At 40.2% G+C, this 72,089-nt stretch overlaps 2 protein-coding genes across 3 annotated transcripts; both read left to right on the top strand.

The window, feature by feature from the left end:
- Positions 1-13,367: 13,367 nt before the first annotated feature.
- On the top strand, positions 13,368-34,183 carry MTFMT (mitochondrial methionyl-tRNA formyltransferase). Of its 2 annotated transcripts, XM_043470786.1 has the most exons (9): positions 13,370-13,626; positions 15,579-15,788; positions 17,838-17,960; positions 19,603-19,705; positions 20,790-20,865; positions 25,250-25,341; positions 31,889-31,967; positions 32,842-32,924; positions 33,464-34,183. In XM_043470786.1, the coding sequence occupies exons 1-9, from the start codon at positions 13,406-13,408 to the stop codon at positions 33,650-33,652; spliced, it is 1,176 nt and encodes a 391-aa protein (XP_043326721.1). In that variant the 5' UTR covers positions 13,370-13,405; the 3' UTR covers positions 33,653-34,183. The 2 variants fall into 2 exon arrangements, with proteins under 2 accessions (XP_043326722.1, XP_043326721.1); XM_043470787.1 differs by lacking the exons at positions 31,889-31,967; positions 32,842-32,924 and having other exon boundaries at positions 13,368-13,626.
- Positions 34,184-44,035: 9,852 nt separating this feature from the next.
- Positions 44,036-67,568, top strand: SPG21 (SPG21 abhydrolase domain containing, maspardin). Its single transcript, XM_043470785.1, has 9 exons — positions 44,036-44,173; positions 47,947-48,033; positions 50,728-50,889; positions 59,513-59,593; positions 60,489-60,634; positions 62,479-62,587; positions 63,271-63,378; positions 65,426-65,566; positions 66,893-67,568. The coding sequence occupies exons 2-9, from the start codon at positions 47,971-47,973 to the stop codon at positions 67,007-67,009; spliced, it is 927 nt and encodes a 308-aa protein (XP_043326720.1). The 5' UTR covers positions 44,036-44,173; positions 47,947-47,970; the 3' UTR covers positions 67,010-67,568.
- The last annotated feature ends 4,521 nt before the right edge of the window (positions 67,569-72,089 follow it).

The raw sequence follows: 72,089 nt of genomic DNA, 5'->3' as shown, positions 1-72,089 counted from the left end.
TTATTAATTACTTTAATATGTCTAAGCTCTTAAAGTTAACTAGTGATCTGGGAATTACTATTTAAACTGACATTAACTAATGAATTAATCACTGTTGATATTAAATACACACTCTTTTATTGAGGTATTGCAAGCAGAGCAATTCTGTGGTTCCACATGGTTTGCAGTGTTGCCTCATTTTTACATATCACACTAGTCATTATAATTGCATTTAGTTGAGATGCCATGCTTATGTCTACATAGTTTTATGTTTTTGGTGTAAAGAATAGTTATGTAATCTATAAGATAAGCATGAGGAACTTAGAAAATTCCAATTAATTAGGCTTATCAGAATATAAATCCAAGCCTCCCATGAATTAAAATGTTATAGTGGCATTTTACCCACATTGTGATCAAATCTGAGTCTTTAAAAAAGTTGAATCATACCACACACAGAGCCCAAAAATCATAAAACTAGAACTTGATGAATTTTCACAAAACAATCACACCTGTGTCCTCAGTCCCCAAATAAAGAAATAGAGCCTGACCAAACACCTGGAAGCCGCTCTGTGCTCCTTCCCCAGTCACCACCACCAAACCCCCTCCAAGGGTAACAAGGATCTTGAGTCTTTTTATTTTAATGAGCATGCACTTGGCCAGCTTTAGTCTCCAAGCTTAGTCTTTAAGGCTGCACTGGGTCTTCTTTGATGCTTGTGGGCTTTCTCTCACTGGGGTGAGCAGGGGCTACTCGTCGCGGTGGTTTCTCTTATTGCTCTAGGCACAAGGGTGCAGTTGCCACTTGGCATGTGGGAATCTTACTTCCTGGACCAGGGATTGAACCGGTGTCCCCTGCACTGGCACGGTGTCAGTCACCGCCTGAGAAGTTCACAACTATCTTGATTCTAACACCCTGGGGTCGCAAAGAGCTGGACACGACTGAGCAACTGAACTGAACTGAAATGGCTTTACTATCTGGTCAGTTTCCTTGTGGCTCGGCAAGGGTAGTTTATGAAAAGACATTATAGTCTCCCTTTGTTAATACTACACAGTTGTTTTGCTTGGGGGAAGGGACTGAGAAACAAACCAAAGATTTTATGATTTGATCTCTTTAAGCCTGTTTCAGTATTTCTCTTGGTCTCCTCGGTTGACTGTGGGCAGCACAGAGAAACTTTCCTAGCCCTCTCTCTTATCCCTAAGCTGCGGCTCATTCCTGCAGTACCTCACCTGGCTTCCCTCCCTGGAACTGCGGCATTCTTCAGCTGTCATGGGACCTCTCCAGTCTCTCTCCTCCAGGGCACTCAGTCCTGTGGGCCCACGATGCTTCTTAAGCTCTCTCCAAAGGTGGAAAGGCACACAGATGTTGCATAGAATAGCCTCCTCAATATCTGTGCATTATCTGTAAGAGCTGAGGGCTCTTACCACCTGGTGGCTCAGATGGTAAAGAATTTGGCTGTAATGCGGGGGACCTGTGTTCGACCCCTGGCTCAGGAAAATACCCTGGAGAAGGGCGTGGCAGCCCACTCCAGTATTCTTGCCTGGAGAATTCCATGGACAGAGGAGCCTGGCGGGTTACAGTCCATGGCGTCGCACAGAGTGGGACGCAGCTGAGCGACTAACACTTGTAAGAGCTGCGGCGGGTGCAGGGATGTGGGGTGGTCAGCAGGTCTCGGTGCTTCCCCAGCGGGTGGCCTGGCAGACCCTACCCGGCTTTACAGAGCGGCTAGACAGATTGGGAAGTGACATCTGAGAGCACGGATGGCAGGAAGAACAAAGCCGAAAGGGAGTCCGAAGCACGTTCGGGGACGGGAAATTAGTGCGCAGCGCCCCCTCGCGGACTTCCGAGGCAACCACAGGCAGTAGATGGTAGGATACGAATCTTCGCTCTAAGGGGCTGCATCCCATAAGGTACCACTGGGCTGCGTCCCTCGGTTCAGTTCCCGCCGCTGACAGTGGCGCGATGCTTATATGTGGCAAACCTCCCCCTGGTTACATGTGGCACGGCCTCCCGGGCCACAGATTCTCGTGAACTAAAGCATTGGCCACCTTACTAACCAGAGCTCTGACTATTTTCCTCTTGTGCCTCAGCTCCATCTATCCCAGGGGTCTGACTGCTCCTCATTAAACTCTCAATGCCAACGGGCTACTTTTACACACACACACACATACACACACACACAGAGTCTGTGGCAGGTCTCCTGACTCCTCAAAAATCACGTACACATAGGTTTAGGTGGGATGATGGGGAATGAGGGACATTTCCTTAAACTCCTGGATCACCTCTCTCACCAGCCATAGTCATGCAAGCCAGCTCACATTCTAGATTTCTACCAAACATCTCTGCTTGCTTGTCTCATCACTTCAGTTTCAAAGCATTCAAAGCTGAAATGTTGTCATGGTTACCACCAGGCAGTTCTTCCTCTGTCAACCACACTACTCTTGTCTTGTCATCCAGACTCAGAACTTGGAGTAATTTCATTGATTCAAATGCACACATAGAGGAGCCAAGATGGCGGAGGAGTAGGACGGGGAGACCACTTTCTCTCCTACAAATTCATGGAAAGAATAACTGAACGCAGAGCAAACTTCACAGAACAACTTCTGATCACTAGCTGAGGTCATCAGGCGCCCAGAAAAGCAGCCCATTGTCTTCGAAAGGAGGTAGGACAAAATATAAAAGATAAAAAGTGAGACAAAAGAGCTGAGGACGGAGACTCGTCCCGGGAAAGGAGTCTTGGGCGGCATTGCTTGGGGTAGGGTCCGGGCCTGAGTGCCCTGAGGACAATCGGAGGGAGCGTCTGTGAGGTGCCAACTTGAACTGTGGGAGACCAAAAGAGAGAGAGTACATTAACCTGCCCGAACACACTGCCGGCCGTTCGCAGAACAAAGAGACCGAGAAAGTCCAGAGAAGAGCTCGCAGGCTGCGGACCGGCCCAGCCCCGCCGGAGGCAGGAGGCAGGGGGGAGGGGAAGGTCGCGGCGAGACACAGGGCGCAGGCACCCGACCGGCGCGGGCGGGGACTGGGGCTGGGGACGCAGAGGGCGGAAGGCGCGCGCACCCGACTGGCGCCAGCAGAAACTGAGACTGGGTCCGCGGAAGGGAGTGAGTGCGCCACACCTGGGGAGAGTGCGCCCACCAAGCCCCTGGCTGCCTGGACCGCTCTGACGGGGAAGGCACAGAGAGCAGGCGCAGCTTTTCCTTCCGCGCTTTTGTGGAACACCCGAGGGCTGGAACCTCGCGCAGCGCGGGGCGCGCTCCATATAGAACAGCCGGGAGCCTGAGCAGCGCAGACGGAGAAAGCGGCGTCAGCCCCTCCCGGCAGCGCCAGCCCATCCCCGCGGCGCAAGCCCGTCCCCATAGCGCCAGCCACTCCCCGCAGCGCCACCCCATCCCCGCAGCGTCAGCCCCTCCCCGCAGAGCGACGGAACTAGCTACCTGAATAAGAGTCCACCTCCGCCCGCCTGTGTCAGGGCGGAAATGAGGCCCTGAAGAGACCGGCAAACAGAAGTCAAATAAACAAAGGGAACCGCTTCAGAAGGGACTGGTGCAACAGATTAAAATCCCTCTAGAAAACACCGACTACACCGTAAGGGGCCTGTAGATACCGAGAAGTGTAAGCTGGAACGAGGAGCTATCTGAAACTGAGCCGAACCCACACTGACCGCAACAGCTCTACGGAAACTCCTAGATATAATTTTACTTTTTTCTCTTTTTTTTTCTTTTTTTTATTTTTTATTTTTTCTCTTTTATTTTCCTTTAAAATCCCCTATTACTCCCCCATTACTCCTTAACTTTCATTTTCATAGATTTTTACGATTTTTTTAATTAGGGAAAAAAAAAAAATTTTTTCTTTCTTTTTCCTCTTCTTTTTTTTTCTTTCCTTTTTCTCTTCTATTTTCTATTTTTCTTTTCCTCTTATTTCTTTTAAAGTCCTCTAGTACTCCTCTACTACTCCTTAATTTTCATTTTCAACACACTATAACCTTACAAAAAAAAAGAAGAGAAGCCCTATTTTTAAACCAAAGATTATTCTCTCCCAATCTTGACTCTCTGTTTTCTACCTCAGAACACATCTATTGCCTCCTTTCCCCTTCTCTTCCCAATCCAATTCTGTGAATCTTTGTAGGTGACTGGGCTACGGAGAACACTCTGGGAACAGACAGCTGCGTAGATCTGTCTCTCTTCTCTTGAGTCCCCCTTTTTCTCCTCCTGCTCATCTCTATCTCCCTCCTCCCTCTCCTCTTCTTCATGTAACTCTGTGAACCTCTCTGGGTATGCCTAACAGGGGAGAATCTTTTCGCCATTAACCTAGAAGTTTCTTATCAGTGCTGTATAGCTGGAGAAGTCCTGAGACTACAGGAAGAATAAAACTGAAATCCAGAGGCAGGAGACTTAAGCCCAAAACCTGAGAACACCAGAAAACTCCTGACTACATGGAACTTTAAGTAATAAGTGACCGTCCAAAAGCCTCCATACCTACACTGAAATCAACCACCACCCAAGAGCCAATAAGTTATAGAGCAAGACATACCATGCAAATTCTCCAGCAACGCAGGAACATAGCCCTGAACGTCAACATACAGGCTGTCCAAGGTCACACCTAACACATAGACCCATCTCAAAACTCATTACTGGGCACTCCATTGCTCTCCAAAGAGAAGAAATCAAGTTCCACGCACCAGAACACTGACGCAAGCTTCCCTAACCAGGAAACCTTGACAAGCCAATCGTCTAACCCCACCCACTGGGTAAATCTTCCACAATAAAAAGGAACCACAGACCTCCAGAATACAGAAAGCCCACTCCAGACACAGCAATCTAAACAAGATGAAAAGGCAGAGAAATACCCAACAGGTAAAGGAACATGAAAAATGCCCACCAAGTCAAACAAAAGAGGAGGAGATAGGGAATCTACCTGAAAAAGAATTTAGAATAATGATAATAAAAATGATCCAAAATCTTGAAAACAAAATGGAGTTACAGATAAATAGCCTGGAAACAAAAATTGAAAAGATACAAGAAATGTTTAATAAAGACCTAGAAGAAATAAAAAAGACTCAATTAAAAATGAGTAATGCAATGAATGAGATCAAAAACACTTTGGAGGGAACCAAGAGTAGGATAACGGAGGCAGAAGATAGGATAAGTGAGGTAGAAGATAAAATGGTGGAAATAAATGAAGCAGAGAGGAAAAAAGAAAAAAGGATCAAAAGAAATGAGGACAACCTCAGGGACCTCTGGGACAATGTGAAACGCCCCAACATTCGAATCATAGGAGTCCCAGAAGAAGAAGACAAAAAGAAAGGCCATGAGAAAATACTCGAGGAGATAATAGCTGAAAACTTCCCTAAAATGGGGAAGGAAATAGCCACCCAAGTCCAAGAAACCCAGAGAGTCCCAAACAGGATAAACCCAAGGCGAAACACCCCAAGACACATATTAATCAAATTAACAAAGATCAAACACAAAGAACAAATATTAAAAGCAGCAAGGGAGAAACAACAAATAACACACAAAGGGATTCCCATAAGGATACAGCTGATCTATCAATAGAAACCCTCCAGGCCACAAAGGGAATGGCAGGACGTACTGAAAGTAATGAAAGAGAATAACCTACAACCTAGATTACTGTATCCAGCAAGGATCTCATTCAGATATGAAGGAGAATTTAAAAGCTTTACAGATAAGCAAAAGCTGAGAGAATTCAGCACCACCAAACCAGCTCTTCAACAAATGCTAAAGGATCTTCTCTAGACAGGAAATGCAGAAAGGTTGTATAAACGTGAACCCAAAACAACAAAGTAAATGGCAACGGGACCACACCTATCAATAATTACCTTAAATGTAAATGGGTTGAATGCCCCAACCAAAAGACAAAGATTGGCTGAATGGATACAAAAACAAGACCCCCATATATGCTGTCTACAAGAGACCCACCTCAAAACAAGAGACACATACAGACTAAAGTGAAGGGCTGGAAAAAAATATTTCATGCAAACGGAGACCAAAAGAAAGCAGGAGTCGCAATACTCATATCAGATAAAATAGACTTTCAAATAAAAGCTGTGAAAAGAGACAAAGAAGGACACTACATAATGATCAAAGGATCAATCCAAGAAGAAGATATAACAATTATAAATATATATGCACCCAACATAGGAGCACCGCAATATGTACGGCAAACACTAACGAGTATGAAAGAGGAAATTAATAGTAACACAATAATAGTGGGAGACTTTAATACCCCACTCACAACTATGGATAGATCAACTAAACAGAAAATTAACAAGGAAACACAAACCTTAAATGACACAATGGACCAGCTAGACCTAATTGATATCTATAGGACATTTCACCCCAAAACAATCAACTTCACCTTTTTCTCAAGTGCACACGGAACCTTCTCACAGATAGATCACATCCTGGGCATAAATCTGGTTACTTGAAAAATTCAAAATATTGAATATTCCAGTTCATCTTTTCTGACCACAGTGCAGTAAGATTAGATTCTCAATTACAGAAAAAAAATTGTTAAAAAAAGTCAAACACATGGAGGCTAAATAACACGCTTCTGAATAACCAACAAATCATAGAAGAAATCAAAAAAGAAATCAAAATATGTATAGAAATGAATGAAAATGAAAACACAACAACCCAAAACCTATGGGACACTGTAAAAGCAGTGCTTAGGGGAAGGTTCATAGCATTACAGGCTTACATCAAGAAACAAGAAAAAAACCAAATAAATAACCTAACTCTACACCTAAAGCAATTAGAGAAGGAAGAAATGAAGAACCCCAGGGTTAGCAGAAGGAAAAAAATCTTAAAAATCAGGGCAGAAATAAATGCAAAAGAAACTAAAGAGACCATAGCAAAAATCAACAAAGCTAAAAGCTGGTTTTTTGAAAAAATAAACAAAATTGACAAACCATTAGCAAGACTCATTAAGAAACAAAGAGAGAAGAACCAAATTAACAAAATTAGAAATGAAAATGGAGAGATCACAACAGACAACACTGAAATACAAAGGATCATAAGAGACTACTACCAGCAGCTCTATGCCAATAAAATGGACAACTTGGGTGAAATGGACAAATTCTTAGAAAAGTATAACTTTCCAAAACTGAACCAGGAAGAAATAGAAGATCTTAACAGACCCATCACAAGCAAGGAAATCGAAACTGTCATCAAAAATCTGCCAGCAAACAAATGCCCGGGACCAGATGGCTTCACAGCTGAATTCTACAGAAAATGTAGAGAGAGCTAACACCTATCTTACCAAACTCTTCCAGAAAATTGCAGATGAGGTAAAGCTCCAAACTCATTCTAATGGAGGCCACCATCACACCTTATTCCAAAACCGACAAAAAGAATGCCACAAAAAGAAAACTACAAGCCAATATCACTGATGAACATAGATGCAAAAATCCTTAACAAAATTCTAGCAAACAGAATCCAACAACATATTAAAAAATCATACACCATGACCAAGTGGGCTTTATCCCAGGAATGCAAGGATTCTTTAATATCCGCAAATCAATCAATGTAATACACCACATTAACAAATTGAAAGATAAAAACCATATGATTATCTCAATAGATGCAGAGAAAGCCTTTGACAAAATTCAACACTCATTTATGATTAAAACTCTCCAAAAGCAGGAATAGAAGGAACATACCTCAACATAATAAAAGCTATATATGACAAACCCCCACAGCAAGCATCACCCTCAATGGTGAAAAATTGAAAGCATTTCCCCTGAATCAGGAACAAGACAAAGGGTGCCCACTCTCACCACTACTATCCAACATGGTTTTGGAAGTTTTGGCCACAGCAATCAGAGCAGAAAAAGAAATAAAAGGAATCCAGATAGGAAAAGAAGTGAAACTCTCACTGTTTGCAGATGACATGATCCTCTACATAGAAAACCCTAAAGACTCTACCAGAAAATTACTAGAGCTAATCAATGAATATAGTAAAGTTGCAGGATATAAAATTAACACACAGAAATCCCTTGCATTCCTATATACTAACAATGAAAAAACAGAAAGAGAAATTAAGGAAACAATACCATTCACCATTGCAACAAAAAGAATAAAATACTTAGGAGTATATCTACCTAAAGAAACAAAAGACCTATACATAGAAAACTATAAAACACTGATGAAAGAAATCAAAGAGGACACAAACAGATGGAGAAACATACCGTGTTAATGGATTGGAAGAATCAATATTGTCAAAATGGCTATTCTACCCAAAGCAATCTATAGATTCAATGCAATCCCTATCAAGCTACCAACGGTATTTTTCACAGAACTAGAACAAATAATTTCACAATTTGTATGGAAATACAAAAAACCTCGAATAGCCAAAGTAATCTTGAGAAAGAAGAATGGAACTGGAGGAATCAACCTGCCTGACTTCAGACTCTACTACAAAGCCACAGTCATCAAGACAGTATGGTACTGGCACAAAGACAGAAATATAGATCAATGGAACAGAATAGAAAGCCCAGAGATAAATCCACGAACCTATGGACACCTTATCTTAGACAAAGGAGGCAAGGATATACAATGGAAAAAGACAACCTCTTTAAACAAGTGGTGCTGGGAAAACTGGTCAACCACTTGTAAAAAATGAAACTAGAACACTTTTCTAACACCATACACAAAAATAAACTCAAAATGGATTAAAGATCTAAATGTAAGACCAGAAACTATAAACTCCTAGAGGAGAACATAGGCAAAACACTCTCCGACATAAACCACAGCAAGATCCTCTATGACCCACCTCCCAGAATATTGGAAATAAAAGCAAAACTAAACAAATGGGACCCAATGAAACTTAAAAGCTTTTGCACTACAAAGGAAACTATAAGTAAGGTGAAAGACAGCCCTCAGATTGGGAGAAAATAATAGCAAATGAAGAAACGGACAAAGGATTAATCTCAAAATTATACAAGCAACTCCTGCAGCTCAATTCCAGAAAAATAAATGACCCAATCAAAAAATGGGCCAAAGAACTAAACAGACATTTCTCCAAAGAAGACATACAGATGGCTAACAACACATGAAAAGATGCTCAACATCACTCATTATCAGAGAAATGCAAATCAAAACCACAATGAGGTGCCATTACATGCCAGTCAGGATGGCTGCTATCCAAAAGTCTACAAGCAATAAATGCTGGAGAGGGTGTGGAGAAAAGGGAACCCTCTTACACTGTTGGTGGGAATGCAAACTAGTACAGCCACTATGGAAAACAGTGTGGAGATTCCTTAAAAAACTGGAAATAGAACTGCCATATGACCCAGCAATACCACTTCTGGGCATACACACTGAGGAAACCAGATCTGAAAGAGACACGTGCACCCCAATGTTCATCGCAGCACTGTTTATAATAGCCAGGACATGGAAGCAACCTAGATGCCCATCAGCAGATGAATGGATAAGGAAGCTGTGGTACATATACACCATGGAATATTACTCAGCCGTTAAAAAGAATTCATTTGAACCAGTCCTAATGAGATGGATGAAACTGGAGCCCCTATACAGAGTGAAGTAAGCCAGAAAGATAAAGAACATTACAGCATACTAACGCATATATATGGAATTTAGAAAGATGGTAACGATAACCCTATATGCAAAACAGAAAAAGAGACACAGAAATACAGAACAGACTATTGAACTATGTGGGAGAATGTGAGGGTGGGATATTTCAAAAGAACAACATGTATACTATCTATGGTGAAACAGATCACCAGCCCAGGTGGGATGCATGAGACAAGTGCTCGGGCCTGGTGCACTGGGAAAACCCAGAGGAATCGGGTGGAGAGGGAGGTGGGAGGGGGAATCGGGATGGGGAATACGTGTAAATCTATGGCTGATTCATATCAATGTATGACAAAACCCACTGAAATGTTGTGAAGTAATTAGCCTCCAACTAATAAAAAATTTAAAAAAAAAAACAAACAACAAATGCACACATACTCCATTCATCAGGGGAGAGAAATTTCTGGAAACTGAAGCACCAGCCAAATTAGCACTATCTGGGTTCTATTATAGCCCAGTCCTCTTGGATGTGCTTTCTGGACGTCTTAATTTATTACCTAAAACTCCTTGCCATTAGGGGCTGATGTCCTTATCTTTGTGTGCTCCAGCCATGGATTTGTCAGGGGTTGGAAATGGATTTCACCCCACTCCTGCCCCCATACATCTCCAGTTTACCATCAAGAGTTTCAGAAAGATTTCCATGTTAGCATCCTGGGAAAATGTCAGTTGTTACAATAACATCATGTTCAGGTGTTTTTTTTTTTTTTTTATTAAGATATTTGCTAAAAATGAAAAGAACGCCTGCTAGAAACTTAGATGTCAGTGGTTTAGTTCAGTTCAGTTCAGTTCAGTTGCTCAGCTGTTTTCAACTCTTTGTGATCCCATGGACTGTAGCACGCTAAGCTTCCCTCTCCATCACCAACTCCCGAGGCTTGCTGAAATTCATGTCCATTGAGTTGGTGATGCCATTCAACCATCTCATCCTCTGTTGTCCCCTTCTCCTCCTGCCTTCAATCTTTCCATCAGTCAATCTTTCAATCTTTCCAATGAGTCAGTTCTTTGCATCAGGTGGCCAAAGCATTGGAATTTCAGCTTCAGCATCAGTCCTTCCAATTCAGGACTGACTTCCTCTAGGATTGACTGGTTGGATCTCCTTGCAGTCCAAGGGACTCTCAAGAGTCTTCTCCAACACCACAGTTCAAAAACATCAATTCTTCAGTGCTCAGTTTTCTTTATAGTCCAACTCTCACATCCATACATGACTACTGGAAAAACCATAGCCTTGACTAGACGGACCTTTGTTGGCAAAGTAACGTCTCTGCTTTTTAATATGCTGTCTAGGTTGGTCATAACTTCTCTTCCGAGAAGCAAGCGTCTTTTTATTTCATGGCCGCAGTCACCATTTGCAGTGATTTTGGAGGCTCCCCCCCCCCAAATAAAGTCTGCCACTGTTTCCACTGTTTCTCCATCTATTTGCCATGAAGTGGCGGGACTGGATGCCATGATCTTAATTTTTTGAATGTTGAGTTTTAAGCCAGCTTTTTCACTCTCCTCTTTCACTTTCATCAAGAGGCCCTTCAGTTCTTCTTCACTTTCTGCCATAAGGGTGGTGTCATCTGAATATCTGAGGTTATTGATATTTCTCCCAGCAATCTTGATTTCAGCTTGTGCTTCATCCAGCCCAGCGTTTCTCGTGATGTACTCTGCATATAAGTTAAATAAGCAGGGTGACAATATACAGCCTTGATGTGCTCCTTTTCCTATTTGGAACCAGTCTGTTGTTCCACTCCCAGTTCTAACTGTTGCTTCCTGACCTGCATACAGATTTCTCAAGAGGTAAGTCAAGAGGCGGTAGTTTTTCCTACTTTCTTCAGTTTAACTCTGCGGAGGAAAGCCAAGGGATTGGAAACGACTCTTCAGACTGAGCAGTCGCTATGTGATCAGCAGAGGGCGCTGTGAGCGACTCAAGGCAGCTCTGTGGGGCGGGGCTATCAGAGGTGAATTTGGGTTGCTGAAAATTAATTGGATCATAATGAAGTCTCTCTGATTCAAGGAGAAAAATTACATAAACACAAATATGAAGAGTCACACTTTAGACAGCAGCCAGATTCTAAGGTGAAAACCCAAACGACTATTTGACTTGTATTTATAAGTCATGTTGTGTGGGAAAAGATCATTAAATAATACCAGAGGAAATTCCCCGGGGGTCCAGTGGCTAAGACTCTGTGGTTTCACTGCCCGGGATGCAGATTCAATTCCTGGTTGGAGAACTTAAGATCCTGCAAGCCCTGCAGTGTGGCAAAAAGAAAAAAAAAATCATATTCCACTTTCCATGAGAGGATATTAGAAGATAACTTGATCGAAAGAATAGAAGGTTGAGATCCTATCTCCATCCCCTTCTCTTATACAATCAGATGAGCAGAATCACTGGAAATACAGTCCCTCCCTTCCTCTTTGCCTATCTCTTTTGTATTCAACACACAGGTGAATTTGACAATGTCTATGCATACATCGGAGAAGGAAATGGCAACCCACTCCAGTGTTCTTGCCTGGAGAATCCCAGGGACGGGGGAGCCTGGTGGGCTGCCGTCTATAGGGTCGCACAGAGTCGGACACGACTGAAGCGTCTTAGCAGCAGCAGCAGCATGCATACATCAGACAACTTTCCTCAGTAATTCCAAACTGTAAGAAGCAGAGGTCCCCACAGAGCATTCAAAGGATACAGAGAGGTACTTCCCTGGTGGTCCAGTAGTTAAGATTCCACCCTTCTGCTCCAGGGGACACCAGTTCAATCCTTAGTTGGGGAAATAAAATGCCACACGACCAAAAAGTAAAAAAAATAAACAAATTAGGTCAAGATATTTTTTTTAAAAATACTATGAAAAAGGGTACATAGAGAAAAACACTAAATCCATTCAGGCAGGAGCTCAAGGCTTCAGGGAGGATGTCTGACCTTGACATTGAAGAATGGATAGCATCAGTGGATAGAGAGGAAGTGGGGGGGGGGAGGGGAGCATAAGCTAAGGCACTGAAGCAGGGATGTGCTGAGCTCATAATTTAAGAAAAAGGACTGGCCTAGGGTCATTGAGCCAGAGGTTATGTGATGGGGAAAGGCGGTGACAGTAAGTCTAGGAAGGAATCTGGTCTCCACTCTACGGTCAGGTTGCATAGGCCACTCAAGGACCTCAGAAATACAGAATCTAAGCACTAAAAGCTTTTAGATTCTTCTGAGGACAGCTTCCCCTGCCCATAGTCCCTGAGAATCTCTTTTGTGTTATCCCTCGGGGTGGAAAGGTACCCACAAGGTATGGGGAAAAGTGGGCCTTTGAGTCACTGGGGTGATTACAAGCAAGAATTGGGGACACTGCCTTCCCTGGTACTTGGGGTTGCTGTGGAAGTTAGGATAACGGACTTTGGAGCCACGTGGGGCTAGCTGTGAGGACCTTACATAGGTAACTACCCTAACTTCGCGGAGTCTCAGATCCTCTTCAGTAAAATGGCTGTAATAATATCTACTTGGTGTGGGTGATATGCAGATTAACTAAACAAAGGGGATCTAGTAAATATTAACTATAACGGCTGAGAAAATGGTACAGAAATAGAGATTTCGTCATCTGAAAACATATATGATTTGTTTCTAAAAAGAGTCGTTTAGGGAGATTGGCTAAATCGTGCAAACAAATGCAACAAAAGTCACGCGCACTTTTGAACCCGCAAATTCCCTTTCCAGCTCCAACACAGATGGGCCACGCCTCCAATCAGGCAAGCCACGCCCCAGTCGCGGAAAGGCCTCGCCGGACGAGCTTCCTCCCCGGCCCCGCCCCTCCGGCCTGCGCGCCCCTACGCGCCTGCGCCGGGTAGGCCGCCGGCGGAAGCGATGAGGGTGCTGGTGCGGTGCTGCTGCGGACCCCTGCCAGTCGGGGGCGGCGCGGGCCGGAGGCCGAACTCACGCTGGCGAGCGCTGGCCAGGCTGAGCGCGGCCCCTGGCTGGGAGGACGGCCAGGGCGCTCGCGTCCGCGAGAAGGCGCCTTGGAGGGTGCTCTTTTTCGGCACTGATCACTTCGCCCGCGAAACGCTGCGGGCGCTGCACGCCGCCAGGTACCGGGCCCGGGGATTGGGAGGCCCGGGTGTTGAGGGCGCGGTTCTGGAAACTCTGCGGCCGGCCTCGAGGATTTGGGCTTCTCGTCGGGAAAAGCAGTGAGCGGGAGGAGCGTGGGCCCAGATCTCGGCGCCTCGGGCGCCCGGAAGGTGCGCCGCCCCCTCGGTCAGTCCTTGGGTGCCCGGCTGGTCCCGCCCGGCCTGTCTACACTCCCCCGACTCTTAACGCGCTCTGAGCTCTACAGGGCACCCCATGGTGTTGAGACCTTGCTGCCTGCTTTACCTGCATCACCTCTGTCTTGTCCCACCACCTCCCTGCCCGCTTTGCATGGAAACCGTGACCCAGAGAGGTTAAGAGATTGCCCAAGGTCATCAGCTGAGCAGGTTGGGACTAAGATGGGGTCTGACTTCAAAGACCGCCCCCTTCCACTCGCTCCTACTGCCTCCTACTCAGAATGTTTTGTACCCTCTAATCCTCTGGGCTTCTTACTAGACACAGGCATCTCTCTGCACACGCTTGCCTTACATTTTCACTACCTATCTCCTCCCTGTATACAACCGGATCCAGTTTTCTGGGACTGAAATGAAGACACAGCCCAAAAGCGAACTGCTTTTCCAATGAATAAATTTATAAATCAGAACTCTTAGGTATACCTTTAATATTTATTCCGCAGGGAGATCTTAGTTCCCTGGCCAGGAATCAAGCCCGAGCTTCCATAAGTGGAAGCATGGAGTCCCAACCACTGGACCACCAGGAAATTTCCCTTCATTTAGTATTTCTAAAATTCAACAAATTGTGATTCCTAGTGGGGAGAATTATTTGAGATCTAGCCTGTCCGGAAAGTCCATGGTATGGTGGCTATCCCCATATACACTGCTCTGCCTCCTTTTCCCTAGTCTGCATTTTTTGTTTCCCCATTCCTTGTTTTCCCGATGCACCCGACTCAGTTCTGTCATCTCCCTCCATCACGTGTTCCCTGCAAGTACTTCCCAGCAGACCCTCATGTTGACTCCTTCACGAATCCCCTTGTATTCCCCGGCTCACCCACTGCGCGCTGTAACACACCCTGAAACGCTCCCTTCACACGTGTTCCCTTTGTACACTGTTTGTAATGCACTCTCTGCATGCTGCTTTCCCTCTGTCTCTCTCTGCATGTATCCTGGTGCTTCTGCTGGTGCTTCGCTTGGCAGCTCCAGTACTCCTGCACTTTCTGTTTTGGGCCCTCCTGTCTCCTTTTCTCATAACTCCTTAACATTTGATGCAGTACCTGCTAAGTAAATGAACAGCCCCTGGTGCTGGAATACTATGCAGCAGGTAAAAAATTGAGATAGTGCTACATAAGGTGTCATGGAATGATGCCCATGGGGGGGGGGTGTGTGTGTGTGTGTGTGTACATAGAAATATATATACATACATGTATATTTTAAAAATATCTAGTTTGAATAACATGTGGTTATAGTAAAAAAAGAAAATTCAAAAAATTTAGAAGACATACAATGAAAAGTCAGTTCCTTCCTTCTCGTTCTCCCAGTTCCCAATTCTTCTCTTCAATTTCTTATTCTAGAAATGTTTGATGCATATATAAGCAAATGTATGTTTAACCTTTTTTTTTTTTAAAGACTCACATATCATACAGTGTTAAAAAAACAAAATGCAGGAAGGTATATGTAATCCAGTTGTGTGAAATGTCTACTGTATATATTTCAGCGTGCACAGGAAATTTCTAGAACTGTAACAGTTCGAAGAGTAGCCATTTGTGGCTCTTTGAATTTAAACAATTAAAATTAAATAAATAAATCTAACTTTAGTCTCTCAGTTGCACTAGTTTTAACATTTACCCTTAAATACTTTGCGAATTAATCAGAAAAATGCCTTAGAAATGTATTAAGTAGTTTAACATTCCGTCATTATCTTAACCCTGTCATATTTTCTTCTAATCTTTCCACCTTAGGGAAAACAAAGAGGAAGAGTTAATTGAGAAGTTGGAGGTGGTCACAGTGCCCTCCCCATCACCGAAAGGACTGCCCGTGAAGCAATATGCTGTCCAGTCTCAGCTTCCAGTGTATGAGTGGCCAGATGTGGGATCTGGAGAATATGATGTTGGCGTGGTAGCATCATTTGGCCGACTTTTGAGTGAGGCTCTTATTCTTAAATTTCCCTAGTAAGTTTTATTTGCAAGGAAATACAGCGCACAGACCTTGGTCTTTATATATTGGACCTGGTATCTAAAGCGCAGTACCGTGTGACTTGAACTCTAATTCGTCTTGCTTCAGTATTTTCTGATAAAGTAAAAGATTTCATTAGTGGCCTGAATTGTTCTGTTTTGTGGCTCAGAACGACACAAGTTTATTGCCGTATCGTTCTGTAGGTTGGGAGTCTACCTATGGCTCATGAGGTTAAAATCAGAGTGTTAGCAGGGCTTCATTCTTTTCTGGAATCTCTAGGGGAGAATCCACTTCTTTGCCCTTTCCAGCTTCTAGAGGCCACCAACTTTCTTTGGCCCGTGGTGCCCTTCCTTTATCTTCAAAGCCAGCGATGGAGGATCAAGGCTTTTTCATTTCACATCTCTCCGTTCCATTATCACTTTCTGACCTTCAGCTAGGGAAGGTTCCCTGCTTTTAAGAATTCATGTGATTAGATTGGACCCACTGGATAATCCAGGATAATCTATTTCAGGGTCTTTTACCTTAACTGTATATACAAAATGTGTAAGATAACAAATTCACAGGTTCTGGGGATTAGAACATAAACATCCTTGGAGATCCGTTATTCAGCCAACACTGGAGGAGATGCTATGATTGGTTTCATGAATCAGTAAGCACTGGCTCCAAACACCACTGAAATCCTCTCTGTTCCCATATTTTTAAGATACATTGCACAGTAATTTGATCAGTTCAGTCGCTCAGTCATGTCCAACTCTTTGCGACCCCATGGACTACAGCACACCAGGCTTCCCTGTCCATCACCAACTCCCAGAGTTTGCTCAGACTCATGTCCATTGAGTTGGTGATGCCATCCAACCATCTCATCCTCTGTCGTCCCCTTCTCCTCTCCCCTTCAATCCTTTGATTCACTGTTGCTTATACCCCCAGCACTTAGTGCCAGGACATGAATTATACTTGGTAAATATTTGTTGGATGAATGAGACTGGGCTGAACAGTGGAGTTTAGAATATAGGAGTCTTGTATATATAGGGGCTTCCCTGGTGGCTCAGTTGGTCAAGAGTCTGCCTGCAATGCAGGAGACCTGGGTTCGATCCCTGGGTTGGGAAGATCCCCTGGAGAACGGAATGGCTATCCACTCTAGTGTTCTGACTTGGAGAATTCCATGGACTATTCCATGTGGCCACAAAGAGGCTGACACAACTGAGTGACGTTCACTTTCACTTTATGTGTATACACATACACACGTACTCTCAAGTGCATACTCATGCTGATGGAAACATCATTAAACTAATGGCAGATTAGTAAATTATTAAAATTGCTTATTTATGGGTGAAAAGCATATTGGGAGACACACCAATGGTGAATAAATCATTCAATGGGGATCTAAGAAGCTTGTTTTAGGAACTCTAAATGCAAATTTAGTAGAGTGAGGGCAATTATGTAATTTGACTAAAAAGTATAATTTTACATTGTCCATGAGATGCACGACTGGGTTTGAGTGGTTCTTCTCATATAGTAAAAAAACACATTTTGTGTTTTTATTTAAAAACTCCCAGATATCACAAGCTGTTGTGGAACATCTTTGGAACAATGAATAGTTGTTCTTGCTCTGTTATTGAGTTTCATGGGTCTCTTATGGCAAGAGAGTGTACTTAGCCTCTGACTCCTGCTTTAGTTGGTTTGAGACTAGATTTAACTGTTTTTCAAAGTTTCTGGCAAAGTTTCATGATGAAAAATAGCATATTAGTTTAGGTAGCAGTAAACTAAGGGGCTTCCCCGGTGGCCCAGCGGTAAAGAATTCGCCAGCAACGCAGGAGCCGCAGGTTTGATCCCTGGGTTGGGAAGATTCCCTGGAGGAGGGCATGGCAACCCACTCCAGTATTCTTACGAGGAGAATCCCATGGACAGAGGAACCTGGTGGGCTGCAGTCCATGGGGTCTCATGGAGTCGGACACACTGAAGCGATTTAGCTCACATATATGCAGCAGGAAACTAAATGGTGGAAAAGCCCACTTTCATACTAATTTCTGTCTTTTCTAATTCAGCGGCATCTTGAATGTCCATCCCAGTTGCCTTCCGAGGTGGCGTGGTCCAGCCCCTATAATCCACACCATCCTCCAGGGAGACACAGTTGCTGGAGTGACGATTATGCAGATTAAACCTAAAAGGTAGAGCGTATTTTCCTGTCTAGAGACTTTTGTGATTTTTGACTGTTGATGTCAGTCTGCCTGAGGGAAAGGGGAGGTGGATAAGTGGGTGCTAATCACTCATTTCTTAACTCCAGGGTGCTTTTTTCTTCTATTTCTTCCTGGTTTCTAACGTAAAACATGTGTTTTAGAATTTACACAGTGTCTCTTTATACTTGTTAATGAAATAATGTTATTAACAGCTGGATTTCTGTAAATGACATTTATAAGTGAGAGATGGATTTTTGCATATTAGTTGTCATCTTGGTTTTCTGCTGGCCTTGGTTTCTAGGGTCAAAATTTTTTTTGAACCTGAAGTAATACATTGTATACCAATGTGTTATATAATTGTCTTTAATATTTAATTTCTTAAATCATACCTACAATCTAAAAGACAGTTATTTTAAATTGTATCAGGAGAGTATCTTAATACTCTGCGTGTTATCACCTAATGTCTCCAGAGAAAAGAAAAATAACAAGTTCACAAGAATAACTCAATATCTGGGATTTGCTTTAACTTCAAAAAATAAAAAAAGAGGGGAGGGTCAGATGAAACAAGATTGGTGAAACTTTGGTAGTTCTCAAATTTGAATGGTGTGTGTATGGGGATTCCTTAGACTGTTCACTCTGTTTTTGGAATGTTTGTAGCTTTTCATAGTAAGCATTTTACTAAAGCTTGTAGGTAAAAAATAGAGTTAACAGATCACAAAATTACATATTTAAAACAAAATATATTTCTAATAGAAGTTGATAGCCAATATTTGCAGAGCTTGATATAACATTCAAGACTTGTGGCAATGCAAATACACTTGAACCTACTTGTAATCGCTATTGATTATAATTCAGGCAAAACTCTTGTCCTTTGAGAAAGGAAATATTGAATGATTATAAATTCCTTAATTGTACTTCCTTGGAAAATAAATTCTTTGCTTTGTGTTTTCATTATATAAATAGAGACTTTCTCATACTATTTATTACTAATGGTAGAATTATTTGTGGTTGCAATTAAATCCCTGATGTTCAATTTTATACTTTTTTCCTTTGGGAAAAAAATAAACTTAAAATCTAAATATAGGCCAGATTTGCTCTCCCTTCTTTCTTTATTTTTTTAATTTTACGGTTTTTAATAGCTTAGTAAAATGACTATGTTAGAGTTTAATTTTGTTAAGCTCAAATACTGACTCCATATATGCCCTATATGACCAGAAAATGGTAGTTAAGAGTAAACCAGGTGAGAACGCAGAAAATGGTGGAAAGTTAATGGGCTTAAATTCTCTAGTTAATAAACGCAAGTGATATTAGTAACATGCTAATGTTGCTCACCTTTCTTTCAGACTGACATTTCTCCCTTGCCGATGGCTGCCAGTCACATTCATGGCCATGGTTGAACTACCCTTGTTGGGGACGTCCCTGGCAGTCCAGTGGTTAGGGTTCCACGCTTCCACCACAGGGGGCCCAGGTTCAGTCCCTGATCAGGGCAGTAAGATCCCACAAGTCATACATGTGGCCTAAAAAACAAACAAAAACCATCCTTGTGGTATGTAAACATCCGTGTAGACAAACATATGGATCTTAAGAAATAGTCAGTGATCATGTTACTATTTGCTTTTGATTTTCTTGGTAGGTTTGATGTAGGCCCAATCCTCAAACAGGAAACGGTTCCTGTGCCACCCAAGAGCACCTCAAAGGAATTGGAAGCCGTGCTGTCAAGACTGGGTGCCAACATGGTACACTTTTCCAGTATCCCCCTGCTTGTTTCCTAAGTGGTTATGATGAAAAGAACACGTTTATGATATATAATTTTAAACTTATTTTTGAAAAATGATTTCTATCCCTGGCTTCCTAAAAATCAGCTTGGAAGCCTTTGAGAATTTACACAGAGGAGGTACTTATTCAAGGCTTTTGAATGAAATACGTGATTTTATATGATCTACCGCATTCCATGGAGAGGCTTTTAGACGATTCTTCCCAGTTTCACTCTTCTTAGTCTCAGGGACGTACCATTCATCCCTGTCAAACCGGACCAGGAGCATTTCCTAAGTCAGTCACAGTTTTCCTCCCACTTTTGTCCCTGTGTTCCAGTAGTCTGCATCTATGTACTTTGGAATTCCGCTGACCCCTTGCTGTAAATGAACTCCGTGGCTTTTTCATTCAATCTGAGTAAATGCTTAAAGACCCGATTAGTGGTTTTCATCTGAACTAAACTTTCTGTGGAGGAAAACGTTCTCCCCAGGTTTAGAGATGGTGCTTTCCATTCTAGGCACTCACCTCGGAAATGCTGTTAAAATAGTGTCTGTCATTTATGAGCACTGGCTTGTGTGCCAAGGACTGTATGAGATACTATTGTAGATGCTCTTATATCCTTTGTTTTTTTTTAACCTTTCCAACAGACCTTTTTAAACTGTTTTACAGATGATGACCTTGAAGGTCACAGACAAGTAAAATAACTTTTCCACAGAGACATAGCTAGTAGGCAGTGGAACTGGAATTTGAATCCAGAACTATGTGACTCCAGAGTACACTCTCTTTAGGTCTCCACAGCTTTCCTTCATGCAGAGTGAGAGTGTGGTTAGCTGAGCTCAGGCTGTTCTAACGGCCAGTCAGGGCTCAGCATTCTCAGAAAGGATCAGTGACCTGTAGTCTGCAGAGAAGCAACAGCTCCACTGAAACTCCACCCAGTAGATGGCTCTTCACAGCTTAAGCCAATTTGTTGCCTGACCCCAATTTCATGGTACTGAGTTGTAATGTATTTCTGTTTTTGTTCTTTTCATCTAGAATATATTTCTCTCCTCCTTTTTTTTTTTTTTAAAGCTTATTTCAGTTTTGAAAAATTTGCCTGAAAGTTTGAACAACGGAAGACAGCAGCCAGCCGAGGGGGTGACACATGGTAAGAGCAGACGGCCCAGACTCTCATAGCTTTCCTGAGGTTTTGTTTGTCGTGATTGGCATCTGAATCCTCTGACTTCCTCACTTGTACATTTCCCTTAATTTGGCTAAAGGTCGAGTGTCCACTTGCAGGCCTGTTTCCAGAGAATGATCGGTAAGGGATCTTTCTCCCTCTGCACGTGTAGCCCTATGAAAGATTAAAACAATTTTTTCTGTTCTTCTTATTGAAAAGTACCAAACACAAAGGTAAATTGAAAGACAGTGAATACCTGTTTACCCAGAATCAACAATTACTAACGTTTGTTCACTTTGTAAAGTCTCTGTCCCTCGTCATATTTTCTTTATATATATGTGTGTTTATGTAGTATATATATTTTAGTTTCTGCTGTACCACTTGGGGTCTTCCCAGGTGGCAATGGTGGTAAAGAAGCTGCCTGCCAAAGTAGGAGAAGTAAAGAAACGCGGGTTCGATCCCTGGGCTGGGAAGATCCCCTGGAGGAGGGCGTGGCAACCTACTCCAGTATTCTTGCCTGAAGAGCCCCATGGACAGAGGAGGCTGGTGGGCCATGGTCCATAGGGTCACAAAGAGTTGGACACGACTGAAGCAACTTAGCAGATATCATTTGGAAGTATGCATTATAACTTTCCATCCCTCAATATTTTAACATGCATCTCCTAGGAAAAGTGAACATAGCCAGTCCATATTTAAATTTTCCCGTCTAAAAACATATTTTATAGCTGTATATTTTTTCAGACTAGGATCCAGTTACGGTGAGTTACGGTGAGTTGTATGTCTCTTTAGTTTCATTAGAGTAATTCCTCCACTGCTTTTTTCGTTAACTTTTTAACGACAATTGTTAAAAAATGTCCTGAGACCAGGCCAATTGTCTGTTTCCTTTCAATGTTTAGTTCAGTGTTTAGTTTTTCTAGCCCTTAAAGTTCCTGTAAATCAGAAGTTCTCAAGACTTGATTAGATTCAGGCTTAAAGTTGTGGAAAGAGAATTTCATAGATGATAACTGTGTTCCAATGATCCTTGTTTCACGTTGTTTTTAACCTTGTGTTGCTTTTTAACTTAGATTTAATTTTATTTCTTGAATATGTGAGACATTTTCATGACTCAAAATTTAAAACTGTTTGAAGGATATACTTGGGGAAGTCTCTGGAATTGAGCATGACTGAGCACATACATGCACGTGGGGAAGTCTCTACCTCTGTTGCTGCAGTTTTAGCGTGTCACATGAGTAAGCCATAATACTAGGTTGCATCAAAGCTAGTGAGGCTAAGTTTGATCACTTGGTTGAGGTGGTGACCACCAGGTCTTTCTACTGTAAAGCCATGTTTCTTCCTTTGCAAATGACAGTTAATCTGTGGGGTAATACTTTGATAACTGTGCAGATAGCTGATTTCCTAGAGGCTGAGCAGTAAAGAATCTGCCTACAATGCAGGAGACGCAGAGACACGGGTTTGATCCCTGGGTCAGGAAGATCCCCTGGAAGAGAAAATGGTAAACCACTCCTGTATTCTTGCCTGGAAAATTCCATGGGCAGAAGAGCCTGGCAGGCTACAGTACATGTGGTTGCAACAAGTTGAATGTGAATGAGCAACTAAACAGCAACAACCTTTCACAATTTTAGCAGGGATTGATGCTCCTTCCTTCGATGAATTATTTAAATGAAAATCAAAATTGTTATTTTCCAATTCCTTTTATATTTAATGGTTGGCATTGTTCTGTAAAGAAGAGCTTTTCCTCATTAATTGGGGGTGAATTTTAATTCATCCCAAAAGGGCAGGATAATTTCTTAATTCTTTCTGTAATTATCAATTTTTAAAATAGGGAGTTGGCATCATAATCACTTTCAGTTATGATGGCAAGTGAATTTTTGTATCATTTGACTTGTGGGTTTTTATTTATTGTGTTTTTTTTTTTAAATTTATTTTAGTTGGAGGCTAATTACATTATTGTAGTGGTTTTGCCATATACTGACATGAATCAGCCATGGGTGCACGTGTGTCCCCCATCCTGAACCTCCCTCCCCATCCCATCCCTCAGGGTCATCCCAGTGCACCAGCCCTGAGCGCCCTGTCTCATGCATCGAACCTGGACTGGCGATCTGTTTCATATATGATAATATACATGTTTCAGTGCTATTCTCTCAGATCTTCCCACCCTCGCCTTCTCCCACAGAGTCCAAAAGACTGTTCTATACATCTGTGTCTCTTCTGCTGTCTCGCATATAGGGTCATCGTCACCATCTTTCTAAATTCCATATGTATGTGTTAGTATACTGTATTGGTGTTTTTCTTTCTGGCTTACTTCACTCTGTATTTATAGTTAATCACATTCCTAATGCTTTGTGCTGCTCAAGCTGTCCCAAATTTGGCCAGTGGTGGCTTCTTAAAGTTGGCGCCTGCATCCTTTTGCTACCCTCCACCTCCAAAATAGTTTTTGAGTGCTTCCTTGTTTTTTCACAAGATGTCCCAGGCTCACCTTATCAATTCTGTGCCCCATGTTGGAATCAGCCATCTCTCCCTTGTTCATTTTAGCTGGGGAGTAGTAGTTAGAAACCATCTGATACCATGATGTGTTCCAAAATGAGGTGTCAGAAAAGGCTAGGTGTTATATATTATTTTAAATATTTGAGTTGATACTGTTTCTAATTCAAATTTTAAAGTACAGGATTTTTCTTGTATTTTCTCTTACACAAAAAACCTTTTAAAAATCAATTCTGTACCATTTTTTATTTGCTGTGCATAAAATAATTTCAAAATTGCAACACCAATATTACTGTGAAAAATTTAAGTACTAAGTAAGAGTTAAGATCTACTGTTTTTTTTTTTTTTTTTTGGGTCCTTAAAATATATCATTCTGAAGTATATGGTCAGAGTACTATGTTCAAAATTTACCGGAGATAATTATTTTTTCCATGTGGCTTTGTTATCTAGTTTGATATTAGATTATATAGTTGTTTCTTTGTTTCAGTTTGGTTTTAATTTTCAGGATTGCCTTTTTCCTCTTTACAACTAAATCTTAGTTTTGAATATTTGAAACATTTACATGATTCAGAGTTAAAAGCATTTGGAAAGGTTACACAGAGAAGTCTCACTTCCATCCCACTCCTATCTCCTTGGATCCTGTTTCTCTCCCTCTAGAACTATTAGTTTCTGATTTAGCCTTTTAGTTGTTTCCTTTATAAAAATAGCAAAAACACATACTTTAAAACTGATTTTTTTCTTTTTTATTCCACAAAGGGTGGCTTAAAATATACACTCTTCCGCATCCTTTTTTTTTTTTTCACTTTACAGTGTATGCTGGTGATCATCTATCAATAAGAAGAAATTTTCATGTTCTTTTTTATGGTAGTATAGTTCTCATTTGTATGGAAAAATCATAGTTTAATCAATAGACCCCCTTATTGGTGACATTTGGGTTATTTCTAATCTTTTGCTATTTCCAATAGTGCTACTATGAATATCTTTATGCATATATTACCTCCTAATCTAAGAGATAAGAAATTGTGTCTTGGAGTAGTTTTAATTCACATTACTCCTTGAGTAAGATTGTAGAACTTTTCATGTTTAAGGACTATTTGCATTTTTTTTTTCTGAGAAGAGTCTATTATATCTTTTGCCCATTTTTCTACTCAGTTTTTGGTTTCTTTTGTTTCAGTTTTTAGGAGTACTTTGTGTAATAGTTATAAATAAATCTATATAATAGATACAAATTGCTCCTAAATATAAATATAAATAACACACACACATACATAATACTTATATGTAAATACTTATATTTATTATATAGATATATCTCTCATGCAATATATATAAGTAGATATAAAATACTGTGGTATAAATTGCAAATACCTTGTTTGTCATTTGTCTCCTGGCTTTATTTGTGGCATTTCTTTTTGTCTTACAAAAGTTTTTTATGTAGTCACATTTATCATTCTTTATTTGCTTCTGGACTTTGAATCATAAAAGAACTTTTTCTCTTCCTAGGTTATAAAGAAATTTACCCACGCTTTCTTCTGTGCTTAGTCACTCAGTTGTGTCTGACTCTTTGCGACCCCATGGACTGTAGCCCCCTAAGTTCATCTGTCCATGGGGATTCTCCAGATAAGAATACTGGAGTGGGTTGCCTTGCCTTCCTCCAGGGAATCTTCCCAACCCAGGGAATGTTTTCTTCTAGTACTTTTATTTATTATGTATGTGTAAATATATATATTTTATTTTACATTGTGGAAAATTTAAAACATACAGAAGTTGAGAAAATAATATGATGAATTTTCTATCATTCAGATCATTCTCTCTGTCATTCTGTATCAGTAATTACCAATTTATGGTCATTGACCTGATATTGATTCTTGCCATTGGCTTTCTCTTACAGCCCCTAAGATTTCTGCTGCTACCAGCTGTATAAAATGGGAGGAACAAACTTCAGAGCAGATATTCAGACTTTATCGTGCCGTTGGAAATATAGTAAGTTGGAAGTCAAATTGCAGTTTTACCTAACTGTGTGTGTATGAGTGTGTGTGTGTTATTTACTTTTGAAGTATTTAGGAATAAATCTCATAAACAAAACCTAAGGGTCCTGAAATTCATTTTTCATTTAATTAATTATTTTATTTTTGACTGCGTGGGCTTCTCATTGCAGTGGCTTCTCTTGTTGTAGAGCATGGGCTCTAGATGCACGGGCCTCAGTAGTTGAAGCATGTGAGCTTGGTAATTGCGGCTTGCAGGCTCAGCTGCTCCTCAGCATGTGGGATCTTCCTGGACCGGGGATTGAACCTGTGTCCCCTGCATTGGCAGGCAGATTCTTAATCACTGGACTACCAGGTCCCCGAAATTAATTTCTAAATGAACTTTTTCTTAATCTCAAACTGAAACTGTATAACCATTAAGTAACAACTCCCCATTTCACCCACCCCAACATCCCTGGTAATCACTATTCTACTTTCTGTTTGTGATTATGCCTATCATAGGCACCTCATATAAATGGAATCATACAATATTTGTCGTTTTGTGCCTGGCTTATCTTATTTAGCATAATGTTTTCAAGTTTCATTCATGTTGTACCATGTATCAAAATGTCATTCTTTTTTAGGGCTGAATAACATTGCATTGTATATATATGTAGCACAGTTTGTTTATCCATTCGTCTCTTGATAGCCATTTGAGTTGTTTCCACCTCTTAGCTAATGTGAATAATGCAGGTATGAATGTGGATGTACAAATATCTGTTTGAGTCCCTATTTTAATTCTTTTGTACATCCGACATTCATTTTTTAAATATTTGTTATATAGAATCTTTTTAAACTTTTTTATTTTTTAGTTTATTTTCTGGCTTCACTGAGTCTCTGTTGCTGTGCGTGGGCTTTCTCTACTTGAGGCGAACAAGGTCTCCTCTCTAGTTGAGGCTTCTCACTGTGGTGGCTTCTCTTGTTCATAGCTCAGGCTCTAGGGCACGTGGGCTTCAGGAGTTGCTACACTCAGGCTCAGTAGTTCCAGGTCCTAGGCTCTGGAGAGTGGGCTCAATAGTTATGGTGCATGGGCCTAGTTGCCCTGCAGCACGTGGAATCTTCCTGGACCAGGGATTGAACCTGTGTCCCCTGCATTGACAAGCAGATTCTCAATCACTGGACCACCAGGGAAGTCCCAAGTTTGGGGGTTTCTAATGGAGTACCTTTGTTGGTTAAAATGGAGAACTGCCTTTGAATATCTGTAACATGCCCAGTTCTTCAGTGAGGATTACAACCTTATGTTATGGGTATTATCCCATTTTAAGTTGACAAATTGAGGCTTAAAGTAGATGCTCAGTGAGTGGCTATTGAATGTTCCTGATGGTCACATCATTAGTGAGAGTCAGGTTTTGAACCAGATCTGTCTGACTTCAAATCCTGTACTTTTCCCGCTGTAACGGAATGGCATATGGAAAGGAACATTGACTTTAGAACCAGACAGAGCTGGATTCCAGCTTCTCTCTGCTACTTCCTAGCTTTGTAGACTTGAGAAAGTTGTTTTACTTCTGAGCTTTAGTTAGTTCATTTGAAAATTAGGATGACATGTTGTATATAAAGCATCTAGTACAGTATCTGATACCAACTATTATTCATTAAAAAAAATAATTTATTGAAATCCTATTATGTGCCAGGCATTGTTCTAGGTGTTGGAGGTGATGTGGGAAAGCAAAAACAAATAAGCAAATAATAAGGAAAATATCAGATAGTGTCATAAGCTCGTCAGTAAAAATTAAAGGAAGATAATGTGATAGATTCACTGGTGGCTCGGGCCTGGTGTACTGGGAAGACCCAGAGGAATCGGGTGGAGAGGGAGGTGGGAGGGGGGATCGGGATGGGGAATGCGTGTAACTCTATGGCTGATTCATATCAATGTATGACAAAACCCACTGAAATGTTGTGAAGTAATTCGCCTCCAACTAATTAAAAAAAAAAAAAAAAAAGATTCACTGGTGGCTATTTCAGATTGGATATCTGTTTGGGGAAGGCCACTCTGAACTGACATTTAAGCTGAGGTCTGAAAGACAATAAGGAGAAAGTCATGCCCAGATCAGGAAAAGAGCATTCCAGGCAGAGGGAGCAGCTAATAGAAAACTCAAGTAAGCTAAATCAGATAAAAATTCACAAAAAAGAAAACTACAGATCAATAGCCCTTATTAACATAGAGGCAAAAATCCTTAATAGAATTAACAAACTGAGTCAAACAACATGTAGAAAAGGATTATACACCATGGTCACATGTGATGTAGCCCAGGAATACAAGGTTGGTTCAGCATAGAAAAATCAACGTAATACACCATATTAATAGAATAAAGGACAAAAACCACGTAACTGTCTGAGTAGATATAAAAAAGGCATTTGAAAACTCCAATATCTTTTCATGATAAAAATATTCAACAGGCTAAGAATAGACAGGAACTTCCTCAAACTGGTAAAGAATATCTACCAAAAAAATAAATAAAAAAATCCAAAGCTAACATATTTAATGGCAGAAGATTGAAAGTGTTCCCTCTAAGATCAGGAACAAGACAAAGATCTCCACTCTCACTGCTTCTTTTTGTTTTAATTTTTATTTTTAATTGGAGGATAATCGCTTTGCAGTGTTGTGTTGGTTTCTGCCTTACAACAACTCACCACTTGTATTCAATATTGTACTGGAGGTTATAGCCAGAGTAATTAGACAAGAAAAAAAAACGAACAATGTAAAACTATGTCTATCATATTATATATAGAAAATTATAGACTCCCCCCTCCAAAACAAATAGAGCTAATAAACAGCAAAGAATTCCTAAGTAAATGGAAAGACCTTTGTGTTTCTGAATAAGAAGATTTAATATTGTTAAGATGGCACTATTGCCCAAATTGATCTACAAACTCAACACATTTCCTATAAAAATCCTTCTTGACTTCTTTGCAAAAATGGACAAGTTTATCCTAAAATTCATATGGACTCCCAAGAGGTCCAGAATAGACAGAAAATCTTGAAAAAGAACAAAATTGGAGGACTAATAGTTCCTGATTTTACAACTTACTTCAAAGCTACAGAAATTAAGACAGTGTGTGATACTGAGAAATATAGACATGAAGCTCAATGGGATAGAATTGAGAGTCCAGAAATAAACCCATACATTTATGGTCACTTGATTTGTGATAAGGATTCCAAGACAATTTGATGGGAAAAGAATAGTCTTTTTACCACTTGGTGCTTGGATAACTGGATATTCACAATAAAAAGGAAATGTATTTGGATCCCTACCTCACACCACATATAAAAATGAACTCAGTATGGATCAGAAACCTAAATGTAAGAGCTAAAACTATGAAAACTCTTGGAAGAAGATATATGAGTATAATTTCATGACCTTGAAGTACACAATGGTTCTTAGATATAATGCCTGAATAGTAAGTAACAAACTAAAAACAGAGAAATTGGATTTCAAAATTTAAAACTGTTGGGTTTCAAAGAACACTAAGAAGAAAATGAAAAGACAACCTATATAATAAAAGAAAATATATGCAAATCATATATCTGATGAGAGTCTAGTAACCAGTATATATAAAGAACAAAGAACTCTTATAGCAAAAAGGTTAAGATTATTAGAAAAGATCTAATAACATGATTAGAAAATCAGCAAAGGATCTACATAGACATTTATCCTAAGAAAATATATAATTGGCCACTAAGCATATGAAGAGGTAATCAATTTCATTAGTCATTAGGGAAATGCAAATCAAAACTATACTGAGATACTGCTTCACACTTAATAGAATTGCTGTAAATTTAAAAAAAAATCAGGGTTGATGAGGATGTGGAGAAATTTGGAACCCTTATTCATTGTTGGTGGAAATGTAAAATGGGGCAGCTGCTATAGAGAACAGTTTGACAGGTCCCCCAAAAGTTGAAACAGTTAAATACTACATAATAATCCCTATCTTCTGCAATTCACCTTTCCTCTCCACTGAGAAGTGCTTGTGCTATGACAGAAGGAACGCTTATCTTGCAACCAGAAAGTGAAATTTGATTCCTAGAGCTGCTGTGTATTAACCAAGAGCAAGATTCTTAACTTCTCTGAGCTTCTGCATTTTACCTGTAAAATGGGGTTAATGACCACGTCCACAATTGTCAAGATCAAAGGAGATAAACTGTGGATTTAAATCCATGCCAACATATGATTTTGACAGTGATGATGGTGAACACAGAAATGGCTGTATTCTTACTATCCCTTTCCTTTCTGCAGTGCTCTGATGATAAGGTGAAGATGAGCCTTACCTCCCCAAGAACAATTACTGGGTATTCTAATTCTGTACCTATATCTTATTTGTAGCCCTCTGTAAATATAAATGATTTTCAGTCGGTAAACGTGCTTCAGAAGTCTTTAGAGTTCTTTGAAAGAGAAAAGGTCACGCACATGAAAGTCATTTCATGACTTATGGAAGCTGGTGAAAGAAGAATCAGTCAGCAAATTATAGAAGAGGATATTATACCAAAATATGACATAGATAAAGTTGTGAGTACTTTTCTTCAAGTGTGTTTAATTCTCTGATTTAACCATTCACATCTTTGAAACAGCCTGTCTTATTCTGGAAGTTAAATGTCCTGTTGAGGTGGCCATGAAAAGCCCTGAGCTGAGAAGGGGAAAACGTGGATTGTGGTCCTTGGCTCTGCCATTAACCAGCTGTGTCTAAACGTGGGGAAACGGGTGCATTTCTCTGGGCCTCACTTTCCTCATCTGTGCAATAGAGGACTGAACTGCAGTCTGAAAATTAGTTTATTTACTTCAGAAATTCAAAAGAACTTATTTTTCTCACCATGGGGAAAGGCGAAGAGGATTATCCAATATATAGTGTTGGGATGGCTGGTTAGCCAAAAGAAAGGGAGCCTTCAAGTCTCATCTTTTAAAATCAGAATAAAATCTAAATGGAACAAAATGAAACCACAAAGAACTGGGAAAAAGCGTAGTTGAATAATTTTGTAATATTTGATAAATGTAGATAGGCCTTTTAAAGCATGATACGTACCAATGAAGTCATGAGAGAAAAGGCTAATAAATACTACTTAATAAAATAAACTTATGCATGGAAAAATTACCCGGTATTAAAAGCCAACAAACTAGAAAAATATTCATAATACATCTGAGAACTAAAGAGCTAATTTCCTAAAAATATAAAAGCCTTTCATGAATTAATGAGATGAACAACTCAGTTTTTTTTTTTTTTAATGAGCAAAGGGCATAAACAGGCCTAAGAAATAAAATGTGCAAGTGCAAGTAGATATGCACTGCTCCTTAGCCTCATTAATAATAAACAGTAATAGACTGTCACTTTTTTCTCTTTTCAAGACTGTTTAACAATAAAATGTTGATGCTCTTTAACCCAAGTGGTCCACTTAATAAAACAGCTGTTGGGACTTCGCTGATGGTTCAGTGGCTAAGACTCCGTGCTCCCAATGCAGGAGCCCTGGGCTCAAACCGTGGTCAGGGAACTAGCTCCCACATGCCGCAACTAAGAGTTCATATGCTACAACTAAAGACCCAGTGCAGCCAAATGAGTAAATAAATATATTAAACAACAACAGACTATTCTCCAGAAACATAAAAGTCCTCAAAGATATATATGCCAGGCTATTATCACATTTAAAGGTTTTTTTGTAATTTTGTAATATGTTATGAACTGTCTGTCATAAAGGCATTGGTTTCATAAATGATGGTACATTTTATAAAATGGAATATTGTCCAACAGATAAAAGAGTGAAATAGATAAGTGTGTACTGATGAAAATTTGTCCACAGTTTATGCTTAAGTTAAAAAAAATTCCTTGTCAAACACTATGTTTTAGATTTTTGTGATAATTATATTTGTAGAAAAAATACAAGGACATACACATCAGGCTACTAATGGTGGTTACCTCTGGGGATGGGAGGTAACCTCTGGGCCTCACTTTCCTCATCTGTGAACTAGAGGACTGAACTGCAGTCAGTCCTTGAAAAAAATGATGAGACTGAACTGCTCATCATTTATGTTACTTAGTGCCATTTGCAGCCTGGATTTTAGTGAAGATTTGTTGTTGTTGTTGTTTTTCCATGATAAAAGTTTTGTAAGCAAAAATTTACCACCAGTTTTGCCAGCACTGCATTTTCACTGTCTTTTGCCCTGTAGGATGATGACTGGATTGGTGTTCGATCAGTGATGCTTAAGAAAATTATTCATTTTCTAATTTTTTAACATAATTGTTGTAATGCTTGCATTTTTATAATGAGCATGATTTTTAACTAGAAGTATTAATAAAGATATACATTGATTAAAAATAGTGTTTAATTTTAAGATCTTATAAATCCCTAGGGCTGATGCAGAGGGTCATGTTATGTTGTGTTCCCTAAGATTTAGAGACTGAGTTCCCAGTTCCACTGTAATTGGGAGAGAAGTCAGGCCAGATTAACACAAAATAATAATTGAAAAGTGTTGGGGATTGAGTGTATTTTTTTTATTATCCTTCTTTCATTTTATTTGCAGATTCCGTTGCAGACACTCTGGATGGATAATACCATTAAACTTCTGGATTTGGTAGAAGTTGATAGTTCAATCCTCAGTGGTACTTACTTTTGAATAGCTGTCATGGAAAATGTTTTCAGTATAGTCCGTTTGAAAATGTGTCTGTTTTACCATGAGTCATATTTACTAAAAATAAGGATTCTTTTAGTTTCAGCTCAGTAATTGTAATACTGTACATTCATTTATAATGTTGTTCTTTGCAGTGTCCATTCACATGTATTTCCTCTTTTAACCACTGTAAGAAACTGAGAAGTAGATACCAGTGTTACTATCACGTATTAAGCTCTGTGATTTCCTCTCTTAAGGTGTTCAGTGAATGCAGAATGATTAGGTTAATTTCACCCTGGTGAATATCATAATGAAAATCTCTGGGCAGTTCAGTGAGAATCTTGGGCAAGGGTGGAGCGTTTCATGATCTGGTCCATTCAGAGGCTCGTTGGTGTCCTACCATCCTGGTAGGCTGAAGGAGTGGGAGCCACAGAGGGAGCTGGTGTAGTGCAGAGGGGCTCAGAGTTACCCAGGGATCTAGGAACTGGGATTTGTTTGGTCATGGATAGAGGGCCCAGCTGAGATCCTAAGTTTCCTTGTATGTCTCTCCACTGCAAGCTAGTTATTTCACCCAAATGGTCAAAACTTCTAGGTTCAACATTTTAGGCTGGTCTCTGGGACACTGAGTAAAGGACTAGTAGCTGCTTATGTGTTTGGAAAGGTTCCCGTTGGGTTCAAGATACACACAGCACCATGACTGTCCTGTAAGTTTTAGATTACAAAGTCAGGGCATCAGCAGATGTGTGCTCTCCAGTATTAGTGCTGTCTTGCAGAATGTTTCCTTTGATTTTTAAGAAGCACTATGAAGTTGCGTAATTATTCATTCTGTCTCTCATATCCCTCTTTTTCTCCTCCCCTTTCTTTAGATTCAAAATTAACAGGACAAGCTGTTATTCCAGGATTAGTAATATACCACAAACAGTCACAAACACTGCTGGTTTGTTGCAAGGTACACTTTCCTTTAGTTTCACATTATTACACTTCTTTTGCTGAGTTTATAGTTTGTGTTATTTGTCATTTTTAGTTGGGTCATCTCTCAACTAACTGCCTGTCCATCAGGTTGTGATGAAGTTTTACCAAGGTGTTACTGTTGCTCAGACAATGAAAAATGATTGAGTAACTTTGTTGTTGTTGTTTAGTTGCTAAGTCGTGTCCAACTGTTTTGCAACCCCATGGACTAAAGCCTGCCAGGCTCCTCTGTCCATGGGATTTCCCAGGCAAGAATACTGGAATGGGTTGCCGTTTCCTTCTCCAGGGGATCTTCCCAACCCAAGGCTTGAACAGCATCTCCTGCATTGGCAGGTGGATTCTTTACCACTGAGCCACCAGGAAAGCTCATCATTTATGTTACTTAGTGCCATTTGCAGCCTGGATGTAGTAAAGATTTGTTGGGTTTTTTTTTTTTCCCATGAGAAAAGTTTTATAAGTAAAAATTTACGACCAGTTTTGCCAGCACTGTATTTTTCCTGTTTGTCTTTTGTCCTTTAGGATGACTGGATTGGTGTTCGATCAGTGATGCTCAAGAAAACACTAACAGCTACTGATTTCTACAATGGATATTTGCACCCCTGGTACCAGAAAAATTCCCACGCTCAACCAAGCCAATGCAGATTTCAGACTCTCAGACTTCCACCAAAGAAGAAGAAGCAGAAAAAAAAAATTGTTGCTATGCAATAGTGCACCAAGTACTTAGGAAGAAGATGAACAAGAACCTACTATATACTTGTGATTTGTTAAAAGCCTTATTTACAAGGAATTACCCTGACTTTCAAAGAATTTGACACTGTTGAAAGGGAAGATGATTGTCAAAAAGATGAGTTACCCCACTTTGTGTTTTCCATCTAACAGAGTTAAAAACAACTTTTTCCATTTGAATATAAAGAGAAGTTTTAAATTAAATTTTTATTAATTATATCAGACTCATCAGACTGTATCTTTCCCTGACAGCGAGTATGACTGACTGGTATATATATATACTGAAGAGAGTTTCTTTTAAAAAAGTGCATCTATGAAATTTTTAAAACCATATGTCCCCTTTGACTTTGTTGGCATTTCAGCAGTATTCAATCTGATACGGATTTTTAACAGGGAGTAAAGTCAGATCTTTACATTTATCTACCATCTAGTTCCTACCAAGTCATAAACATTCATAATATGTTATAATCTCTGTAACATTGATCTATATAATAAATTCACATTTCACACCTAGATTTCCTTAAAGTAGGAATGTAGTAACATTCTTCAACATGTTTGTGCAGTAAAGGTTATTGATCCGCTGGCCTGTACAGACTCATCTCTGTGTCCAAGAGAGTCAGGCACTTCTCTGGAGGAAGGGAGGTGTGGTGGCCAGCTGTTGAATTTTTTTTAAGCCTTTATATTATCAGCTTTTCCTGCCTAGATTCTATCAGTTGAAGTTTTTCTGCAATCATTAATTCATCCATTCAGCAACCCTTATTAATAGCATGATCTGATAATTGGTCATCTAAATTAGGACATGTTTATAACTAAAAGGAAGCACTTAGTTACCCCTGGATGACAGACATCAATAGGACTCTCCAAGGCAAACCAGGTTGTGTAAACATCGTATGTTTTAAAGAATTTTTAAAAAATGTGAACCATTTTTTAAAGTCTTTATTGAATTTGTTACAGTATTGCTTCTGTCTTATGTTTTGGATTTTTTGACCACAAGGCAAGTGGGATCTTAACTGTCCAATCAGGGATTGAACCCACACTCCCTGCATTGGAAGGTAAAGTCTTAACGATTAGACTGCCAGAGAAGTCCTTAAACATCCTCTTTGTTGAACACTTGCAGTGTAAGCTAGATTTTATGCTGATTACTGGAGACGTAGAGATTAAATATGTGTTTAATCTATTGGGGACACAAGCATAAGCAAATAGAAGACTGTTTAAATGCCATAATGGAGGTATTGTAGAAGCACTAAGTCTCCCTCAAGGGAGTCAGTGGAGGCAAAGCTGAATCTAAGGTTCCAAATGATAAGTTCATTATGCAGACCAAGGCCTGGAAGAATAGTCTAGTATGTGCAGAGGAACAGAGGCATAAAAAGAACACTATCTTGCAGGGGGGTTTGGTAAGGTTCTTAAGCTGAGTGATGGGAACACGATTGCCTTTTCTTATCATTCTTTATAAATTTGCTATGCACACTCTTCAGTGTATGAGCTAGTTATATGCTTACATATGTGTGTATATAGCTGGCTGGGAGAAAGCTAATGGTGGATCATGGAAGAGAAACAAGTGGCATGTTAAACAAATGGCAGGAAGAAAGTGTTTTAAAGGAACTGGAAGAATTGATACAAGTGGAGTAGAATGATGGAGATGAGACTGGAAGACCAGATCATGGAGGACTTAAAGACCATGAGAATCTGGACCTTTGTCTTGCATGCAGTAGACAGTCAAGAAAGTGACACAGCTATAGGTTTGCATTTTGGTAAGTTCACTGGTGCTGGGGTGGAAGGTAGATTGGAGGTAAAACCTGGGGCAGGAAGATGTGTTGGGAGGTTACAAACATCATCTAAACTATGGCAGCAGTTAATGGGCGTGGGGGAAATGGTTTAAAAGACTTTTACTGTAGAAGTAAGAACTTGGGTTATCAGTTGGATGTTTTATGGAGAGTTTTGGCTTCACTCTTGGGCTTCCCTTGTGGCTCAGCTGGTAAAGAATCCGCCTGCAATGCAGGAGACCTGGGTTTGATCCCTGGGTTGGGAAGATCCTCTGGAGAAGGGAAAGGCTACCCACTCCAATATTCTGGCCTGGAGAATTCCATGGACTATATAGTCCATGGGGTCGCAAAGAGTCAGACATGACTAAACAACTTTCACTTAGTATCTGTTAATCCCATACTCTCAAAATAGTTTGAGAATCAATGACTGTGAGAGAGCCTTTTTGTTGTTTTCAGTTAACATGTATTGAGAACTTACTCCCCACTCCGCTAAGTTCATGTTATGAAATTCAGTGAGAAGGAGAATCACTGTCCTTTGGGGGCTTATGGGCAACATTAATGGTGGTTTTTGCAGCAGATCTCAAGAGGTACCCACTCAGACACTGCCATGGGGAGTGGGGAGCCTTACTGAGGGCACAGATTTCTTCTTCTAAGTTCTAATCTCTTACTACATGGTGGTAGGTGGTCTCAGGTCTGCTCTGCATTCTGGGTGAAGCCTGTCTGCTTGTTTTGCCCATTACCATTGCCCTTGTGGATATCTTTTGTGCCAGACCATCTCTAGCCCGTGAGGCAAGGCACACCCCAGTCCGGTGAGTTCACTGGCATAAGCAATACAGCCTAACGCCAAGTAGGGGGCTGTGGGTGAGGCCACGTGAGGTGGACAGGGAAACTGGTCATTGTGATTGACAGGGTTGCCATACTTAGGACAATTTTGTTGTTCAGCCGACTCTTTGCAACTCCGTAGACTGCAGCATGCCAGGCTCCCCTGTCCTTCACTATCTCCCAGAGACTCAGGACAATATAGAATACCTTTTTCACATGAAATCTTGAGGCATGAGTCCAGGGCCCATCTCGCTGAGGGCAGTTTCCCATCCAGGGAGCCTCAAGCCCATCCTGGGACTGGAGGACAAACCCCAGGTTTAGAATGCCAGCTCTATGCTGAGAGCCAATTTGAAAAATTAAACGGTGCACATCCCAGATAGCCTTCAGGAAAGGAGGTCACCCACTCTTTCAGCCTCCGATGGAGACTGCAGCCCAGCATGATCAAGCCGTTTCTCATCTGAACCAGAATCACTTGGAGTACTTGTTTAAAATGGAGATCCCTGGGCCTTACTCCAGAGCTTGAACCAGAATCTCTGGATATGGGACTCTGCATTTTATCACAACTTGACAAATAATTTGTATGCTAGAGCAGTCGCAGCTGTAACTAGCTTAAGAGGGACACGTGGAGCCACATGCAGGGACTTGGGTCTGGGGTCCTCCCAGAAGGGGTGGAACACAGCCTATTCTTCATTCTGGTTGAAAGGATGAATTTGCAAACACATTGCCTCCTTGTGCAAGATGCTTCTTTGATTCTTGTCGTTGCTGAAAACACATCAGACTCAACAGAATTCAGTTACTTGTTGGTAGTTGGGTGGCCCAGGACAAATGTTGAAAAGTTTAAATTCTGGGAATGTCCTGGCGGTCCAGTGGTTAGGACTCCATGCTTCCATTGCAGGGGGCATGGGTTCAATCCCTGGTTGGACCACATACTTCTCAGTGGTCCACAAAACGAAAACAAATTTAATTCTGATTTCTCAGTTTAAATACATGGGTAATACCCACCTTGCAGAATACAAATACATATAGAATATGCCCAGGGAAGCACATGGCACATAGTAGGGAATAAAAGGTAGCTATTTTTGTCACTAGTCTTAACTGCTAGGATGCCTTCTTTGGGCCTGCAACAATATTTTCTCCTCTGGATGGCAGCAACAGCTTGCTGAGATGCTTTTAGACTAACAGAAGGAAAAGAATTTTAGAGTGGGAAAGGCTCTATGTTTTAGTACTCAAAATTCAGTTTGGAAATGATGATATGGTGATCCAGCAACAGCTAGCTAGTGACAATATTAGAAACTGAAGCCTACAGTAGCTTTTATTAAAAAAAGATTTTATTCTTGGTTTGATTTGAGGGACAAAAGAAATGGCTCTGAGCACAAAACTGAGCTCTTGAGAAAGGCTGCTGAAAGAATGCTTATTGCTTTTAAACTCTGTTTTAAAGGCGAAACAACGTATTTTCACAATTTTTCTTTATCAAGCAATTTCAAGGTAAAGAGATACGATTTTGAGATTCAACCAAGGTGGCATGATCCTGGCACTGACTTTAAGCCTAGAATGACTCCTCATTCTCTCTGAATCTGTTCCCTTATCTACGCAGTGAAAAATGTACCTACTTTGCAAGGATTTGCATGAGGAATAAAAATAGTCTGTGTAATGCACCTAGCACAGTGGTTGGAACACAGCAGGTTCATAATACCATTATTATTAGCCAACACATTGATTGTTAGTCGTCTTTCTAAGGACTCAACCTCAACTTTCTCATTTTATCTTTACAATGAACCTATGAGGTAGGTAGTGTTATTGATCCTCCTTTTTCCAGACTGTTAGATAGCTAATAAGTGGTAGAGCTAGAATTCATACTTAAGTAGTCTGACACCAGACTGTGGGACTAACCACTTTGGTTCCCTGCCTCTATTGCAAATGTTTTTTATCTGTGATCAAGGAATTAATGTACTAGGCTTTGGTGCTCAGAAATGAAGAAGTAGGAGCACATGTTGAGTTGACTGGCCATCATATGCAGGCACTAGGCTAGACATTTCAAAAAGATTTTCGCAGTTTAGTTACTATTTAATCACTGTCTTTATCACCTCTAAGAATTCATGACATTTTCTAGAACCCTACAGATAGAAGCTGCTTTATTTTGTATTATAATAGTGCAGTTCTTGTTTCCCAGGATTTTTAACTGTAGCTCTCCTTCCGAAAGGTAGGTTATCACATTGTTATTTATGGAAGAAACACTAATGAGATCCTAGGTTGACAGATGGTACAAGATATGTGGTACCTTTGCTTCAGTTCAGTTCACTTCAGTCACTCAGTTGTGTTTGACTCTTTGCGACCCCATGGACTGCAGCACGCCAGGCTTCCCTGTTCATCACCAACTCCCAGAGCCTGCTCAAACTCATGTCCATTGCATCAGTGATGCCATCCAACCATCTCATCCTCTGTCATCCCCTTCTCCTCCTGCCTTCAGTCTTTCCCAGCATCAGGGTCTTTTCAAATGAGTCTGTTCTTCACATCAGGTGGCCAAAGTATTGGAGTTTCAGCTTCAGCCTCAGTCCTTCCAGTGAATATTTAGGGCTGATTTCCTTCAGGATGGACTGGTTGGATCTCCTTGCAGTCCAAGGGACTCTCAAGAGTCTTCTCCAACACCACAATTCAAAAGCATCAATTCTTTGGCGCTCAGCTTTCTTTATGGTCCAACTCTCACATCCACACATGACCATTGGAAAAACCATAGCTTTGACTAGATGGACCTTTGTCAGCAAAATAATATCTCTGCTTTCTGATATGCTGTCTAGGTTGGTCATAGCCTTTCTTCCAAGGAGAAAGCGTCTTTGGATTTCATGGCTGCAGTCACCATCTGTAGTGATTTTGGAGCCCCCAAAATAAGGTCTCACTGTTTCCATTGTTTCCCCATCTATTTGCCATGAAGTGATGGGACTGGATGCCATGATCTTAGTTTTCTGACTGTTGAGTCTTAAGCCAACTTTTTCACTCTCCTCTTGCACTTTCATCAAGAGGCTCTTTAGTTCTTCACTTTCTGCCATAAGGGTGGTGTCATCTGCGTATCTGAAGTTATTGATATTTCTCCCAGCAATCTTGATTCCAGCTTGTGCTTCATCCAGCCCGGCATTTCACATGATGTACTCTGCATATAAGTTAAATAAGCAGGGTGACAATATACAGCCTTGACCTTCTCCATTCCCTATTTGGAACCAGTCTGTTGTTCCATGTCCAGTTCTAACTGTTGCTTCTTGACCTGCATACAGATTTCTCAGGAGGCAGGTAAGGTGGTCTTGTATTCCCATCTCTTTAACAATTTTCCAGTTTATTGTGATCCACACAGTCAAAGGCTTTGGCGTAGTAATAACCAAACACTAACTTGTCCAAGAAGTCAAAATACTGTTTCCATAAAGAGCAGTTTTGTGTGCAGCCTACTTTTTTAGAAGTTTGATTGAAGGGAAGTGATGGTGGGAGGGTTATTGGAGAAGAGCAGCTTTGAGGAAAGGCTATTGTGAATATTCTGTAATATGGCTCTCATAATTACATGGAATCTAATATCTTAGAATTGGAAAGAACTTAGAGATCATTTCATCTAACTTTGGACTCGTTTTCCAGAGAAGAAAACTACACCTAGAGAGAGGAAGTGTCTTGCCCAAAGATAGAACTCAGGTTTCTTAACTCCCCCACTCTGCGTCTAACCCCTGTAATCCAGTATAAAATACGTAAGTCACAGACTGGGTCTGGCAATGAGGAAACAGTGTTCTCTTTCAAACTTGGTTCTTAGCATAATTTGACATATAATGCTGCAGTCAGTTGTACCCTGAAAAACTTAAAAGGATGGTATTCCAAGAATCGGTATTGTTTTGCTCCTCTTTTACTTTTTCACACATGCTTCCCAGGGGCAAAATAAGGGAAATTCAGTCTGGTGGGTAAGGTGGAGTGGGGCAGGTGTGAGACCCCTTGAGAAAGTCAGACCCTGCTGTAGCGCATACACTTTGTACTTTGACTTGAAGGCAATGAGGAGCTATTGAAGGATTTAGAGCAGCATTTAAAGCATGAATATAGTTGCTTTTAATATTTTTTTTAATCACAATAACATATGGACTGTTGTGTGAATTCAGATACTAAGTCTAAAGCCAAGTTCTCCTTCACCACCCCTTCTAGTCCCAGTTTCCCCTCAGAGGTAACCACCACTCTGGTATGTATACATGCATAAGAGATATAGCTAGGATTATTTTGCACATGTGTTTTAAAACAAACATCATCCTGTCAAAAAATCAATTTGAGGAAAAGAGCTTGGGTTTGGGCAGTTTTGAGAAGCAGCTGGCTACCTGTTTACTTTGCTTGGTGTTCACAGTATTTTGTGAGCGCTGCAGTTTGTAAGCGAGATTCTCACACAGGGACTGGTGTGTGGGAACCATCTGGCGGACCCCAGCCACGACAGCTGCAAAGCCTCCCAGCCACACTCACCAGGCCTGCTTGCCCCTTGGCTCGCCCTGGGTCCAGAGTTTGCTCCCTACAGTTGTGCAATTACAGGGCAACTGGAATCCACAGATATTAACTGTTCCTTGTTCACAGATTAGGGAAGGACAATGTGCTTGCCATGTGTTATGGAACAACTGAAGGTCCAAATGTGACCATGAGTTCCTTTTCTAAGGGAAACAAAAGATTCATGATTTGGGGTTTGATCTTTTAACAAAAGTAGAAATATATCAAAATGTATCTACATAATAAAATGGTTTTCCACTAACAACAGTCAAGTTAAAAGTTATTACCACCAAAGTAACCAGAATATCCTTATTACCAGAATAACAATTTTTAATACATTGGAACAAATCCATAATTCAGTCTCTTTAGTGCGGATACTCAAGTGAGGTCTGGGAGTGTGGGATATAAGCCATACAGCTTTAGGAATACAAGCAGATAGATTTATTTATTCACTAATTAATTCATTCAGTACACATTTAGTGCTTATTATGAACCAGGTCATAATAGTTAATGCACTGGTTAAATCAGTGTTCAATTTTAACTAAATTAAAACTCCCAACCCATTGCAGGAGACAGATTAAAAACGTAATGAGTACCTATAATGGGTTTTACATACAACCAGTGATTTGCCAGTTATTCTATTCATTAAACTTCTCTAAATTTTTAAGAAAAACACCCAAGGTTAAAAATCTTCCACAAAAACATTCATAACCTATGTGGTGCGAAAAACAGAAGACCACTTTCTGTTGTATACTCAGTTGAGTCTGACTCTCTGTGACCCCATGGACTGTAGCCCACCAGGCTCCTCTGTCCATGGAATTTTCCAGGCAAGAATATTGGAGTGGGTTGCCATTTCCTTCTCCAGGGGATCTTCCCATCCCAGGAATTGTCTCTTGCATCTTCTTCATTGGCAGGCAGATTTTTTAACCACTGTGCCACTTGGAAAGCCCACTTTCTGTTACTGATTTGAAATTCTGAAAAGGTGATTTGGCGGGGGTTTAGGGGGGTGGATATGTTACTGTGTTCTTGGGAAATGTATCTGGGATTTGTCCCAATTCTAGACTGGGATCCAAGACTCCTAAGCAGAAAGGCAGAGGTCATGACTTAGGATGCAGTTTACTCAGATTCTTTCCTGCCCTTAATCCCCCAAAATATTTGCCAGGGTAAAGGCAAAGGCCTTTAATCAGGTACAAGTTTTCCCTGAAACAGATTAGGGAGAGGTTTTTTCAGCAGAATCTTACTGCAGGATCACTAAAAAGCTTCAAACAAGGAGCTTTATATGTTATTCAACATTTTCAAACCTCCAAATATTTTAATGAAAAGGAGAGTCATGAACTTTGCAAAATGTTACATAAGTGATTATAAATATATTCAGTTCAGTTCAGTTGCTCAGTTGTGTCTGACTCTTTGTGACGCCATGGACTGCAACACGCCAGGCCTCACTGTCCATCACCAACTCCTGGAGTTTACTCAAACTCATGTCCGTCGCATCAGTGATGCCATCCAACCATCTCATACTCTGTTGTCCCCTTCTCCCACCTTCAGTCTTTCCCAGCATCAGTGTCTTTTCAAATGAGTTAGTTCTTTGCATTAGGTGGCCAAAGTATTGGAGTTTCAGATTCAGCATCAGTCCTTCCAATGAATATTCAGGACTGATTTCCTTTATGATGGATTGGTTGGATCTCCTTGCAGTTCTAGGGACTCTCAAGAGTCTTCTCCAGCACTACAGTTCAAAAGCATCAATTCTTTGGCGCTCAGCTTTCTTTATGGTCCAACTCTCACATCCATACATGACTACTGGGAAAACCATAGCCTTGACTAGATGGACCTTTGTTGGCAAAGTAACTTCTCTGCTTTTTAATATGCTGTCTAGGTTGGTCATAACTTTTCTTCCAAGGAGCAAGCATCTTTTAATTTCATGGCTGCAGTCACCATCTGCAGTGATTTTGGAGGCCCCAAAAATAAAGTCTCTCACTGTTTCCCTTGTTTCTCCATCTACTTGCTATGAAGTGATGGAACTGGATGCCATGATCTTAGTTTTCTGACTGTTGAGTCTTAAGCCAACTTTTTCACTCTCCTCTTGCACTTTCATCAAGAGGCTCTTTAGTTCTTCTTTGGTTTCTACCATAAAGGTGGTGTCATCTGCAAATCTGAGGTTATTGATATTTCTCCTGGCAATCTTGATTCCAGCTTGTGCTTCATCCAGCCTGGCATTTCACATGATGTACTCTGCATATAAGTTAAATAAGCAGGGTGACAATATACAGCCTTGACCTACTCCTTTCCTGATTTGGAACCAGTCTGTTGTTCCACTTCCAGTTCTGTTGCTTCTTGACCTGCATACAGATTTCTTAGGAAATCTGTCGGTAAGATTTCTGCAACTAAGGTGGTTTAGTATTCCCATCTCTTTAAGAATTTTCCAGTTTGTTGTGATCCACACATTCAAAGGCTTTGGCATAGTCAAGAAATCAGAAGTAGGTGTTTTTCTGGAACACAGTCGCTTTTTCAATGATCCAGCAGATGTTGGCAATTTGGTCTCTGGTTCCTTGGCCTTTTCTGAATCTAGCTTGAACATCTGGAATTTCACCGTTCACGTACTGTTGAACCGTGTTAATAGTGTTAATAAGTATATGAACATTCTCTAGTCCTTTAAGGGAAAGTGATGAAGGAGCTGGACGGTCAGCGGGATCTGTTCCTAGAAATTCTCAAGACCTCAGCACAAATCTGGAAAGGGAGATGGAGGTGTTACAGTGGAGGATTATGGGGGGCATTTGTGGCTGTGCCAAAATAAAAAAAATCTTGTCAAGAAAAGAGAGTATACAAAGCCCTGTTCATCAAAGCCTGTAACCCAAAGGAGTTCCCTCAAAGCTTTATGCCCCGAACTGCAGGCAGGCAGGTCCCAAGGGTCAGGCGCCCCTTTCTTCCAGTCCCACAACCTTTCCTTCGGTGCTCACGTCACATGAGTGACCTAGAACTGACCCTTGAGTCTCCCTGGGCCTCCTCCCCGCGCCCCCGCCCCCGCCAGAGCGGATGCCAACTCTGCAGCCGGCAGGATGCAGGGAGAACGCTGGAGTCTTCACCCTGTGGTCCAACCCGCCCCGTCGCCACGGTGACCGCCGGAGTCACGCAGCTCCACCCCTTCCTCGCTACGTGGCCCCACCCCTCCGAACCCGGAAGCTCGCGGCTCGCGCCAGCTGCACGAACAATTCCGGAGGAGGGAGGGCGGCGGTCGGGTCTCGCTCGGCCGCGCGCCCCGCCCCTCGGAGGCCGGCCCTCCAGTGCGCCCCCACGGCTCGCAGCGCTTACGGATACTGAGCGCTCAGGCCTCCAGCCCCGACCCGGGCCCCAGCAACCTCCGAGGCCGGCCCCCTTTCTGGAGGGAAGAGCCGCCTTGGGAGGAGGGACAGGGACCTGGGGGCGGCCACGGCAGGTGAGGGGTGGGAGAGGTCCTGGGAAGCGGGGGATGTGGGTGTATGATGTGTTTGTGGCCGCAGGTGAGAGTGGTTTGTAGTGAGCACGGCTGCCTCTGTCGGTGTGACTTTGTGAGTGTGGCCCTGAGTGGGTCGGTTCATGTGACCGTGCACGTGATTGCACGTCCCTGTGTGTGTCTAAGGGCGAGTCTGAGTTCATGGGGGTGATCGGTGAGCCTGTGACCCTGCCTTTGTGTGGTTGTCACCAGTGGGACTGGAAGAAGGTGATCTGTGTGTGGTTCGCCTGGGGTGGGGGGTCGGGTACTTGACCTGGACATACTCCTGTAATCCCATCTTGGGGCTACACTGCTGCAGCGCAGGAACGCATTTTTCCTATAAACTTTGAAGACTCTGAGCAGACTAGTAATTTTGGAGATTGCACCTCAGCCTGAAAGTGATAAATGCCTTTGTCATTGCTGAGCACGGGCCAGGTGTGAGGAAAGTGGCAGGGCTAAGCTGTCTCACTTTCCTCTTCTCCTTGTCCTCAGGAGTCCTAAGTTCTGCATTTATGTTGCTTCTTTGTCTCCACCTACAATGTTCCAGCTCGTCTTGGCACAGAGCTTCAAGAGACTGAGGGGTAATTGAATAGCTTTGTGCAAATTTCCAAAAGCTTTAATACTAAGACAGGGTACAAGATGAGATGTGACCGTCGAAATGTCAAGTAGTCAGATTTTCCTCCCATGAGGTTTAGAAGATAATAGAATACATTTCTGAAGATAAGGATAAATCTTCCCCCCAGGAAACCTAAAAAAAGAATAGCTCTGTATTGGTGTGGTGAGGTATGGGGACTTGCATTAAAAAGCCAATGGCATCATCCAGAGACCCTTAGGTTCTAGGATTCGCCTTTGCTTGTATCAGTAAGAATCATAGATTGTCCGTATGTAGATCATATGATTGAGGAAAAGGATCAGAAAACCTGTGACTAGTTAAACTGGTTAGATGACTTAAACATTTGTAAAGGCGATTTCATTGGCTGTGAATTGGCAGGGTCTGTTGAAATCTTGAGGGATAAGTGGACTGTAAAGTGGCTGGTTCTGGTGAAACCTTGATGGAGAAGTGCATATAATTCTTGGTGCACACTCAAAACTGGCAGTTTTATCCTGGAACAGCACAAGGGCCAGAGAGGACTGAGTGTTCCCAGAGAGACTCACTGAGAAGGGGGTTTCCCTAAGCAAGATTAAGGGAAAATTCCTGCCACCCATTTCCCAGCAGCATGAACAGGTGCTTTTGTTTTTGGGAAGAATTGTGGGAGATCAAATCAGCGTTGAGCTCCTGGTCCACATTCTTTCTTATTTAATACCGATCAGTTGGATCACAGTCTCAGTGAACCTTTTTTTTTTCCCCATATGCAGAATGTTCCCCTTGTGACTTGGAAAAGTATTCCCTTGTAGTGGATGAAAGAGAGCTAGGAGAACAAAATTCCTTTTCATACCACTCACAGCTGCTTTCTCTTCGCAGCAGTTTTTTTCCCCCACTTAAATGTCAGTTGGTCATATGCAACATTTGGTATCTATCTTACCTTTCATGTCCTTTCAAACTAGCACAAATGTTCAAGTCACTTGCTTCTATAAAAATTTAGTCACCGTTCAGTGGAATCTCTCCAACCAGTGAGATTAGTTATAAAATAAATGTTATAATATTGGGTGGTTGTGGCTAGTCCTGAAGACTGTGGTAAGGAACCTCTTTCTACTTACTCCTGAGGGAAGAAGTGAATGACAGTGAACGTGTGTGCCTGTGTACAATGTGTGTGTGTATATTTGTATGATAGTTTGGTTTGTATGTTGCACTGATTCTAAACTATGAATCATTTATTTTATCCCAAGTTTGGTGAATCTAGAAGCAAAATTTCTGACGTTAGTTAGCTAAGGTGTTTTGAGTAGGTGTTTTGTTCTGATCTGTTGAGTAGGGATTTTTTTCTAAGCATGTTTTTGATATTTCCTCCTGTAGAATGGTGATTGTTTACAGTAATGGTATACTAGAAAATGTCTTGATGAGGCAATAGTTAGATGACATAGGAATAGTTCAAGTCTGTCCAGGTAGAAAATTTTCCAGAATTAACTATATGTGCCAGTTGCTTTCAGTTAAAAGCAGTGACCAGCTTAGAGAAAGACTATAGTTCAAATGGCTTCAGTCTTTTAACATGTTAGTATTTGTTAAGAGAAAATGGATATGCAAAGAATGATTTTCTTTATTTTAGTATGAATAAGAACTACATCCATGCACATTGATTGTCTGTATAATACTGGCTGATGATTTTCTTCGTATTTTAGAACCACTGAAGATTTCAATAAACTTTTCTAAGAACCATCCCAGCCTTGAAAGAAAAGACCAATTATTACAGTGTCAAGGTTGTAAACCTAGTTTAATATTGGATGTCTACATTTACCATCTCCTTGGGGTTCAGTGTAGTAACCCCCAAGGCTAGAGGTAACAGTTGAGATTGCTGAGTGCCCTGTGTTTTGAGGGAGCAGATGTGGAGGGCCAAAGAGGAAGATTCATTGACTTAAGAACCCCTGGCACCTGACCAGCCCAGAAAAGCCCCTCTAGGTTCTTAGTTCACAGTCAGCCTAAGACTTAAGTCCTAGGGTCTCAAACTCATCCTAGCCCTGCTAGGAAAATCCAGATTTGTGCTGCAGTAGAGGACATGATGCAAAGGAGCATTTGAGCCCTTCCAAACCAATAGGTAGAATTTCTTCGTTTGGCAATAAGAATCTGCAACAAGGAACTATAATTTTCAAGTTCCTGTTGTGACACAACATAGATTTTTAAGCAAACAGGGGCAGCTTAGAGGATGCCCGGCCAATGTAACACTCATAGGTACCCAGGTTAAAAGGGATTCTAGGATTGACTAGTTCTGCCTGCTTAGGATGCAGTCATTCATTTAGTCGACAGATAATGCCTGCTGTGTACAAAGCACTATTCTGCACTTTAGAGAGAGAGGAGTGAAACAATCCTAGATGAGAAAACAAGTCCCCAAAGGGTCAGTAACTTTTCCCAGGTCATAGAACTATAAAAGCTGGAAATCACTAAGCTCACAATAGAAGACCACTTGTTTTTTAAAGGCACATGTTTTATTTTGTTGCCTTCAGGAATGTTCTGGTACCTTATCATGGATCTTTCAGAGTATATTATATCACTTTTACCACATCCATATGAACAGCAAGTTTTTCCTGTATTTTGCATTAAAATCTATGTGTGTTTCTGAAGCTGTCTTCTCCTAGAGTTAGATTTATGGCATTTTATGAATTTATGAGGAAGCAGGCTTACATGAACTCCTTTTTCTAGTGTTGCCTAGAATTCTGTCAGACAGGAACATCTTTATTAACATAGATTCTTAAGGTTTTGTTGAAAGACAGGTTATTCTACTGCATTTGGAGTCATGTAACTAGGACAGGCAGTCAGGTGTCAGAAAGACTGTCCTGTGTCTGGTCCTGGTTTTGCAATAGCCATGGGATCTTGGGTAAGTCATTAACATTTTCTAGACCAGATTCCTCTTTTGGAGGAACTAAGGGGGTTGGAATAATTCTCTCTCAGGGTACTTCTTGCTTGCTCCATGATTATAGGATTTCACCAATTGTTTTCTGTAGTTTTAGTCTATGCCGACAAGGTAAAATAGCCCATTTCCTCGGTTTTACCTTTTAAAGTATTGTTGGTAGAACCAGACCAGACTCTACATTTAGTTCTGATGTAAACATGAATTCTTGACGTGAAACATCACATGCTTTTATTTCAGGGTTAACCTCCATTTCAGCTAACCATGGGAGAGATTAAAGTCTCTCCTGATTATAACTGGTTTAGAAGTACAGTCCCCCTTAAAAAGGTATGTATGGTTTTACTACACCTCTTATTTGCAAAATCTTGTATTGTTTTTCATGTGTGATTTAGACATTATGTCTTAGTAGTGTTTGAGAGTAAAGGTTATTGCCAAATATCACGACTGGATTGCAGAACATAACGTTCAACCCCTTCCCTGTAAAGTACAATCAACTTTTGAGACTCATTCAAGAGTAAAAGCGAGAATAACTGTACTCATTATTTTACAGTTGCTTTTACATATTCAAGCAAGCAGGAATACGAGTACTTCTCTATATAGTTTGGTGGAAAGCGTAAGCAACAGCAACTGTACAGTTAAGTGCAGTTAAATTCTATTAGAAACCATTTTCCTGTTCGTCAAGATTGAAGATTGACATTGTAGATCCTCTGTTTGCCATAATCTGTACTCATTCTGCCACAGTCATCTTTTAGAAACGTTATTTGCCTGGGTTGTCCAAAAACCCTAAACACTTATGTTGAAGTCTGTTGACTGTGAGTCTCAGATTTAATCCCAAATGCTTGGGGATCACACTCATAAAAGTTGTGTCAGAAAAAAAAAAAAGTTGTGTCAGAATAAAATCTTTGCTGATCCCCTTGCAGAAGTATTAGAGTACTATGATCTGAAGATCATCTGTGTTTCTGTTAAAATTATTTTGTCAGGGTAGATAGCTGTGGAAGTAGCATGCAAGTTTGAATTAATAACAGAGTTACTCTTCCTATAGAAATTTGAGGTACACTTTCCATATACAGACAGAATACCTTCCACTGTTGTAGGAAGTCCCCAAATACCTTAATTATTTAAACAGTTTAACAAAGTGGGTAGTGGTGTGCTCATTTTACAGATGAGAAAACCAAGGTTCATGGAGGTTAACATGTTAAAGTCACATAGTCTAGTAGAGTTTGGGTTAAAAGCAAATCATCTGGCTTCAAAGCCAGAGCTACTTGGCAGCTTAGCAAAGGGAACCTGCCTTTATTCTTGTTACCTGCCTTGTTATTCTTGTTGCCTGCACTAGAAGAAGAATTGCCCCTGGAGTCCCTCTGCCTTGTCCCATCCCCTCAAGTTATTCACAGGGGCTCCTCTTGATGAACTCACTCAGCATGCTAATCACTAGACCCAAAGCAACACAAACTTATCAAAATATACTTGGAAGTAGTTGTAGGAAGTAGTTTCATTGATGTAGTGTTCTCCTTTGGTCAATTTGGTCCAAAAGTGATGAAAAGTTTGCTTGAAATTTCATAGTGCTAGATTTTAATTTCAGAAATCTGAATATCATATCTCATGTTTTATTACTAGAAGGTTGGAATCTACTGTATGCACTATCAAAGGTCACTAAGATTTTTTTACTACAATCACAGCAAAAAGAAACATGAAAAGCAAAAATGTGAGTGGCAGAATCCAAAGGGCAAAAACATAATCATGAGATATACTGTCACTTGTGGAAGTCCAGAAAGTATTGGATAGGGCCCTCTAGACTTTGCCTGCCGTGTTTGCCTGCTAAGTGACTCCAGTTAGCATGCTGCCACCCACATTGACACCATGGGCCCCACAGCTCTGCCAACTTGGAGCTCTCAGAAGATGCAACCTTGGGACTTCACTGGTGGTCCAGTGGTTAAGACTCCATGCTCCTAATGCAGGGGGGCGTGGATTTGATCCCTGGTAGGGAAAATAAGATCCAGCATGCCACATGGCATGGCCAAAGAAGAAAAAAAATAGAACCTTGAACCTTTTAATGTACAAGTAGGATAAGTATTGATTTGCATTGGCAAAAGTTCAAGCAGTTAATGTACTTTTCCAAATACCACCAAAAAGTCAGCCAAAGAGAACGAAAATTACCTATCATGCAGTGCATACTGTAGATAACACTTTTGACACTATTGAACACTCAGTATCTGCCAGACTGTGCTGAACACCTGATTTGTCTCAGCTCATGTAATGCTCATCTTTTTCACTTACTGGGTCAAAAGCCACTAAATGAGGAAGGTTTCTGATGACCTTCCTCCTTCTCATCCCCTTTTCCCAAAAAATCCAATTTTTCCCTGAGCCCGTTCCCCGCACCTGACTGAATGGTTTGAAATACTCTCCGGGGACAATGACACCTACACCCTTCTCGTCCCTCCTCTCTAGCAGAGCTCTCTGTCTCAGAGACTTGGGCTAGATCAGGCTCCTGAAGCATCTCACGAGTGGTCCCATCTCTACGTGGTTTCTCCCCAGAGCCTGGAGTCTTTTCTTTCTCTCGTCTCCCCTTTCACACACTAACCCTGCTGATCTCGGCCAGCCCTCTGGGCCAGTGCTGGAGAATGACTCTGCAAATTGTCCTCCTCCTACATGCATGCATGCACACACACAGCCAGAAATATGGGGAAGAATTAAGATGCCATGTGCAGAGTTTACTGTTTAATGGTAAACAAAATAAACTTCAAATAATCATGACTGGAGAGGAAAATTCCAAGCTGAGAGGAAAAGGAGCTCTTGGGAAAAATATAAAGCAGTTCCATGGACGATGTCAGTTCTGAAGAAGGAAAAGGAGACAAAGCTGTTTATTATATGTACTGGTCTGATGTGATTCCCCACGTTAGTGTGTAAACCACCAAGACAGTGGTATTAAAATTGTCAGCAAAATTACAGTGTCGAAATAACTATTAATATGTAAAATCAAATCCATGAGATTTTTCATTTTCTTCTTATAACTTTCCCCTCCAGATTATTGTGGATGATGACGATAGTAAGATCTGGTCGCTCTACGATGCAGGCCCCAGAAATATCAGGTGTCCGCTCATATTTCTCCCTCCCGTCAGCGGAACTGCGGATGTATTTTTCCGGCAGATTTTGGCTTTGACTGGATGGGGTTACCGGGTTATAGCTGTAAGTATTATTGATCTAGGATAACGATGCAGGTCCACACTTTCTGATTGTGTGTGTGTGTTTCTGTTTCCGAGTATAGTAATGGGTGTGTTTCTTATTGTAAAATGCTGTTTTTCATTTTTAAAATGTGAAAGGGAGTTTTTTGAAGGAAGGTGGTGCAGTTTGAAAACAAATGGAGGCGCAGAGGAGACAAACCTTTATTGAAGCTTTCTCTACCCTTAGCTTGAACGTGCATTTCCTGAATAAGTCTGACCAGTAGGAAGCATTGTTCTTGTTTATAGATAAGGAGGCTGCGGTCTGGACATTTTAGAGATGGCTGAGGGTCACACAGCTAGTAGGCAGCAGAGAGAGAACCCAGCTCAGTCTTCTGACCCCGTTTCCTCCCCCCTTTTATTCCATCACTGCTCGGGAGCAGCAAAGGGGACTGAAAGCTTGCTTTACTGTGAGTCTTTGACAGGTGAGGTAAGGTTCATTAATTAGCTCATATCCTTCACGTTTGGTTAAGAAGTTTTTTGTTTCTAATTGTTATCACTGAGTTTGGTCTAAATCTAGTTTTGCATTGATCGTTCTTTAATCTCCCTCTCTGGGAGGAGGGCATAGGTGGGAAGGCGCCGTTGCTCACCAAAGAGTGTTTGGCACGCCTTGACTAGGTCAGGACGGTGGACTTCGGTTTCCTAACTTCCCTGAAGCAGAGGCCCGGGCCTCGGAGCTAGCAGTTGTTTTCTGGGACCTAGAATGTTAACACGTGAATGGTACTCCCCATGGGACTGCTGCTGTTAGTATACATTTTATTTACTGCCTAGAGGAGAGACAGTGGAAACTGGAAATTCCACTGGGGCTGCCACCAACTGGGGTCACAGAAGATGAATGCAGTTCCTCTTCCTCCTGATAGCCCTGCTCTTTCTTGAAAAAACTAGTTACTTTCGGCCGCCTACTGACTTTCCCCCCAGGTCTTGTCTTCTGCAGCTAAATCTCTCCAGATTCTTTAACCATTCCTCATATGGTGTGTTGGAAGCCCTGCCACGTAATCCTCCCTTGTTCTGGGTTTCCAGTAATCCCTCTCTCTGGACAGCATTCCAGGAGAGGAGGGTGGTAGCCGCCCTCATCCTAGTCCTTTGCAGCTGAAGTGGTGACAATTTCTGTGTAGGTGATCGCTGTTGGTCAGCCAGGGAGAGGGAGACTGGGCAGCCCCCCAGCTGTCTGTCTCACTTTTGAGAGTTCTTCAAAGCAGACAGCATGGTTTTTGTTCTAAACTGACAGGGCACACAGCCTCGCCTTTTGCCTGGATATTTCTTCTTGCCCTCAAGCTTCCTGATGTGGGCATTCCCTATTTCTTAGCTAGATAAAGAATCAAGGAAAAAGACAGCAGTGTCTTCAAAATCACTTCGTCCTTGAGATTTGATCAAAATGCCAGGAGATTTCTGAAATTTTACTAGACATCTGCTAGTATCTAGCAGTTAAAATGGAGAAGGCAATGGCAACCCACTCCAGTACTCTTGCCTGGAAAATCCCATGGAGGGAGGAGCCTGGTAGGCTGCAGTCCATGGGGTCGCTGAGAGCCGGACATGACTGAGCGACTTCACTTTCACTTTTCGCCTTCATGCACTGGAGAAGGAAATGGCAACCCACTCCAGTGTTCTTGCCTGGAGAATCCCAGGGACGGTGGAGCCTGGTGGGCTCCGTCTGTGGGGTTGGACAGAGTCAGACATGACTGAAGTGACTTAGCAACAGCAGAAGCAGCAGTTAAAAATGCAGGGATCCTTTTTTCATTTACATTTTTATTGACATAATTATAGATTCACTTGCAGTTGTAAGAAATAATAGAGAGATACCCCTTATATACTTTGCCCCATTTCTCCCAATAGTAACATTTTATAAAACTGTAGTAGAATATCACAGCCAATATTGATGTTAATATAATCCACCAACCTTGTTCACATTTCCAGTTTTACTCATACTCAATTGCTTGTGTGTATATTAAGTTGTATACAATTTTATCACCTGTCTAGGACACAAATTTTTTTAACTTAAGTTTTTTATTTTATATTATAGTTGATTTACAGTGTTGTCTTAGTTTCAGGTGTATGGCAAAGTGATTCAGTTATACATATATCCGTTCTTTTTCAGAATCTTTTCCCATATAGGTTATTATGGAATATTGAGTAGAGTTTCCTGTGCTATAATACATCTATTTTATATGTAGCAACACTACTATATATGTGTATATGTTAACCCCAAACCTCTAATTTATCCTTCCCCCAGCCTTTCCCCTTTGGTAATAATGTTTGTTTTCAAAGTCTGTGAGTCTGTTTCTGCTTTGTAAATAAGTTCATTTATATCATTTTAAAAAATTCCACATATAAGTAATGTCGTATGATATTTATCTTTCTCTTCCTGACGTAATCACTTACTATGATAACCTCTAGGTTCATGATGCTGCCGATGGCATTATTTCTATCTTTTTTATGGCTAAGTAATATTTCATTGTATACATGTACCACATCTTCTTCATCCATCCCTCTGTTAATGGACGTTTAGGTTGCTTCCGTGTCTTGGCTATTATAAATAGTGTTGCATTGAACATTGGGGTGCATGTATCTTTTTGAATTATGATTTTCTCCAGATATATGTCTAGGAATGAGATTGCTGATTCAAATAATAGTTCTATTTTTAGTTTTTTAAGGAACCTCCATACTATTCTCCATAATGATTGGACCAATTTACATTCCCATCAACAATGTAGGAGGGTTCCCTTCTCTCCACACCCTCTCCAGCATTTATTGTTTGTAGACTTTGATTATTGCCATTCTGACTGATATGAGGTTATACCTCATGGTAGTTTTGATTTGCGTTTCTCTAATAATTAGCAGTGTTGAGCATCTTTTCATGCGCTTTTTGGCCATCTGTATGTCTTCTTTGGAGAACTGTCTATTTAGATCGTCTGTCCATTTTTTAATTTTTGTCTTTTGCTGTTGAGCTGCGTGAGCTGTTTTGTATATTTTGGAGATTAATCCCTTGTCAGTTGTTTCATTTGCAAATGTTTTCTCCCATTCTGTGGGTTGTCTTTTCTCATTTTGTTTATTGTTCCTTTGCTATGCAAAAGCTTTTAAGGTCCCATTTGTTTATTTTTGTTTTCATTACTGTAGGTGGTGGATCCAAAATGATATTGCTGTAATTTATATCAAAGAGTGTTCTGCCCATGTTTTCCTTGAAGAGTTTTATACTATCCAGTCTTCATGTAGGTCTTTAGTCTATTTTGAGTTTACTTTTGTGTATGATTAGAGGATGTTCTGACCTCATTGGAACATTCTAGTGAATGTTCTAATTTCATTCTTTTACATGTAGCTGTCCAGTCTTCTCAGCAGCATTTCCATTGTGCATTCTTGCCTCCTTTGTCATAGATTAATTGACCATAGGCATTTGGGTTTATTTCTGGGCTTCTTATCCTGTTCCACTGATGTATATGTCTGAATTTGTGCCAGTACTATACTGTTTTGATTACTGTAGCTTTGTAGCATAGTCTGGAGTCAGGGCGCCTGATTCTTCCAGTTCCATTTTTCTTTCTCAGAATTATGTTGGCTATTTGGGGTCTTTTGTGTTTCCATACAAATTTTTAAATTTTGTTCTAGTTCTATGAAATACGCCATTGGTAATTTAATTGGATTTCATTGAATCTGTAGATTGCCTTGGATAGGATAGTCATTTTGACAATATTGATTCTTCCAATCCAAGAACATAGTCTGTCTTTCCATTTGTTTGTGTCATCTTCAGCTTCTTTCAGCAGTATCTTATACTTTTCAGAGTACAGGTCTTTTGCCTGCTTAGGTAGGTTTATTCCTAGATATTTTATTCTTTTTGATGCGATGGTAAATGAGATTGTTTCCTTTTTTCTTTCTGATCTTTCATTATTAATATATAGAAATTCAGCATATTTCTGTATCTGCAGAAATAAAAAATTTACAGATTTTTGTATCCTGCAGCTTCACCAAATTTGTTGATGAGCTCTAGTAGTTTTATGGTAGCATCTTTAGGATTTTCTATGTCTAATAACATGTCATCTACAAACAGTGACAGTTTACTTCTTCTTTTCCAGTTTGGATTCCTTTTATTTCTTTTCCTTTTCTAATTACTGTGGCTAGGACTTCCAAAACTATATTAAATAAAAGTGGTGAGAGTGGACATCCTTGTCTTGTTCCTGATCCTAGAGGAAATGCCTGTAGCTTTTCACCATTGAGTATGATGTTAGCTGTGGGTTTGTCATATATGGCCTTTATTATGTTCAGGTAATTTCCCTCTATGCCAACTTTCTGGAGAGTTTTTATCATAAATGGGTACTGAGTTTTGTCAAGAGCTTTTTCTGTATCTGTTGAGATAATCATGTGATTTTTATTCTTCAATTTGTTAATATGATATATCACACTGACTGATTTGTGAATATAGAAAAATCCTTGAACCATTGAGATAAATCCCACCTGATCATGGTGTATGATCTTTTACTATATTGTTGGATTCAGTAGTATTTTGAGGATTTTTGCATCTATGTTTATCCATGATATTGGCCTGTAATTTTCTTATTTTGTGAAATCTTTGTCTGGTTTTGGTATCAGGGTGATGGGGGCCTCATAGAATGAGTTTGAGAGTGTTCCTTCCTCTGCAATTTTTTGGAATAGTTTAAAAAGATAGCTGTTAACTCTTCTCTAAATGCTTGATGGAATCACCTATGAAGCCATCTGATCCTGGACTATTGTTCGTTGGAAGTTTCTAAATCATAGTTTCAATCTCTTCTAATAGGTCTGTTCATGTTTTTTATTTTTTCATGGTGCAGTCTTGGAAGATTGTACCTTTCTAAGAATTTGTCCCCTTCTACATTGTTCATTTTATTGGCATATAGTTGCTTATAATAGTTTCTCATTATCCTTAGTATTTCTGTTGTGTCCATTTAATTCTCCTTTTTCATTTCTAATTTTATTGATTTGAGCCCTCTCTTTTTTCTTGAGTCTGGCTAGCTGCTGCTGCTGCTGCTAAGTCGCTTCAGTCGTGTCCGACTCTGTGCAGCCCCACAGACGGCAGCCCACCAGGAACCCCCGTACCTGGGATTCTCCAGGCAAGACACTGGAGTGGGTTGCCATTCCCTTCTCCAATGCATGAAAGTGAAAAGTGAAAGTGAAGTTGCTCAGTCCTGTCAGACTCTTTGAGACCCCATGGACTGTAGCCTACCAGGCTCCTCTGTCCATGGGATTTTCCAGGCATGAGTACTGGAGTGGGTTGCCATTTCCTTCTCCTAGTCTGGCTAGAGGTTTACCAATTTTGTTTATCTTTTCAAAGAAACAGCTTTTAATTTCATTGACCTTTTCTATTGTTTTCTGTCTCTATTTCATTTATTTCTTATCTGTATGACTTCCTTCTTTCTACTTACTTTAGATTTTGTTTTTCATTTTCTAGTTGCTTTGGATGTAAGGTTAGGTTGCTTGAGACTTTTCTTGTTTCCTGAGGTAAGATTGTATTGCTATGAACTTCCATCTCAGAACTGCTTTTGCTGTGTCCCATCAGTTTTGGGTTATTGTGTTTTTATTTTCATTTGTCTCTAGGTATTTTTTGTTTCCTCTTTGATTTCTTCAGTGATCCATTGGTTGTTTAGTAACATACTGTTTAGCTTCCACTTGTTTGTTTTGCTTTGTTTTACAGTTTTTTTCCTTGTGGTTGACTTAATCTCATAGCGTTGTGATCAGAGAAGATGCTTGATCCGATTTCAATTTTCTTAAATTTACCAAAGCTCACTTTGTAGCCCAGGATGTAATCTGTCCTGGAGGATGTTCCATGTGCACTTGAGAGGAATGTATATTCTACTTTAGGATGGAATGTTCTGTAAATATCAATTAAGTTCATTTGGTCTAATGTGTCATTTAAGGTTTGTGTTTCCTTACTGATTTTCTGCCTGGATGTTCTGTCCATTGATGTAAGTGGGGTGTTCAAGTCCCCCACTATTATCGTGTTCCTGTTGATTTCTCCTTTAAGCAATTGCCTGTATATTGAGGTGCTGCTACGTTGGGTGCATATTTATTTACAATTGTTATATCTTCTTCTCGGATTAATCCCTTGATCATTATGTAGTGTCCTCCTTTGTCTCTTTTAACAGTCTTTATTTTCAAGTCTATTTTTCAATCCCTGGATCTTGTTTTTAATTCATTCAGCTAGTCTGTTCTTTTGGTTGGAGTATTTAACCCATTTACATTTAAGATAATTATTGATATGTATGTTCTTATTGCTGTTTTTGTTAATTGTTTTGGATTTGGTTTTATAGGTCATTTTTCCCTCTTTCTCTTTTTTTCTCTTCTAACCACTCCAGTATTCTTGCCTGGAGAATTCCATAGACAGATTGTCTGGGGCTACAGTCCATGAGGTCACAAAGTCAGACATGACCAAGTGGCTAAGATACTTTCACTTGTGATTTGATGACTATCTTTAGTGTTTTGTTTGGATCAATTTTTCTTTTCTATGTGTATCTATTGTAGATTTTTGGTTTGCAGTTACCATGAGGTTTTGATATAGTGTGCTCTCTCTATATATATATATGTATACACACACACACACACACACGATTGTTCTAAGTGCTGGTCTCTTAATTTCAAATGCATTTCTAATGTCTTGCCTTTGTACTCCTCTTCTCATGATTGCTGGGTTTGACATCATATTTGTGGATGATTTCCTACCTTTTACTGTATGTTTGCCTTTACTAGTGAGCTTTCTCATTTGTAATTTTCTTGTGTCCAGTTGTGGCCTTTCTTTTTTGTCTAGAGAAGTTCTTTTAGCATTCATTGTAAAGCTGGTTTGGTGCTGAATTCTCTTAGCTTTTGCTTGTCCATAAAGTTTTTGATTTCTTCACTGAATCTGAATAAGAACCTTGCTGAGTAGAGTATTCTTGGTCGTAGGTTTTTGCCTTTCATCACTTTGAATATATTGTGCCACTCCCTTTGGGCCTTGAGTAACCATCATTACTCTGAATTCTTTTTCAGGTAGAGTGCCTATCTCCACTTCATTTGTTCTTCTTGGGTTTTATCTTGGAACATATTTCTTTGCCTATCATTTTGTCTAATTTTCTGTGTTTGTGGCCTCTGTTCCTCAGGCGCCTCTTTATGGTTTTTTCCTTGGGGATAGACTTTTTTTTGGTAGGCTTAAGCCTTTTTTGTTATGGTTGCTCAGCAATTAGTTGTGATTTTGGTGTTTTTGTGAGCGGAGGGTAAGCTCAAGTCCTTCTACTCCGCCATCTTGTCTCCAGCTTTTTTTCCCCCTTTGTGTTTATAGTCTCTCTTGCTAAGAGTGCCAGATGCAGAGGCCTTCCACCTGGCACTTTAGGCCAGAGTTCCTGGAGTGAAACCGCCACACTCAACACCTCAGCTCTGGGACACTCCTTAGGGCACAGACTTTTTTAAATTAAAGGATTCATAAAAATGTCATCTCCTTTCTTTTAGGCTATCATCTGACTCAAATTCTCAAATTTTTGCTAGGAAGAGTTTGTTCTCCATCCTGCCTCAGAAAAGTGGAATCGTATCCATGAATGGAATTTTAATAGTAAAACTAACAGTTTGCATCGTATCTGAAATTACCCCATAATTTACATGGTGTTTTCTATCCCAGTGATTTGTCATTAGCCAAATGAATCTAAGGGATTAAAACAGCAAGCCTTTAAGATGAGTCTTACATGTATTAAAGGGCACTCTTAGGTGACAAGCCTGAGTCCCCTAGAAAGGAGTTAGTGACTTATGTTTCTTTTTCTTCATTATTGTCAGTGTTAATGGGTTACCTAGGGTCAAGCACCAGAGAAGGCAATGGCACCCCACTCTAGTACTCTTGCCTGGAAAATCCCGTGGATGGAGGAGCCTGGTAGGCTGCGGTCCATGGGGTCACTAAGAGTCGGACACAACTGAGTGACTTCACTTTCACTTTTCACTTTCATGCATTGCAGAAGGAAATGGCAACCCACTCCAGTGTTTTTGCCTGGAGAATCCCAGGGATGGTGGAGCCTGGTGGGCTGCCATCTATGGGGTCACACAGAGTCGGACACGACTGAAGCGACTTAGCAGCAGCAGGGTCAAGCACCTGAAATGTTTGATCACAAACAAGAGTACTACAAGAAGTCAGATAGAATGACTGAGTCAATAAAGGAGAGGAACAATTTTATTGAATACTCCCTTAAAGAAATGCTACCAAAAAGAGAGGAAACTCTCTGTAGAAGGATTTCTAGTTCTGAGCCATAATTCAGAATGAAATTTGTTTAAAGGGAAAACAAAATTTTCTTACTTGAATAGTTTCTGCTCTGTTCACCCTTGAACCTCAGAGTTTCTTAGCTATTTGGAAAGGAAATTGATGTGAATTGAAATTGTTGTATATGTAGTATCACTAGAGTATGATTTTTATTTTTAGTTTTTTAATTGTTCTGTTAGATAAAATTGGAATTTTGAAGTCTAGGATAAGATGAGAGCTTACTTGCCCATGTTTTGAAAAAGGACCAGGGATTGAGCAAATGAGAAATACTGTTGTGAGAGCCCTAAATTTTTCAGATACACATGAGTTGTGTTTTACTGTTACAATTTTTAAAATAAAATTTAAAATTGTTGTATTCTAGTTGCAGTATCCAGTGTATTGGGACCATCTTGAATTCTGTGATGGATTCAGAAAACTTTTAGACCATTTACAACTGGATAAAGTGAGTACCTTGAAACTAGTTACTCACATGTGATTTTAATGCAACATTTACATCATTGTCTGGTGTTGTCTTTTTTTTAATAACAGCTCTTTTGAGCTAGAATTCACATACCATACAGTTTACCCTTTTAAAGTGTATAATTCACTGGTTTTTTAATATATTCAGAGATATGTGCAACCATCACAGCAGTCAGTTTTTGAACATTTTTTCCACCCCAAAAAGAAACCCCAGACTTAGCAGTCACCAGCCTTCTTCCTCCCTGGAGCCCTGTCTGTGGATTTGCCTGTTATGGATATTTTATATAAATATAAAGATGTAATTTGTGGTCTTTTGTGACTGGCTTTTTTCACTTCGCACAAGATTTTGAAGGTTCATCAATGTTGCAGATTCTATCAGTAATTCATTCCTTTTAATTGTTAACTAAAATCCCATTGTATGGATAAAACACATTTTATTTACCCATTCATCACTTGATTTGTTTCCATTGGTCTAGTTATTATGAGTGATGTTGCTATAAACATTCTTACACAAACTTTTGTGTATAGAGATGTTTTCAGTTCTCTTGAGTACATGTCTAGGAGTGGAAATACAGAATTACGAAATTAAAATTTCAGTTTTCTTAAACAGAAACTGCAAAGTAGTTTCATTTTCTAATATAATCTGTGAATAATATTTTTTTTAACTAATATAACATATGCACCATTGTATTTTTTCTTGACAGGGTACAGACATTGCATTTAAATACAGTATTTCCTACACTTCTAACTGCTGAAAATATTTCAGTCTAATGACTGATGATAACATTATATTCTGTGGTTGGTGATAATTAAAACAATGTTTTGGTACTTCATGATCAGTCATTGTTTTTAGGATCCTTGTGTTTGTTTCCAATTAGGTTCATCTCTTTGGGGCTTCTTTGGGAGGCTTTTTGGCCCAGAAGTTTGCTGAATACACTCACAAATCTCCCAGAGTCCATTCCCTCATCCTCTGCAATTCCTTCAGTGACACCTCTATCTTTAACCAAACATGGACTGCAAACAGGTAAGAATGGGAACATTCGACCAACAGTTTTGTTATTTTCAGTGGAATTGAAAATATTGATGTTTGGTTTTTTGAAGCATTAGGGAGGGAGGGGCCATATATATTTTTGTCTTCTGAAACCATCCTGGCTTTTAGCATTAGAAACAGTCACCCTTGCAAAGGAAAAGAATTGGAAGACTTCTAACTTCAGGGGTTCCCGTTACTCTAAATTATCATCTGGCTTGTTTAATATAGTTCGTATGCCTTTACAGTTTCCCTTCAGCGCGTGTCTCACTGATACTGTGTTCTGCTTGTTCCACTTAGTATTTTGTGTACAGAGTTCTGTGTAATGACTGTTACAGTTTTTTAAAGGCCTTCGGCTTCTCTCAGTTTTTCACCAGGTTCTACTGTAAATCTTTGTGTGTAAATTACTTTTGTTCCTCTCTTTCTGGGTTATTTCCTTGAGATAGGTTCCCCGAAATGGAGAGACTGTTTAGTTCGCCTGGCACTTTCACAACATTAGTCTGCTTTTTAGAAAGATGGAAAGGACAGAATGCTTTGCAAGGCAACCAGTGGGGTACCTGCTATCTCTGAGCCATCCCTTCATTGATTTTATCATTTGAATTAGTTTTATAGATGTCTAATGGTACCTTAAAGCTGACTTCACTATATTTCTTTCATTGCTAGCAAGGCTAGGCTTTACCCCCCAAAAGCAGCCTATTGACTTAACTTACCTGAGTGATCAGATTGGTTTTCATAAAATGTTCTAGGTAAACATTGTTTTCATGGTTTTCACAACTACTTACTGTTGCATTCTGATTTTTTAAAAAATGTTTCCTGATGTTTTCTCACTTGTTTACGCAGCATTTGTATATCAATTTCCTGTATTCATTAGACAGATAGTTCATGTCCAGATGATGCACAAAAAGTCATTCTTTTTTGATGATTTTTTCATGTTGTTTTGATTGTCAGAAGCCAAGACTTCCCCCACTTGGTGCTCTTGCATATCAGGAATTTTTTTATCAAATGTCTGAGTACTTACTATGTGCCACAGAGAGGCTTCAGGGGTGAACAGAGCCAAGAGGATGACCCCCCACCCGCCCACGCACACACAGAAAACACCCAGGCAGCATCCCCTTTAGAAGTTAAGAAGCTGTTGGGATGGGTTGGAGTAGAGAACTTAGATCACTGAAGGTGACTGAAAGTAGGCCAGCTGGTCCTTGTGAGGGGAGTTTACTGAGAATGTACATCAGAAGGTGGTCTGTACCTTTTATAAGTCATTTTCAGCATAGGTTTAAAAGAATTCATGTTTACCCTATATAAGGGCTCCCAATGTAATTAATGGAGTAAACTCTAACTAAAGATCACGTGTAGAAGTACATCAAGATTGAATTGCCTTGAATTAGCCCAAGAATCCACTAGTAGCAATAGTAGGTATAATAACTGTGATTTTACTGTTTCAAAATCTATCCTTTAATGTTAATCAAAAGGTGATATAAACCTTAAGGTTGATATGGTAAGTGTTCAGTTCTCCACAAGTAGCTTAGCCATTGAAAATAAGACCAACTAGAAAATAAAATCTTAAAATTATCAGAATGTCTATCTCAGTAAAGGCATTTTGAAATATTACTTATAATTATTCCAAGTCCTCAAAAGTTTGATCATATGAAACCATAACTCTTTGGGAACTTGAGAATGCATTTATAAAAACTAGATGCTTCAAAACTAGCTCTTTGAAGGAAGCAACTAGGTTTTTTAAATCTCTAAATCCCAAATGCCTAGCTAATACAGAGCTTCATATTGAATAAATACTTGCCACTCATGTAAGTTTAAATGATCAGGTTTTTTTTGTTTCTTTCTTACAGCTTTTGGTTGATGCCATCATTTATGCTTAAAAAAATAGTTCTTGGGAACTTTTCCTCTGGCCCAGTGGACCCTATGATGGCTGATGCCATCGATTTCATGGTAGACAGGGTAAGGATCATGACCTTGGGGAAGGGGACACCTTGTCCTGGGAATTTTCATGTCTCCTTGGTTCCTGAGAAATCCCTGTCTCGCTCAGTGTGTGTCAGAGGTGTTTGTTAACCATTTTTCCATATTAACTTTAATACATCCAGGTGGATATTATAGCTGCTGAGTAATTTATCAAAATCATTTGGGGAAATTTAAAAAATACAGATTCTAAGGCTTCACATGAGACCTTGAGCTGGAATGCCTGGCCGAGAGCTCTGGGAATCTGTTTTTACCTCACTCCTACACTTCTACCTTCCCAGGCCAGTGTGATGGAGCGGGTTTGTAGATGTGCATGTAGGAACTACTGGATAGATGATTTCTTCTGAGGCCTCTTCCAGCTCTAAGATTGCTGAAATGTTTCTCTGTCTTCACTGAGCTTCTGGAATGGGCTTGCTGCCCACAGGTGCCTAGTTGAAGAGGCAGCTTGGGTTGAGGGCTGTGGAAGACCAGGTGCCCGGAACAGAAAAATATTACCACTTCCAGGGCCCAGTTATGGTCTCAAATACATTGTGTCTCCCCAGTGGTTAACTTACTGGCCTCACCACACATAATGCCACCTTTATAAATAGGATATTATCTGTGGATCTAATGTAAATGTGAAAAACAAAATTTTGAAAAAACTTTACCTATGTTTTTTCCTGCAGCTGGAAAGTTTGGGTCAGAGTGAACTGGCTTCAAGACTTACCCTGAATTGTCAAAATTCTTATGTGGAACCTCATAAAATTCGGGACATCCCTGTAACCATTATGGACGTAAGTTTTCTTTCAGTAAAACAGATGCTTTACCTTTTTTATATGTATATGTCAAGATCCACCTTACAAATCATTGTACGATTTTTCAGTGTTGCTTCAAACACTGCCTTGAATTTGTTTTTACCACCTGCCTCCCACACAGCTTTTTCAATTTCAAAAAAAATCTTTTATTGCTTATCCTGTATTTTTCCTGGAAGGAATAACACCATTGAAATAAAAATGAATTTAAATAAACATGGTAATCCTTACCCATTCTGATTTGCTTTGCTATTCTTTTTAAGCTGTTACTAATCTGGGCAGCAACATGAAGGTGCCAGAATTCCATAAAGTCTAGTTAACACAAAAGCTTGCTTCTTACATGTTTTTTAATTGTAGTAAAATATACATAACAGAATTCACCTTTTAAACTATTTTTAAGTGTACAGTTCAGTAGCATTAAGTATATTTAGAGTGTGGTCCAACTGCCACTGTTATCCATCTCCAGAACTTTCCATCATCCCAAACTGAAACTCTGTACCCATTAAATAATAACTCTTCATTCACCGTTCCCCCTAGAGACCCTAGTAACCTTTGTCCTACTTTTTGTCTCTATGAATTTACCTGTTCTAGGTGCCTCGTGTAAGTGGAATCATATAAATATCCTTTTGTGTCTGGCTTGTTTCACTTAGCATATCTCCAAGCTTATCCATGTTAAAGCATATGTTAAAAATATCCAATTATCCTCCAATTAAAAATAAATTTAAAATTTAAAAAAATCGTTCCCTTTTCCAGTTGGATAATATTGCATTGTATGTATATACCACAGTTTGTTTATCCTTTCATCTGTTGATAGACATTTGAGTTGTTTCCACCTTTTGGCTATTGTGAATAAAGCTGCTGTAAATATTGGTGTGCAAATACACATTCAGGGTCCTATTTTCAGTTCTTTTGGGTGGTGCATACCTAGAAGTGGACTTGCTGAATCATTTGATAATTCTGTTTAACTCCTAGAGGAACTGCCTTATCATCTTCCACAGGGGCCATACCATTTTACATTCCCATTAGCAGTGCATTAGATCTGCAATTTCTCCATATCCTCACCAATATCCTTGTTATTTTCTGTTTTGTTTTTTTTTAATAGTGAGCCACCCTAATGGATGTGAAGGGGTATCTCACTGTGGCTTTGACTTTTTATTTTAATCATATAGCTGTTCTGTCTCACAATAGATTTACTCCTAAATGCAAGTAATATGGTATTTAAATTAAGAACTGATTTTTATCAGGAAATTATTATGAACATGTACAATAACTTACCATTTTCTACTATAATTGCTACATTCCAACATTTACCATGACACAGAGTAAGCTTGTCAATACTCTCAAAGAAATATATGGTCTTCACAGTACATTTGCTCTGCCTGCACTTTCAAAGTTATGTTCATCACTTAAGTTCATGGTCACTTTAAAATGTCTACAAGTTTTAGCAAGGTGGAGATGCACCTATCTTTATTTTCATGTTTTTTTTGTTTCTATTATTTGAATAATTTTTGCACGAGTTTGAACATAAATTTGTATGAGTATTATAAGATTCTTGAATCACATATGCAAACTTCCAACGGTGGCTCCCCCAGGAAAGGGTCTGGACTTTTTATCTAATATTCTTAATTTTTTAGATAATTATTTTCACGGAGCATATCATACATATAACTGTTTTTAAATTAATACTAAGTTCTTTTGGGGTTTCATGATCTTTTTGAAATTGGTATTTTCAATGATTGTTTGCTATTAATGTTCTGTTAGTTTAATTAACTATCTTTGAGAACAAATGAAATTCATGGTAGAATTTTTTTCCCCTAAACAATGCAAAAGACATTTGGCAGTAAAATCTATATCTTTTACTTTGGAGTTAGAGTCACTAGGGATGAGCAGAAGAGGGGGGCCCAGGCTGCAGAAAGGTTCAGCCACGTGTCCTGAAAGGAGTGCTTGGGGGGAGTGCTTGGGGGGACACTTTGCTTCAGGTGAAAAGGACACATTGAAATAACAGTTTTGTCCTCATGTTCTTTTAAAGGTGTTTGACCAGAGTGCACTTTCAACTGAAGCTAAAGAAGAAATGTACAAACTGTATCCTAATGCCCGGAGGGCTCACCTTAAAACAGGAGGCAATTTCCCATACCTGTGCAGAAGTGCAGAGGTGAATCTCTATGTACAGGTAGGCCCTAGGTTGGAACCCAGAGCACTTGGAATGCAGAGTCTATGGTTTGAAACATAAAGCTTTTTGGTGGTGGTGGAGAGAGAGAACTACAGAATTCTCTGTAGGAATGAAACACTTAACTTGATAAAGGTGGTCTCCATGAATAAGTTATAGAATTCAAGCATGGTAGAGACACCTGGGTGACTATCTGCCCACTCTGCCTTTTCTATGAACTACAGGCCTGAACTCACACATTGAAGTAGCCATTTGGTACCATGGAACCTTGGCTCCCAGATTGAAGGAATTCAGTCAGAGCAGGACACCAGACTTTTTAAGTCATTTTATGGAGTCAATCTGAGTCTCATGAAGTGACTTCTTGGTCTAATTTTAATGCATTAAAACACACACACAGTCTAACACACACCACCTCTTCAAATACCTACCTAAACTGATATTAGAATAGTGGTGAGAAATGGCTGCTTTGCAATTTGGCAAATAGTATCAAGAGCCTTAAAAAACCAGTCATGTTCTTTGATCCTGTCATCCACATGTGGCTACAGATCCTAAGGAGAGGATTGTAAATACAAAACAACCTGATTCCCAGAGACAGTCATTATGATATTAGAACAGTGGAGGATGGGAAGGACCTGATTCACAGCAGCAGAGGAGAAGGGTAAACGCCTGCTCGAGAAGCAGCATGCCGCAATTTAAAATGTTAGTAAGAATATGTAGCTGCCCAGAAAGACTGGTTACATAATGATTTTTGACATTTTTGTTTTCTAATTTTCCTCTAGTTAGTATATATTACTCTAATTTTTTAGTGTGTATATATTTATTTTTATTGAGGTATAATTGGTTTTTTGGCTTCCCTGGTGGCTCAGATGGTAAAGCATCTGCCTGCAGTGCAGGAGACCCACGTTCGATCCCTGGGTCGGGACAATTCCCTGGAAAAGGGAATAGTAACGCACTCCAGTATTATTCCGTGGAGAATTACATGGACAGAAGAGCCTGGCAGGCTATCGTCCACAGAGTTGCAAAGAGTCAAACACAACTGAGTGACCTAACACATACATAGTTGGTTTATAATGTTATTTTCACATGTTCTATGTAGTGACTCAACATTTTTAGATTACAGATTATATTCCATTTAAAGTTATTGTAAGATAATCACTATATACCCTGTGATGTACAGTATCTCCTTGTGGCTTATTTTATACATGGTAGTTTTTACCTTTTGACCTGTACCCCAATCTTGCCCCTTCCCTGAGTACTCTGTAATTTTAGAAGTAGAAATTATTAATATACGACAGTGATGTTTAAAATAATCATGCTGCATTTCTGCAGATACATTTGCTTCAATTCCACGGAACCAAATACGCAGCTATTGACCCGTCGATGGTCAGTGCCGAGGAACTCGAGGTGCAGAAAGGCAGCCTTGGCATCAGTCAGGAGGAGCAGTAGCTGTTAGTGACGAATGGTCCAGCGTGTTTGTACAATCAGCGACATCAGTGCCCGCCAGTCGGCCTCTGTTCGGTTGGTCAGGTTCACCGGTTATCACTGTGTTTGGAACTAGGACTGATGGTCATCTTCGTGACAGGCGGCAGCTCTTCTAAGCCAGTGTAACTATTTCCCCTTCAGTTTTTTTAGCTTTTGAACTTAAGTACTTTTGGAGACTCCCATTTTAAGAACTGTGAAAATTTTGCTACCAAAAGTATTTACCCACTGTGTTCTTATTTGTTAATTTCTTGGTTTGGGGGTTTTGTAGATTTTTTTCCTTTTCTTTCTGTCTTCCTTTCTTCCTGTTATTTGCTGTAAATGCCGCACAGCCACGTTCTGTATCAGCACATTTGTTTTTTTATGCTTTCTTGGTTATAACAGTGCCAAGGCCGTCACCCACTGTTTGCTCTCCTGCCAATCAACTACTTCTAATTTCCAGTTGAGCCAGTTGTTTTTAGTTTTGGCTGTTGTCTTTCTACCCATTATAGTCTTTGGAATAAAATTTCAATTTCAGTGAGTTGAATTTTATGATTTTATGATTTTTATGGCTTTTATGATTATCGCAGCTGCCAAAAGGGCTGCCTACACATAGGACTCTGAGAAACAGACTGTGGTGTTTGCCAAACCTGTGTAACTTTTGGTAAGTGACTTAATCTCTCTAAAGCACACTTTGCTCATTGTTAGATTACAAAAACAGTCATTTACTGAGCTGCTGCTCTGGCAAGGTACTTTTCACACCTGCTTTTTGCCCCCTCAGTGGAAAATTTTAAACACACATAGAGAAAATAGTATAATGAACTACATCTCCATCAGCTTCAAAAATTATCAACTCATGGATGGTGTTGCATCATCTCTTACCCCACCCTCACTTTTTCAACACATACTTGTATCACTGGATTATTTTAAGGCAATTTCTGATATCTTATTTCATCTGTAAAAATTTTTCTGTGTACCTCCAAGAGATAAAATAATGCTGTTGTCACACTTTAAAAAGTTCAGCAATAATTCTTTCATACTAATATCCAGTCAGTGTTCCTATTTGTGATTCCCTCATAAATATCTTTTAACAGTTGACTTGTTCTACTTAGCTTCCAAAGTTCACGCTTTGGAAGGACCAGAACCGACCAAAAAGATCCTCCACGACAAAAGATATTAAGAAGAAATCACAACCAGATGGGTAGGAGGGGCACAGTTGCAATATAGCCAAGTCCCATACCCCCAGGTTGGGGACCCACATACAGGAGAATTATCATTGCAGAGGTTCTCCCAAAGAGGGTTCCAAGCCCCAGGTCAGGCTCCCCAGCCCAAAGGTCCTGCACTGGCAAGATGAGCCCCCAGAGCATTTGGCTTTGAAAAGCCAGCAGGGCTTATTTCAGGAGTGCCAGAGGGCTGGGGGAAATAGACACTCCACTCTCAAAGGGTGCACACAAAACCTCACATGTTCTGGGTTGCAGGGCAGGAGCAGTAATTTGATAGGATCCTGGGTCAGACCTACTTGCCTCTTAAAGGTTCCTGGAGAGTCAGGAGGCAACTGCAGCTCACACTAAGGGCATAGACACTGCTGGCAGCCAATCTTGGGAGCTCGTTCTACCACGTGGGCACTGGTGCTGGCAAGTGCCATCGTGGAGTCCTCCCTCTAGCCTGGCCCTGGTTCAACGGCCTGCATGCCCCACTGCTGGGATGCCCTAAGCCAAGAGTTGAAAAATATAGTAGAGGAAATCAACAGTAGAGTTAATGCTACAGAGGAATGGATCAATGAGCTGGAAGATGAAGAAGTGGAAATCACTGAAGCTGAACAGAAAAATAATGAAGACGAAGAGACCTCTGTGGCAACATCAGGTGCACTAATTATAGAGGTCCAAGAAGGAGAAAAGAGAGCTGAGAACATACTGGAAGGCATAAAAGCTGGAAACTTCCCCAACCTAGGAAATGAAACAACCAACCAATCTAGGAAGTGCAGAGTCCCTAAAGGATTAACCCAAAGGGAAACACACCAAGACACATTGTAGTCAAAATGGCAGAAACTAAAGAGAATATTAACCCCTGACTGACTGGAGGATTTTTGCAGAAACTAATACCTGGGGCTGTAATATGTCTCTGGTTAATAATGTGTTAAAAGCAGCAAGTGAAAAAAAAACAGTGACATAAAAGAAGTCCTATAACGCTATCAGCTAACTTTTCAGCAGAAACTCCACAGGCCAGAAGAGAGTGGCATAATATACTTAAAAGGTATGAAAAGGGAAAACCTACCACAACCAAGAATACTCTACCCAGCTATGCTGTCATTTAGATTTGATGGAGAGATAAAAGCCTTACAGGAAACAAAAGCAAAAAGAGTTCATATCACCAAACCACCTTTACAAGAAATGTTAAAGGAACTTCTCTAAGCAATAGAGAAAAGACCACAACAAGAAACACAAAAACTATGAAAGGAAAAATCTCACCAGTAAAGGCAAACAGTAGAAGTAGGAACTCATCCTCACAGAAAGCTAGTAGGAAGAAGGTTAAAACACAAAAGTAGTAAAATCATCTACTTCCACAATAAGCTGTAAAGGGATACACAGAAAAATTAGATGTAAAACATAATATCAAAATAAATGTGAAGAGAGGAGAGTACAAATACAGAGTTGTTGAAAGGCACTGGAAATTAAGAGATCAGCAACTTAAAACAGGGCTTTCCTGGTGGCTCAGATTATAAAGAATCTGATCCCCTGGAGAAGGGAATGGCTACCCACTCCAGTATTCTTGCCTGGAGAATTCCATGGACAGAGAAGCCTGGTGAGCTACAGTCCCTGGGGTTGCAAAGAGTCAGGCACATCTGAGTGACTAACACTATCACCTTGTAACAATCATATATATGTACATGTGTGTGTATATACACACATACATACATATATATTAATATATAATATTTATATATATATAAAAAAACAATTGCTATATAAAACCCTCATGGTAATCACATACAAAATCTATAATAGGGCTTCCCTGATGGCTCAGTGGTAAAGAATCCACCTGCCAATGCAGGAGACACAGGTTCGATCCCTGATCTGGAAAGATCCCACATGCCATGGAGCAACTAAGTTGGTGTGCCACAGCTATTGACCCTGTGCTCTGGAGCCCAGGAGCTGCAACTAATGAGCCCACATGCTGCACGTACTGAAGCCTGCGTGCCCTAGAGCCAGTGCGCTGCAACAAGAGAAGGCACTGAAGTGAGAAGCCTGCACGCCCTAACTAGAGAGTAGCCCCTGCTCACTGCAGCTCGAGAAAAGCCCAAGCAGCAACCAAGACCTAGCGCAGCCAAAAATACATATTTTTTAAAATATCTATAATAGATACACAAGGAAAAGGAATTCAGAACATAGCACTAGTCATCAAATCACAAGAGGACAAAAGAAAGGAACAAGAAAGAACTATAAAAACAACCCAACACAGTTACCAAAATGGCAATAAGAACATGTGTATCAGTAATTAAATGTAAGTGAATCCAATCAAAAGGCAGAGTAGTTGAATGGATTAAAAGAAAAAAAAAGACCCATATATATGCTGCCTACAAGAGACTTACTTCAGACCTAACGACACACACAAACTGAAAGTGAGGGGATGGAAAAAGCTATTCCTGCAAGTGAAAATCAAAAGGAAGCCAAGGTAGCAATAGTCATATCAGGCAAAATAGACTTTAAAATAAAGACTGTAACAAGAAATAAAGAAGGACATTACATAATGATCAAGGAATCAATTCAAGAAAAAGATATAACAATGCACCCAATATAGGAGCTCCTAAATACATAAAGCAAATATAAATGGACATAAAGGGAGAAATTGATAGTAACAATAATAATAGGAGACCTTACCACACTTACATCAATGGATAGAATATTTAGAGAATCAATAAGGAAACATTGGTTGATATGTTAGGCAAAATGAACTTAGTAGATATATGTACAGACTATTCCATACAAAAACAGGAGAATACACATTCTTTTCAAGCGTAAATGGAACATTCTTGAGGATAGATCACGCGCTAGACCAGAAAACAATCCTTGGTAAACCTAAGGAAACTGAAATCATATCAAGCATCTTCTCTGACTACAATGCCATGACACTAGAAATCAAGGCAAGGGAAAAAAAAACTTGCCAAAAAAAAAAAAGAAAATGTGTAGGCACACACAAATGTGGAGGCTAAACAAAATGCTGCTAACCAATCAACAGATCACAGAATAAATTGAAGAGGAAATAAAAATACCTAGAGACAAATGAAAGCACAACTATCCAAAAATCTGTGGGATGGAGCAAAAGCAACTCTTAAGAGGGAAATTGACAGCAATACAGACTTACCTCAGGAAATTAGGAAAATCTCATCCTGACTTTACACCTAAAGGAACAACAAACAAAACCCATAGTCAATAGAAGGAAAGGAATTGTAAAGATTAGAGCAGAAATAAATGAAATAGAGACCAAAAAAATCAATAAAATGAAGACCTGGTTCTTTGAAAGGGATAATATTGAGAAACCTTTGTGTGTGTGTATGTGCTCAGTTGTGTCCAACTCTTTGCAACCCTATGGACTGTAGCCCACCAGGCTCCTTTGTTCATGGAGTTTTCCAGGCAAGAATACCGCAGTGGGTTGCCATTTTTCTACTACTGAGGATCTTCCCAACCCAGGAATCCAACTCAATTTCTTGTGTCTCTTGCATTGGCAGGTAGATTCTTTACCACTGTGCCACCTGGGAAGCCCTGATAACCTTTTACCCAAACTAACCAAGAAAAAAAGAGACAAGACCCACAGCAATAAAATCAGAAATGAAAAAGGAGAAGTTGCAACAGACACCAGACATACAAAGGATCATAGGGAGTTCTACAAATAACTGAATGCTAATAAAATGAACAACCTAGAAAAAATGGACAAATTTCTAGAAATATACAACATCCCAAGACTAAATCAGGAATAAACAGAAAATATGAACAGATAAATTATCCATAATGAAATTGAATCAGGAATTTTTAAAAAATTCCCAACAAATAAAGTCCAGGATCAGGTGGCT

Source organism: Cervus canadensis, chromosome 6 (genome assembly GCF_019320065.1).
Source record: "Cervus canadensis isolate Bull #8, Minnesota chromosome 6, ASM1932006v1, whole genome shotgun sequence".
In the NCBI taxonomy this organism is placed as follows: Eukaryota; Metazoa; Chordata; class Mammalia; order Artiodactyla; family Cervidae; genus Cervus; species Cervus canadensis.
Note: the sequence above shows the minus strand (reverse complement) of the source record. Positions and strands in the feature narration are given on the sequence as shown.

What these genes read in the sequence shown, in the direction of transcription:
- SPG21 (XM_043470785.1), top strand. Translation starts at nt 47,971, where the DNA reads ATGGGAGAGATTAAAGTCTCTCCTGATTATAACTGGTTTAGAAGTACA. An exon ending in TCGATTTCATGGTAGACAGG is followed by an intron (nt 62,588 to 63,270) that starts GTAAGGATCATG and finishes TTTTTCCTGCAG; the next exon opens with CTGGAAAGTTTGGGTCAGAG. An exon ending in TCCCTGTAACCATTATGGAC is followed by an intron (nt 63,379 to 65,425) that starts GTAAGTTTTCTT and finishes GTTCTTTTAAAG; the next exon opens with GTGTTTGACCAGAGTGCACT.
- MTFMT (XM_043470786.1), top strand. Translation starts at nt 13,406, where the DNA reads ATGAGGGTGCTGGTGCGGTGCTGCTGCGGACCCCTGCCAGTCGGGGGC. An exon ending in CGGGCGCTGCACGCCGCCAG is followed by an intron (nt 13,627 to 15,578) that starts GTACCGGGCCCG and finishes TTTCCACCTTAG; the next exon opens with GGAAAACAAAGAGGAAGAGT. An exon ending in AGCCGAGGGGGTGACACATG is followed by an intron (nt 20,866 to 25,249) that starts GTAAGAGCAGAC and finishes TTTCTCTTACAG; the next exon opens with CCCCTAAGATTTCTGCTGCT.